We start from the raw sequence: 68,841 nt of genomic DNA, 5'->3' as shown, positions 1-68,841 counted from the left end.
TGCACGCACATGTACATGTAGGCCTGGATATGTACCTGCAAGAATGTGAAGGCTCATCAACTAAAGCCCCCATCCATGTATGTACGGTAGTCTTTCCAACACAAATTATGTAACGGAGAGACATTTTTTGTTTAATTTTTCGTCTAAATTGTGTAACGGAGAGACATTTTTGGTTAAATTTTTCGCCTGTGTTTTGATTTTTGACACAAGCTGCATGACACGATTGATTGGTAGTCCGAGTTCACTCACCCACTGCAGCGCGGCCGCCCACGCGGGAAATGGTCGCTGAAGAAGCATGATGTCATGAACGAGTACTGTGATTGGATAGTTGTGTCTTGCCAAATGTACGTCATGAAAATGCACAGTCTTATTTGGTGGGCACGCTAGATCTTTTTGCAGCAATATGAATAATTCAGTGTTGGGTGATTAGTTGGAATCTTGAGATACGAGGAAAGTCATGCGAACTTATTTGGGGCGTATTTTATCGGAAATGGGATGGGAATTTTTGTTTTGCCGTTTGTGTAATCAATGTAGAATATCATGGATTTTTAATCAAGCACTATTGCGTGTCATGACGACAGGAATCTGGCAACCGATGTCTGTATATCGCGTTGTAAGCCTTGTGTTGCGCGACTGGAAATTTGTGGAAGCATGCGTGCTTGAGTACAAGCAGTACAACCTCAAATTAAATTCATGAACACAGAAAACACAAACATAGACATGAGATCAATTTTTGTTAACCGAGGAAAGTCATGCGAACTTATTTGGGGCGTATTTTATCGGAAATGGGATGGGAATTTTTGTTTTGCCGTTTGTGTAATCAATGTAGAATATCATGGATTTTTAATCAAGCACTATTGCGTGTCATGACGACAGGAATCTGGCAACCGATGTCTGTATATCGCGTTGTAAGCCTTGTGTTGCGCGACTGGAAATTTGTGGAAGCATGCGTGCTTGAGTACAAGCAGTACAACCTCAAATTAAATTCATGAACACAGAAAACACAAACATAGACATGAGATCAATTTTTGTTAATGAACCTGCAGAAAAATTTGTGACGGCAGTGTTTTTTTTGACTTGCAACTTTAGAGCTGTATTCAATATAGTGGAACATACGACCCTTTTTTGGCAGAACCTGTACATTGACTGGTTGCTGCATATCCGTCTTGCCTTCATTGGCAGTGGTTCGGCCCGGCGGGAACCAGTGTGGTGCACCGCGCACATGTTTTTACCACTGCGATTCACAAACGCTTTATGAAGTGGTCATCAACAATTGTTTTTCAGGCAACAGAGTCACGAAAACCTTTCGTTGTACCAGGAATTTTTTGTACAATGCTATTTCGCTGTAACATATTTTCTCCTCATAGAAATATACGAAATATATAGAAATATAATGCGTTTTCACCAGGACCACAGATTTGTGCTTGTTGTTATCGGAATTTTGTTACAACCGATTTTGTAATAAGAGTCGACTGCCGCGTCACAGAGTTTTCTGAAAGCCACTTTACCATTGCACACGTGCAGTGTTAGGGCGAAGCTAATGGTAAGAGGAACAGCCACTGGTGACCCGCACGCAATCATTACAATAGCGCACTGCCTCAGTGAGTACCAACTTGACTGTAGTACATGTGCAGATTTTGACACCGTCCGAGCGTGGAGGAATAAAACATGTATGAGTGACCACACAGATATAGGAATCGCGGAGCAACAAATCAATATTTAAAACACCGTCCCTTTTTAAAAAAATTCTTTCACATAAATAATTTTATTTGACATCAAATGGATAGATAAATTATAATAGTTATCAAATTCAGGGGGCTCTGTGACGTTAAAAACCCTTTATGCTAGCCCCTAGTGTTGTTTGTGGTTTGTCATTGAATGTCAGCATCGCCACTGCTTTTTGATGACGTCATTGCCTTCTGCAACGAATACCGCAGTGTTTTTTTCATGGATACCGTGGTATTGAAAAAGGCAATACCACCCAAGCCTAGTGTACATGTACATGTACACGCTTGTGCAATACTATGTACGTGTACATGTACAAAACATATGCGATGGCTTTTCAGGACACTAGGTTGACTATGCAACGGTAGGCAGCCAACGATCACCATGGGAATGGGGTTGGGCATAAAGCATTTGAAAATGCATTATACGGGAGGAGTGGGACCAGTCGACACCAATGCACATGCCTTACATAACGCGAGGTCGCGTATAGATTCGTGCTGCACTCAACTCTTGATGTTCCTTGTCATTGTCAGTACATCATAAGCGTCTATAAAATCAAACTTGATCCACAAACTGCGGTAAATACCTTTTTGATTAAAATCTTATCTTAAGAAAGTAGACATTGGGGGAAAAATACACTACTCAAAAAACAGCAGGGCGGCACAAATTTTAGCAGGGCGGCAAAATTTTGGCGGGGCGGCACAAATTTTAGCCGGGTAGTCCGCCCTGCTAAAACAGCCCATGGAGAACACTGGGATTGCTGTTAAGCTCTTGTGTTAAACCAGCAATCGCGAAAAAAGTGCTCTGCACTTAACTGCAGTTGTAACAGAAAAAATGACACACTATGGGGAATTCGCAGAACAACAAAAAACTCTAACTAAACCAGGGATCTTTGAAGGAAAATTTGCAGGAAACTGAATTAATAAGGACTCGGACACCAATTTTTTACTTCAAAAAAATGGGACAAAAAATAATTTATTAATGAAAAAGTACACGACAAATGCAAAAAAAAAACAAAAGGACTAAAGGACTAAAAAAACACCCAAAGACTAAAACTTAAAAAAAAAACCAAAACCAAAACTCAACACTCAACACAGTGCGTAAAATGGACCTTATGAGTTTACACTCAGACTTTAATGTGTGAAAAAAAAAGTAAATAAATACATGCATCAGAAAAAACAAAATTTCTTGGGCATGAACTACATAGAACAGGAAGGAGAGCAGGGATTAACACATCATAAAATGGAAAATGAGCACAGGTCTGTGGGGCTCATTAAGTATTCAAATCCCCTGGCAAGTCCAAATAAACAATCAACTAAGGAAGAGAAGACAAAGAAAAGCATGTTCTGAAGCAAATGGGTGGAAATGCATGTACTCATATGTCACTAACATTCTTAAACTAAAAAGAGTAAGAAAGGTAAAAAAATATGAGAAATCAGATAAGTATAGATCTAAAAGATGATAGTTAAGCTTATACAGTAAAATCTCGTTAAGTCGAAGTGCAGGGGAATGGACGAAAGGTTTGAGTTATCCGATGTTCGAGTTATCGAAAGTTACATGCTTCAGTGCACATGCAACCTCACTGGCTTACAGCAGTTGGCCTGCAAGCTGAGTCGAACACAAAGTAGATTTTAGGCTATTACTACTGTGCAAGTTTTCCTCAAACATCATCATTAAACATGTTTTTATGTGGTACACTAATAAACGATAAACCAATGAAATTATGTACTGGTACCTGTGTCTACGTCTTGAGAATTCATTCTTTTGCTTTGCTTGATCGGGCTGTTACCGCATAACGCAGGTGAGGGTTTCCATGCTGGGTCACGTGATACATGTACAAAGCCCTTGGGCGCATCATTCGTGCCTGATTTAGGCTGCATCCGAACCTCTTGTCTAGACCTAGGTCTTGGTATTCACTCCATTGGAAATGCATGGATACACGCAGACAGTAGATGTAGCCCAGTGCTTGTCGACGTGACAATGGCAGCCCTTGTGAACATGCTCGGCTCATCATAGAAAAAGCTGTGCGCGTGACAGTAATGACTCATAATGAAGGCAACGGTTCTTTCATCACTTTTTATTCATCATTCTTCAGTGTTTTTTTTAATTGGCCTACCAAAACTTTGAGATGAGCAGCTTTAGTGGTGTTGATGCTTTGAGTTACGGATAGTTTATTGTACATAAAGGCCTATTCTTTTGCCGGAAATACAGAAAGACGTTGAGGTAAACGGAGTTTCGACTTAACAGGCTTCGACTTATCGAGATTTTACTGTAGTGTGTGTTCTGAGCTTAATTAGGAAAACTTTAGTGATTCAGAAAACTAATATTAAAAAAATTGACAAACCTTGGTAAAAAAGTTTAGAAACTAAATAGTATTGGGGACAGGAGAAAATTAACTTTATACATGAACAAGAAAAGTTTAGAAACTTCTAGCAGAATAGGACTCAAGCAGAAAAACAACACTCCAGTTACTGAGTTAGGAGGAACAATACCTACATGTACATGTGAAGGTGACTGGTCTCTGCTGATCTGCTACACTGAGTGTGACCAGACCATGTGGCAACTCTATATAGGGGGAAGCTGGGGCTTAAACAAATAAACAGGGGTAACACTATTAGAAAAAAAGTCAAGAACTCTAAACTGAAGTTAAACATTTTTAAAGGGGAACTACTTCTATGTAAAACGTGTACTTAATAACATAAACATTTCTGGCTCTGCCACTCAGTGATGACATTAAGTATGTAGCCATTGGCAAAAAGCCTTCCTATCACAAGTCAAACTCTCCAAGCATATAAAGTGCTATATCCTTGGACAGTATTGTAGTCCAGACCACTTAAGACCTTCGCAAGACCAACACAAGACCTCCAGTCTGAATTTAAGTAATTTAAAGCATAAGGCAGGTTCCTCAAAATATGGACCATTTGATAATGTTCAACTTTGGGGGTTCACTTTTCCTGAAGTGAACAACAGTGAATTAATTTGCAATGTTTGATGTAATGAGGGAAGTCATGGCTGATATCTGGAACAATGATGACCGTGTCAACCTTTCAACTTAATTTGAGTTGATTAAAGTCTCGAACGTTAGCAATTTTGAGGGACATGAACTACCAGTTAAAATCTGAGCCAATAAAATTTGCTGAGGAGTGATAATTCCCAAGGTTATTTTACACAGATTTATATGTGGTAAAAGGTGATAATATTACACATATTAACCACTTCCAGCTGGGGGCTCCGGTACCGGAATCATAGGCCTTATATTTGGGGCTGGGGACTCCGAAATCGGAACTTTACTATAAAAAAAAATGTTGCTGGGCGTTTCTTAAAAAGTTTGGGGCTGTCAGTTAAAAAGTTTAGGCCATCATTGGCCGGTGAATTGTGACTTTTTTTATAGCCGGGGTGACCGAACTTCTTTTATAGCCGGGGTGACCGAACTTATTTTATAGCCGGGGTGACCGAACTTATCAAAGCCTTGAATAAAAGTACGAGCTCCTGAGAGCTGCTGGGCACTGCCAATCAATCCCTGTATTCTTTCAGCGCAGAGCGCTGCAATTAGCAGAGGTAATCCGTGTATTGAGCGCATTTGTTTGCGCTGCCGGGCGCTCGCAGGGGATTATCGTTGCACTGCACCAAAGACAAAGCTCGGGCTGTGCGGGCTCATTATGCACCTGCACCCCATGAATGACCCGGCCCGGGCGCTGCTGGCCCTTGCCACGTTGACTGACAGGGCACGGCCCTCGCTGCTTGAGAATAAAAACGCCGTGCAGTGTTCACGTGTGTTCATATTGGGTATCGTGTTATTTAGAGTACAGACAACATGGCTGAAGTTATATCCGGAGAGTCCAGTTCTTCCAGCGAAAGCGGGTTCAGACGAAGTTTCTTCATCTTTTTCATCACCGCCGTCACCTGCTCAAGTACAGTCAAGTACAGAAATTGACAGTGATGTACCCTTGGCGGTATTTGCCAAGGGCAAGAGACAGTCCCGTACACAGACCGCCGCGTCGACCAGCAGCAGTGCCGCACCGTTCCGGTGGACAGATGAAGACAGTACACCGCTGAAGTACGGCTTCACCGGTAATGGTGGTGCCGTTGATCCCCACCTGCATCGCAGCTCGACCTGCAGTGAAGCCTTTGAACTGTTTTTTGACAACGTTCTCTACAACAAGATAGTGCAAGAGAGCAACCGGTATGCTGTGCAGAGGCCCACTACGACATCGGCGCACATGCGATCATGGACTGATCTGAACACTAGAGAACTGAAGGCCTTTCTGGGCCTTTGCATAATGACGGGCATTGCGAAGCACCCCACCCTTCATAGCTTCTGGTCCACCGACCCACTACCAAGATGAGTCTATTCCCGTCCGTCATGCCCCGAGATCGCTTCCTTGCCATCCTGCAGTCCCTGCACTTCAACGATAACACCGCCATGCCAGATGACTGCACCGACCGCCTCTTCAAAGTGCGCCCAGTCGTCGACCATCTTGCTCAGAAGTTTGCCACTGTCTACGTTCCTCAACGGGACATTTCCGTCGACGACTCCCTGCTGAAGTTTTACGGGCGTCTCCGTTTCACTACCTACAACACCAGAAAGAGGGCCCGCTTCGGCATCAAGATGTACAAGTTGTGCCAGAGCACCGGGAGTGCCGCCGGGTACTGCTACAACTTCAAAATCTATACCGGCCAAAGTAAAGGAGACCTCCCAGCAACTACACAAGTGGTGATGGACCTGGTGAATGACCTAAGTGGTAAGGGCTACAACCTTGCCCTCGACCGGGCTTTCAGCAGTCCCGATTTGTTTCGACGACTTCACAACCAGAAGTTCAACGTCGTCGGCACCGTCATGGGGAACAGAAAAGAGATGCCGAAAGACCTGCAGTCCGTCAAGCTGAAGCGGGGCGAAACAGCGTCCCGGTCGGCCGACCTGGGTGTCAGCGGTTCTCTCCTGGCCATGATGTGGCGAGACAAGCGCAACATCCGTATGCTCTCCACCATGCATACGGCAGACATCCGTGGCACCGGCAAGCAAGACAGGACAGGGCAGGAAAAGCAGAAACCGACCTGTGTCATCGAGTACAACGCCCTGATGGGGGGCGTTGACAAGAGCGACCAACTAGCGGCAAATCATCGAACAACTCGTAAGTCCCTCAAGTGGCACAAGAAGCTCTTCTTCTACCTGCTCGACTTGACGCTGGTGAACAGCTACGCCGTGTACCTGGCCGTTGGTCACCGCCTCTCCTTCCTCGACTACCGCTTGAGTCTTGTCCGTGAGCTGCTGTTCGACGAGCCCTTGCCCGAGTACCGCCCTCAGCACGATACTCCACCATTCACCAACTCCCGCTTTGTCGGCCGACACTTCCCCGTGGACTTTGAGAGGACCAGCTATGGCGACTTCCGCTACCGGCGGTGTGTCCTCTGCGCTTCCCGTGGTCTGCGAAAGAAGACGCACTTCGAGTACGACACGTGCCACCAGCCCCTCTGCGTCGCCCCCTGCTTCAAGGAGTACCATACTGTCCACTAATTGACACTTTGAACATTTATTTTCATGGACATTTTCATTGACATTATATTTTGTGTTTTTCATGTGTGTTTTGACTTGATGCCCCACTTATCTAGTGTAAAACAATATGTCATTTCTGGTGGTTTTACTAGGTGGTCATAGTTTCAACCTTTGAAAAATGACAAAAAAGACAAAGTTTCTGGAATGTACTGCTTTGAGGATGTAGTATTTTCATCTCTTGAAAAAGTGGCACATTTCCTTGTAATGGTTTTACTAGGTGGTCATATTTTCAGCCTTTGAAAAAAATGACAAAAAAGACAAAGTTTCTGGAACGTACTACTTTGAGGATGTAGTATTTTCATCTCTTGAAAAAGTGGCACATTTCTTTGTAATGGTTTTTACTAGGTGGTCATGTTTTCAGCCTTTGAAAAAAATGAAAAAAAGACAAAGTTTCTGGGAAGTACTGCTTTGAGGATGTTGTATTTTCATCTCTTGAAAAAGTGGCACATTTCCTTGTAATGGTTTTTCTAGGTGGTCCTGTTTTCAGCCTTTGAAAAAAATGACAAAAAAGACAAAGTTTCTGGAAAGTACTTTTTATTCCTTGCACCGGTGTTTGATTTTTATTTGATTAGAAAGAGTGGAAATTTATTTTACTACTTTTATGAGTTCGACTACTTCAATTAGAAAAGAAAACACAAGAGAAATGACAGGAAGAAAATAAGAGAAAAAGAAGTTCTCTCCAAATATTTGTCTGTGTGTGTATTTCTATGTGTACTTTATTTTATTGGTTTCTAAATTTTACTTGAAATTGTTTGGGAAATAAAGTTTGGGAAGGGAAATATCTTACACTATGGGAGGGAAAATGAACAAGTTGGGAGATAAAATATGAGAGTGGTTTGGGAGTAAGTTTGGTAGATGGGAAAATATATAACAGAAAATAACCCCAATAGCTTCCAAAAATAGCGAAAGTTACACGCAGCAGCGCCACGAAAAAGACACACTTTTAGACCCCTTTTTTTACAGCATGAATTCATTTGTCCGTCATTGCCCGCACTCACCGAACAGTTGACAAAGCCCAGTGCACGTGCACAGCTTCCCGTTCACTCAACCCCAGTGCACGTGCACAGCTTCCCATTCACTCACCGCATATTACACGCTGAGGTCTTGACCGTCAATCGCTCCGCATAGCAACACGGCAGCATAGCAACGCACTGGGCCAAGGCCCGAAACAAACGAGCCCTTGTGTAACGCACACAATGGGGGCTCTACACAGAGCAGGCGGCGTGGCCGCAAAACCAAAGGGTCAATGGAGGTTGCTTGTGAGGGCTAGACTCGCCATGGGACACCCATTTTATGGGGTTTAGGCGTTCAGGAAAAAAGATACAAATTTTTGAAGATTTTTGAAAAACGAGAATATGAAAAAACCGCCCGGCTGCGCATGTAACGGTTAAAAAAAGCACCCGGCAGCAAGTGGTTAAAACCATAATCACGAAATTAAAAAGCACCTCTCACAATTAATGGGGTCCCGAAGTCGGCAGTGGGGAATGTCATTCGATTCTGTCATAAGTGTAAAAAAAAATCGACCGAAAAAAAGCGAGTAAAATCCATTTATCGATGTACAACACAAGCTTTAAAAAAGAGTGCAAAAAAGCACCGCCAAACCATCATCCTTTTTCGACTGGACCGATCACATTTTCTGCAAGTATGTTCCCGAAAATCGCAATCCAAAATACTGATCGTGGCAATTTTGCGGCTTCCATCGATCTCTTGCGGTGACGTTAGAGAAACATTTCGCTGCATCGTGGCCTGTTTGACCTTTGACATCAACCCAGATAGTGCGCCCTCTTTTTTATTTGATATTCATGAGCCCCTTCACGGAATGGCGGTGCTCCGCGATTTTTCTCTTCGGAACAATTTTTCTCAAAAGAAAATCTGTCATTCTGAATAACGTTTGCAGAAAAAATGATGTTCGAGACATAAAATACGATTCATGATGAAAAACTAATGCTCAGAGCTTAGCATGGTTGCACAGTACAGTGTTTGATATTACATGATATCTTGATGATTTGGCTTGAAGGTTGTGCAAAATTTTTTAAAATATCAAGGGAAATGAATTCTGAGATTTTGTGTTGGGTCAACCATGGAGGTACGTGTAGAAAGACCGATTGTTAAAGCAGCACTAGTATTGTAGTCGTCAAGACTGGTCTTGGTCTCGAGACCAGTTTGAAGGTGGTCTTGGTCTGGAACATGCTGGTTTTGGTCTCGAGTCATTGGTCTTGGTCTTGATCTCGGCAGTCACAATCAAAAGAATCCCGGCATTAAGGGGTTAAGGACTGTATGTACGAGCGTTCATTGTGGCTATAGCTGGCAGTAACGTGTCATGCGCAAACTTCATCCTTGTGCGGATAACGTGTTCACCCAAGGTTAAAACTTGCATTGCTAAAAGTTTAAAAAGCTTTTGCAGTCTCACTTAAACTTGGGCACGCTTAGTTGAAGCTTGTACCAGGAAGAAGATAGCGCGTGACAGCCCCCCAAATAATTGTCACTGGTTACCAGCTGTAAAAAGGTATGTAATTTATTGTCGCCGCAGTACCTGTGAACCCGTAGTCACATTGTGTGGTCTGGTAACTAGATGCTTATTAATGCACTGTGATAGCATTTTTGGCACAACGTGTGCCGCCGTGTGCCTTTGTCTTGGTGGTGTGTAAGTCATTGATGTCATGATTACCAGAAAGTCTTTTAGGGCTATCATGTCTGGCAATTCAGCAATCATACATTATGCATTCAACTACTACAAGGAATACGTTGGTGTTGAAACGGGAAGCAAAATAGATGTTGCTGTGTGTGTTTTTTGCACAAAAGCCCAGCATCAGCGATAAGGGCAGGAACAACATCTGCCTTCATCGAACACGTGCACTGCCATCACCTGTGAAGTATGTACATGTACCAGGCTACAGTGTGTACTTCTTGGAATGATCTTTAAGTCCTCATGTTTGTTTAAACTTTTAAAGAATGTAAATTTAAGGCTTAAATGTTCAAACACTCAAAAACTGTTTCGTGTTTCGATTTTTAATGGAATGTGATGCCATGTGTGCATTACAGTCCCTAGTTTGAAATGAAAATAAATCGGTTTAATTTTATCATTTTAAAATGAATTGAGCTAAAATGCATAAAATTATGAAGTGCCGTTATTTTTCGTTCTTAATTATTTTTAGGCCCCATTATTTTTTTATACTTTTTTTTCCTACTTAAAGATATTTTTTTCAAATGCACCTGCTTGCATGTGCTGCCTGCCATACCAGGCAAAAAGTGAGAAGTGTTTATGAATGATAAATAAAGCAGAAAGGAATTTTTATTTTATTTTATTGTGTTTACGTTGCAATGATTGCATGCAATATGCATGTCGCGACATTTAGAGTAGGTCAAAAAGTAAACACATCATTGAAAAATTCAAACTGCAAAGTAACAACAAAAACAATACTAAATTCCAGGACAATTCTGTCAAACTAATGCATATGTGTACATGTCCTTCTGTGGTTTATAGCCCATCTTCACAGTTTTTATGTCAATGTAGAGAGATGATTTCCATTCATTTATTTACAAATTTGGTCTTGGTCTCGGACTGCCTGGTCTTGACTACAACACTGAGCAGTGCTCTACACATATCGTCCACTGCCAACAGCACAACGACCTTCCGCGGTCATGTCAATACACAGATATTTTCGACAGGCCAATTTTTTTTTTTTAAGACCTCTTGGGAATTCCAGGACTGAAATTGCATGAATTGAGTGCTTGTAGGACCACCTTGCTTGATCGGAGTCTTCCAAGATTATCTAACAAAAGCTGAACTAAACCAAATGTGGAGTCGTAACAATCCTGAACACTTGGAACCAGGTGGTAGCAGACGGTCACGACAGTAGTCCGGCGACCGTGCCAACTGGGTTTGGAAGCTGGATGGACTGTCAGAACTGGTAGGCAATTGTCATTCTAAATTTAAGTTTTTGTTGGCACTTTCTGTGCTCTCTAGGTTTGGACAGTGATGTTAGGGGAAACATAACTGATTCACGTTAGCTTTGAATTTGCGTTTAGACATGATATTACGAGTAACTGGCTGACTTGAGTCACTTTACAATAGCCTTCTGTAACATTTCCCAAATGATTAAAAAATATTTTTAGTTCAGGTTACTCAGACTAGCTTTGAGAATGGTTAAGCACACCCCAGTTTTCAGCACAATCCGAATATCAACCTGTGTATATTTACATGTATTTTACTTCCTCCTGAGTTCATTATTCGATGATGATGGTTTTTATTCAAGACAATAAATTTGTACAAGTTTTATGATTGTGTTGAACAGATACCGGTGCCTCTGATAAAGGAAGCTGCTGTACAACTACAACCAAGCAAGGAAATGAACAGGTAATGGTGAAAAGGTCGTCTGTACAAACCAGACATGCAACTTTTCCTCGGATCCGCTGATTTCCTCGTTTTTCACTTCAGACTTGCACCATTGAAAATTGAAAAATACTGTACAAATTGTTGCAAAAATTGGTGTTTCCTCATTTTTTGTTTCTTCCAAGTTGCATGCCTGACAAACAGATTGCCAACTTACTCACTTCTGATTATTGCTGTCATGAAGCAAAATTTGGGTGTGTGTGAGTTTGTTTCTGCATTCAGTTGGGAACCCTGAACACAAGAGGACAATGAGGTCCCGATTGACAGAGGGTCCCTGATTGACAACTGTGTACAAAACATATAGGTGGTCTTCTAAAAAAGTTGAAGTACAAACAAAAGAAGAACAGTAGGGGGTCCCCAGTTGCAGGTTAATATACACTGTGTTGGGGGGATACATCCATACCTGTGTGGCCATCATAAAAAGTCCCCTCATTAGCATCCACTTGCCTAATCCCCCACTTTGTTATACCCACATACTTCCCATTCAGTGAGAACCCAAGGTTAGAAATGCCACTGAATACATACATACACATACATGTACAAGTGTTTTCAAGATGTATTTTTTTGCGTTGGGGAGATGTTAATTATATATAACAGGATTTGCCCTTACATTGCCCTTATATTAATAAGCACTGTATGCTCAGTGCTTGTCCGAGAGCTTGCGAAAAAAACCTCATAAGTTTACTCGGGTGGGACTCGAACCCACAACCTCCTGCTTACTAGTGCAGATGTCTTAACAACTCGACCACCGAGCTTGCCGGGGTCGGCTAGCCGGTCCGAGTAAAAAAAAAACATCTTGAAAATAGTTCGCGGTACCCCCTGCTTCATTTGACCCATACGTCGGGTAAGGGCAAAACCTGTTATATATAATGTACAAGTGTGTATTTGCCTGCAACTGGGGACCCCCTGTTGTTCCTCTTTTGTTTGTGTTCTAACTTTTTTTAGAAAACCACACATATGTTTTGTACACAGTTGTCAATCGGGGACCTTCTGTCAGTCTGGGAGGGGGACCTTTTTGTCCTCTATTGTTCAGGGTCCCCAATTGAATGCAGAAACAAACACACATTAATGCTATATTTGTGTGTAAGTTCTGACACCAGTTTTCCATGCATGAACACTTGACTTGCTGTACTTGTAATAGATGAAGGGAAAGCAGAGATCAATTTATTGTCCATGTTTGGAAATCAGCATAACTGCAGTTACACGTACATGTAGATATCAGGAGTATGGGTACCCACAATAAAGGGAACTGCTGTACAATCAAGTAAGGGAATTAACAGGTAATGCTTTAATAAAAAGCCAACAGATGCATTGATCTACAAACACATTGCCAGTTCTGATTATTGTAGTCATGAAGCAAAATTTGTGTAGGGGGGATACATCCATGTACCACCATCACACATGGTTCCCTCATCAATATCCATGTGTCCGGTCCCCCACTCTAACATGCAGGTCCCTACATACTCCCGATAGAGAAGGTACCCAAGGTTTCTATAGCACTGAATACATGCACAGATATATGCTGCATTTGTGTCCAAGTTCTGACATCAGTTTTCCAAGCATCAATGCGGGAACTGGTGCACCTGTTGCAAATATTGTCCTCTTTGCAGTGATACAAATATTCGTACATGTTAAATGATCCCAGTGGCGTCGATGGAAATTTAGTCAAAGCAGAATCGATCCTGAGAACAGTGAAAAGAGCTTTGTCAAGGCACTCATAGCAAGATTATCTGAAAAACCGTAACAGGAAGTGAGATTCACTTGTATGTCTACATGTACCCTTCACAATTTATTTAAAGACCACTGCAGAAATTGTACCAACTAGTTTTGGAAGAATAATTCAGAGTTTTTCAGCATTCAGGAGATCCCAATAGTTTCAATTGTTCCCCATGACATTTGAAGTATCTGGAAATCTTCAGGACAGAAAGGGGTTTGTGATTTTTATGATACACTTCAGGAAAATGCCCTGAACTGGTTCACAGTGTTTGATTATTTCAGAGGTGTGAGAATTCATCTTTTTAGCTGATTCCAGCTTTTTTGTTAGTTGTTGACCCTGAATTTCAGTTTTTTGTACACCTGGCCTGTACAAAAGTATGGGAACCTTTTGCATTTCATCTTTTTGCCAGCTGTTTCACCTTCAATTTTAAGTGGCCACTCACACCCCTGTTTTCATGTTGATGTAAGCTGATTATCCAGAATATTTCAACTTCCTTATTTGGTTTGTGTCTATAGGTATCGTTCATGCTGCTGCTAGAGTAAAAGGAGATAAATCTGTTCTCCATGACGGTAGTTTCAAGGATTAGAATGCAACGTAACTGCAGTTACATGTACATATCAGAAGAACAGCTCCCCAAAATGAAGGAAGCTGTTTGACAACCAAGGAAGGAAAATAACAAGGTAATTAGTGAGAAGGCCTGCTGCTGGTATTGACACACAAGAGATTACCAGTTCTGATTAATGCAGTCATGAAGCAAAGAGCAGATGGGGACCCATGCATTTTGCTTACTAATCAACATCCATGTGTCCTGCCCCCCACTGAAACATTCTTACTTAACATGAAGCCAAGTGATATCAAAGTGATGAAAATTGTGACACCTTTTGCACAAATATTTTTGTCCACAACCACATACATGTACGTGTACATGAAGGAAGTGGTGCCCCAAGTATCGTCAATGGAAATGTACTTCATACCAAGACTGTTCTACAGAAGGACTTCATCAAATACCAAGAGTACATGTACCTGAAACAGCTGCAACCAGCAGGACATGAGGTATACATGTGTGTGTACATGTACATGTCCCCTGCATTTGTTTTCACGTTCACTGCAGAAATTGTGAATACAGGTTTGAGAAGCATTATGCAAAGTTTTCAACATCACAAGATCCTAATATTTTGAATGTGTTCCGGTTATTTCTTGTGTATATCTGGAAATCTTCATAGTGAAAATAACTTTAGTGGTTTTATATACACAATAGTAAAATGCCCTAAAGCACAAAAGTAGTTTTTCCTGAACCACTTGCTGCCGGTGGCAGTTATCAATGTTGATGATGCTGGTCCGGGATAATTATCATTTTTTTCTGTTTTCAAAATTCTTTTAAACTTCATTTACTTATTTAAAATCTTCATTTACTGGACACTTCTGCCCACACAAAGACTTGTCTGGTCTCCCCTCTAGCCTGACAGACAAAATCTGTTGATGCCGGAGTATTTCAGCCAGGTCTGCAGCCTTGTAAGAAGAGCCCAGATTGTGTGGTGTTCTATAGCTTTCTTTTGTTCACGAACCTGGCACAGTGCGCCGCTGACATCTTTTCAATAGGGGCCAGATTAGCATGCAGCGGTGCTGTGTGGCTCATCACTGCAGTGGTGAAGCGTTTTTGTCCCCAGTAGTAATCCGTTCACTCTAAATGCCCCAAATCGTGGTATACTATTATCCCCACTTTTGTAGAGCAAAAAAATGTTGGTAATGCCCAGCAGCCTGGTCTTTTATTCTGAGTATGGGCTTTTGTTACCAGTACAAGGCCCAGTTCCCTTTGTCCAAGTTCAGAGTCCCCGGCCAGGCATATAAAGCATACGTGTCCAGAACCGGAATCCCCGGCAGGAAGTGGTTAATATTTTATAAATAGTAAGGACACTTGAGCATTCTGTAACTCTGATAATCCTTAATCCAAGTTTTAATGTTCAAATGTAAAAACATAAACATTCAGAGTTTTTGCTGCTGTCCACTTGCAGATGGGTCTGTCCACACTAATGGATACATTTGCACACATTCAAAATCATCTCTTTTCTTTAACAGTGTTGAGAGTCAAGAAACGAACTTCAACAATTTTACTGATATGTATAATTGTGGAGATATAGTTTACACAGTTTAATAGGATTCGGTGGTTCATTGTTAAAATAATCAGCATCTTGATGAAATGTCCAACTTATATTAGGGATTCTGTTTGGACACGCACATACATTGTAGCTGTGTCAGCTTATGTTTTTCAGGTAATCTGAATACCACTTATAGAGAAAAACATCTGTTAAAACATCGGCGCTACAGGTATAACATTTAAGAAATGTGTCAAAATCTGTGGCTTTTTATTTCTTTAAGTTATCTTAAACCAGAATTTAAGGAGAGCTATTTAATAACGTACGTCACGGTGTCTGTCCACAAAGTGACCAACATGAAACGGGCTGATTTTGCCATTCCTTGAGCGGATAACCTGAATAAAAATGTATATCTTCCTGAGAAAAGTTTTTACGATAATAGTTTACATCACATTTTTTTTTCTATCAGATGACAAAACTAAGATTTGACTTGGGAATTGCAAATGTCTGTCCTATTTTGTAACATTTGTCACAACCATTTTTTTCCCCTCTAAATGTAAAAATCTTAGCAAACTCGTCTTGTAAGAACAGATAAGTACATACATGTAAGTATAAGTACATATATATATATACATTAAAAACTACATTAAATAAATAAGGAACAACTCATTAAAAAGAGTCAGTTCATTTTGCTGAAGTGAAAATGAGAAGACTACATGTATCTGTCCCCATGTTGTGACATGTGACAAACGTTATGTCTGTCCATGTGACAAAGGTTACAAATTTAGAAAAACTTAGTGTTCATTTTAGCTGATGTTTAATAGTCTTTCCACAAAAAAACAAATTTGGTTTGTGAACAATTGTTTTCATTCTCTAATTCAAACACCAGAAAAAGTCTGTCCATGTGACAAATGTGATATCTCTCCAATGACAAACGTAACAAATTTTTCTTGAAATAAAATTCAGTGTTATCGACACTGTAATTGTTTTTATGAGATAATGAAAAAAGTAAACTGAAATGATTATTTAATAAATTGCGGGTAATTGTCAATAATGTTTTGAATTTAATTTGCACCTCTAAGGAACAAAGTGTCTGTCTATGTGACAAACGTCATACCTTCAAGAATGAACTTCTGTAATTTCTTAAACACTGCTCAATTTACCTTTACCTTTCTGTGGCAACAGTCGAACAGTGAAGACATGTAAGCCCAAAAAATGGCAAAATTTTATAGTTGGAAAGTGGTATTGAATGTCATGCAAATGTATCCGTTATTGTAGACAGTATACAAATACAGCATGGTTTGAGGGAAAGTACTGGGAATTACTGGTCCCGAGGTGTAGGTCAGTTTGGCGGAGGGAGGTAATCAAACTGACCTACACCACAGAACCAGTAATTCCGACTATTTTCCCGAATAAATGATGCTGTATTTGTTTTACTACACCTCATAAATATTCAAACAGAAATCTCATGTTACTTATCCTCACAGACACCATTTTTGTTTATCAGCGGCTAAATTTCCATGTAATGATAGTTGAGTGCAGATATGCATAGAATCAGGGCTTCAGTAGTCTGGTGCTGACAAAGATTTTTGATCTTTACTGTAATAGATATTAGGATACAACTCCAGACTGGTTCCGTAAAGATTACATGACACAGACGACATATTTATGCGGCGGGTTCCAGAGGGATTTTTTGATGATACCAGTAATAACTACCGCACAGCAGCAAGGTTGATACTGACCGCTATGACGTCACCTGGTCGCGTATCATTTCTACTTCCGGATGCAAGGTGGAATCGGCCAATGACACACTCCGATTTACTTGTGAATATTTATGAGGTGTAGTAAACCCAGATACAGTTGTTAAAAATTATCATTTTTTGTCCAGTTACTTTCAATAGGGAATAAGGAAATGTACTTTTTGAAGAATTAAATTGATGCTTGCAGTACTTTTCTTCCCGTCTTTGAAATCCACTTTTCTTAATTTGTGTATACTAACAGTCCTAACAGTGTCCTAACAGTCCCAAATCCTTTAACCTAGACCGTTGGGGTTGTGCAAATGCTAAGTGCAACTGCAGCGGATCCTCATTTGGGCAATAAAACTTCTTACTTCTTGATGAAATTCAACATTCATGTATTACCTGACTGATATATTCTGTACGTTCAGTACGACAGGGATGAAGCAATAATTATCTAATACTGCGAGTTTGTTAATGAATATGAGGTGAAGGTACACAGAGTAGATTTTATTAAGCATTTGCATGTTTAAATTATTCGTTGCCCCTTTTTCTTTTTAGCAAGCAAGGGATCATTGTGTTTGTTTCTGAGATCTCATTCAGGGTCATCTTTTTCGAAAGATATTGACAACGTTGACTTTTTCTCTCGCATACAAACTGAACTGAGAGTCCAATAATAATGCTTTTGCTGGCTCTTGTCGGTTAAATTTGTATGTAGTGTATTATCAAAAGAATTTAGTAAGCCTGCCCTTGATGAAATTCAACATTGTGTATACAACCGTGTCAAAGGGAAGCGTTATTGAGGAAAATTGACCTCTGATACGATAATGACGATTACCTTTTGCTGATTCCCTTCAAACCCTGCACATTGCTAGACTACCACCTGCAGATGTATGCCGAGTAATGACGTCATTGTGACGTCATCTCCCAATTTATTATAGAATTTTGAACTTTCCCCACTTGTTTTGTAAATGTTTTGGAAAGCCGTTTTGCCACTTGGCAATCTTGCACCTTCAAAGTTCAACAGAGCAAAACCTGGGACACCAAAATGTACTATTGTTCATATTTCAGTTTTCCCCACATGTTTTGAACATGGTTTTGAAAGCTTTTTTGAAACTTGGTAATCATTCATCTTTAAATTTGACAAAGCATAACGTCTGACACCAAAAATGTAATAAATGAATTACGTCATGATGATGTCATCAGGCATCAAATTAGTGTGTAATTCATGCATAATCTTCATCAATCTACAAAAAATCAACCGTGACAGCTACCAGTATTTGGTTCCCGACCATTTTAACTTTAGTTTTTATCAAACCAAAAGAGTTTCCCGAAACAGCTCAGTGTTTGTCTACATACAAACACAACATCCGTCCCGTCATCATTGCTGTGCTGCTCAAAAGCCCATTTGTGCGTTTGCAACTTTGGACCTTCATCAAACTTGTACCAATGAAGGACCCTTATGCTCAGATGGTCCTAGAATAATAACGTAATGATGACGTCATCAAGTGATTTATTATTGATTTATTACTATTTATTTCAGCCCTTTGACTTTGTACACGATATCAAAGCAAATTTTGGTTGTTCAGCAATATTCAAATGTCATCAAAGTTGCACCAAAGAAAGACCTTCAAGCAGAGATAATACTGAATTACGCCATGATGACATAATGAAGTGATTTATTGTTGATTTTTCTCTATTTCAGCCCATTGACTTTGTACACTTTTTGAAGGCAACGTTTTGGTTGTTCAGCAATATTAACCACTTGCTGCCGGGTGCTTTGAAAAATGTAGTGCACACATACGGGTCATATTCAAGATTTTCAGTTTCCAAAATTCTTCAGAAATTCATCATTTCATTTAACAGACGTGTAAACACAAAGAAGGGACTCTTTGGGCACTACTCTAAGTTGACAGGTGACCTTCATTGACACTCGAGTTTTTCAGCCAGGCCTGCAGCCTTGTAAAAAGAGCCCAGATTGTATGGTGTTATATAAGGCTCTTTTGTTCCCCAAACCGGGAACAGTGCACTGCTGACCTCTTTCCAATAAGGGCCAGATTAGCGTGCAGCGGTGCTGTGTGGCTCATCGCTGCGGTGCTGGAGAGCTTTTGTCCCCGGTAGTAATCCGGTCACTCTAAATGCCCCAAACTGTGGTATACGGTTTCAAAACAAGGCTGGATTATCTCCACTATTGAGAGTGAAAAAATGTAGGTAATGCCCAGCAGCCTAGTCTTTGTGCCGAGCACGGTCTTTTGTTACAAGGCCCAACTCTTTTGTCCGGTTTCAGGCTCCCTGGCTTCACGGCTTCACGTATAAAGCCCAGGTACTCGAAAATGGATTGCCCATCTGGAAGTGATTAAAATGTCATCAAAGTTGCACCAAAGAAAGACCTCGAAGCAAAGATAATACTGAAATAATTACATCATGATGACATCAAGTGATTTATTATTAATTTGTGATTATTTAAATATTACGTTGATGTTGGTAAAATCCTTATAAAACCAACTATGTCCTCCCACAATGTTCTGTTTGTGGCATGTGCCAGAGGAAACTTGGGTCTTCAGATCATCTTGTGTGGGTCACCCTTTCTTCTGGTTGAAACCGGATGTGGGTTTATTGTTAAAAAGTGGTAATAATCAATTTCCTTTCAATGGTGTTAGCCTTTTGGAGTATAGTATAGAATTCTTCAAATCATCATTCTGTGCATTGGTTACTTTGTGTGTGGATGCGCAATATGTACCTGTACATAGTCAGCGCATAGGGCATATACAGTTGAACACGCTTAAAATGAGCTCGAAGGGACTCTTAAAAAACTTGTCTAACGGTAAACCTCGTGTTACATGTTTTGACACTTATCCCATTCATAGAGCGCAAGCCTGGTGTCATGTACCAGTAAGCATTGTTATATACTACGGCGATGTACATGGAATGCAGGCCTACTTGTACCGCCTTTAACTTGTTAATAAATTTGAAATCATAAATAAATATGATTCGAATGAATAAAACAATGATTTCGAATATGCCTACTTATTTGACGCAACAGCAGAGAACAGAGGTTGTAAGTGGCCGGCCACCCTGTGCACACGTGGAGTGGCCCGGCAAAGCACTAGTTGGAAACTGGTACCCGATGTCGCACGTAAGTAAAGGTATAATTAACTAGAGAACCAGTTCATATACATGTAAGGACTAGACGTCAGAGGGCGCTGAAATTGGGGAATTTTCGTATGTTTGTAAATGGTGGGAGGGGATCTATTTTCAAGTCGGGTTCACCCTTAATTGTTCATGTTCAGCAAAGAAAAAAAACACCTCTTTCGGACCAGACTCGCTGTCATCAAATTTCTTTAATGCCGTGACATCGCAACACTTATTGTCGTCTTGAATAAAGCCCCCTCTAGCAGCACAAGGAACAGAGTCGCCAAGTCATCGTTGGCAAAACCGTAGTGCAAATTGCCGAACGGATTAGCTTTTTGGAGAACTGCTGACGCACTCCATCAGGAATTACTCACTGGGATTAAGCTTTTGAAGACGCTTTTCAATTGTACTCTATTAAAAATGCTATGGACAATGGTTTTTGACACTGCCGGTTAGGTAAAAGTGCTTGTCTTGTCGGTGTTCTCGGCTCAGCATAGCTTGTATTAAGTAAGTTTTCTCTTTGTACATTTTGATCGTGACTGAAGAAATATGCTTGTCTTAAGCGTGATCTCGTCTCAAGCGTGCTCGTGTTAGTCATGTACTCAGGAGTACATGACTCAGGAGTTGGAAAATGTCCTGAGAGCAGATTGCATTGTGTGCAACGCCAATAGGGACAACTGTTTGCAATGTCTAATCTGTGCTGTGTTTTGTATTGTATTTTGAATTGTACATATCTGGTTGGGTTCAAACCTTGCAGGTACCTTGAAAGGGAGGTGATTTAAACAAATATTGACCTCGTGATGATGAAGTCATCAGGTGACAAGTCACGTGACACGAATGGTGCACAGTATAAATGACTTTATCTTCTGAAGTACACGTACATGTATTAGATTGAATCGCAATCATGGAGATCGGTAGAAAGGGAGGTTTTATAGATTAAATTTATGTCATGTGATAATGATGTCATTAGCTGAAACTTTTCCGATACCAATTCTAAAATTTACAAATTTTTATTCTTCTTAAAAGATAAAAATCTGATTTCTCAGAATGACGCAATCTACATTCAGAATTTGTATCTTGGCATGAACAGAAAAAAAGCCCTTTTTAGCTGGTTATAGTTGAGCTCTTAAGACAAATGACACTGCATTCCATTTGGATGCTTTCCATATTTCAGAACAAAGTTAACCACTTCGGGACAGATGACAGTAAGAGCCGCCGTAAAAGTTGAGATCCTCAGCCCGCTTTTAAGCTATTATTCTCGGCCCACGCTCGAGCGAACACAGTGAAAGAAGGCATACCCTGGCTGTTGTATATATGGTGATTGGCCTTTGTGTGTTGTGGTAATTGTTTAGTTTTGACATATCAAAAGAGCTATTACACATTCTCCTTAAACAACCCCATTTTAATTTGTATGCTGAATTAAAATTTGGATGTATTTTCATGTGAGCATTTTCTCATTACATTTTATGACAAACATTCCCTTTCTATTCTAGCTTTTTCAGGACAGACCTGTTGAATCTGGTGGTGTTGATGATGTAACGTGAGTCACATAATACACAAAAAGTTAACTGCATACAAAAACCCCAGGGGTTGTCAATTACAAACCTTCTCTTTCAGTGTGCAACAAACCAAATTATAACAACAATAACCCTAGGTTATCTGCCTAGGATAATATATCTGGCACTGAAAGGTAACGCGAGTCATATGTAACGCGAGTCACAGCATTTAGCGGTAGGGTAACGCAAGTCACAATATAAACTGCAGTAGTTGCAGTGCTTATTATCTTTTCATCAGTGCCAATTGTTTTCTCATCAGATGGCTGCAGATATTATTTTCATAATTCCATACACAGGTTCCTATTAGGTTTGCAAAATTCCTCATTTACATACATGTGGGCAGAAAAACAAAAGATTTGTATCTATCTGAAGTAAAGGTAAGTAAATGTAACTTTCTCACAAAAACATATCAAAAGGGGTGAAAAGTGAAGTACAAGTGCAAGTAAAACTTTGCCAAAAGTGAAAGTAAATAATGAGGAAAAACGGGGCACAAATTGCTGCAATTGTAGAATTTGGACAAATGAAATGCAATTGCAATACATGTAACTAGCCAGGTTATACATAATGCAGCATACATGTATACCAGTAATTTTTTTTTCCTACTAGGGTATTTTAGCCTAATTTTTCTCTTTCTGCATTTCAAGTGTCATACATGTATGTGTACATGTACTAGGCTTAAAACATGTACACGTATAGTTAACAATATTACTTACTAGCACTTGGTATATATATGTACCTGAATGGCGTTTTACATGTACAGTAGTAAACTGGGAGCATTTTTTGCATAAACCACACATAAAGTGATTTAAGAGTTGTTGACTGTTTTCCACAAACCAGCAGAAATGCCTGCATTGTCACCTTTGATAATTTGTATCCCACATTAGACATGTTTACTAGTGCCAAATAATCCAAGGAATCAACGTGACAGCTCATGAAGTGTTCAAATTTGTACTTCACATATAAAATTAAAAGGATATACATGTACAGTACATTGTGAGTGAAAGTTAACACCAAAATGGGAAAATTTTTCCACATTTTTTCTCTTCCCAGGGAATTCCTTTAATTTCATTGTGAAAAAGTGTGCCAAAAGTGGAAAAATATTTTTGATCCTTTTCACACAAGTGGGAAAATATTTTCACAGATTTTCTCTGGTAGTGGGAAAACAATTTTGCAAGCTTTCTTCATTAAGTACATGTAGTATTTGTGCATGTACATGTAGACATCAGGAAGTTTTTGTTCTCTGTGGTTTCAAACATGTACATCTCTGAATATGGAAAGTGGAGGAAAATCAGTCTGAGAGAAAAGTTCTTCAATTCTCAGGAATATTCAGATTACTTGAGGAAGTCACATAAAAATTTCAATGCAATATGTTTCTCAGTTTTGAGCAAAATACAATGCGACAGGCGAAATCAAAGCTGGCTATGGTGGAGGTTGGAGACAAGCACTGAACACCGAACAGCTGATTTACAGTAGATTGCCGTTATAGCGCTCTCTTACATGTCTTATAAGCATTTAAATTAACCCACTTGGATGGATGCTCAACATGTGCACCGCATATGTGCACATGTAAATGTATCCACATGTTGTCATATATGTGAATTACGTTTACATGTGAAGAGTTTATATCCATTGGGTGGAATTTGAGAAAACCTCAGTTTTATTATAATGACCACAACTGACACGGGTGAGATTATTTCATTAATGATGTTTGAGGACAGGAGGTTGCTGCAACTGGACCAACACTTGGAAATCATGCCCACTGTTTTCTGTTCAAAAACAGGAAAAATTGATAGTTTTTTGACAAAATGCTACATACCTGTGTTAACCTCCAAACGTTGAATCATCTTTGCTAACAGTGCTGAAGTTCTTTTTGTGTTGAGCACAACAGAATGGGATTACCTTCAGCACCATGTTATTTAAATTTATCACTACTGTGATGAAAAATAAAATTATTTTGTTAATTGATTCATATTTGGGACAAAATACGATAAATACACTGAACTTCCCTATTTCTCACTATAATAACATAAGAAATCCATGACTTTGGACTAAGTCTTGTACATTCCTTTCATTAGTTGAGTGATCAATCTGAACAGCTCAAATAGGTATTAATTAAGAACTAATAAAAGTTCTAATTGATTTTCTGTTGATGACTTCATTAACACTTAATTGATCGAAAGATACACTTAAGTGATCAAATGCATGATATTGTATTCTTGCTCAAGTGACTGGCCAATTAGCTTCAACATTAATCAATTCATATGCTTGTTGGTAGGCCAGTTGGTCCATTAGTGAGTGTATAGTACTTATTAATTAATCCTTAAATTCCCTCAAACATGAAATTCAATTAATTAATTTATACAACTGAATTTAGAGAATTTGCTAGTTAAAAACTTTGAACACTGAAATGTGTTTACAAACAGGCTTATTTTAACAATGGAGATTCATACTACTGAAACTACACTCCAGTTTTAAAACCTATAAAAATCTAATACTCGCAAGATGTTTTAACATGACCTTGTCAAAAGCACTTAAAAAAATCTGTCGTCAGTTTTATGAAACTGTAACAGAAACTTTAGAAGACTTTGCGAACAGATACCTGCATTGCACACTGTCAATAAAATTGTATAATTATGGAAAGCGAACGTTTCAAACTGGCTTTATTATTAAGCTTTAACACTGTCTTTGTCAAAACGCTGGACCCAAATTTCTAAAAACATTGAGGTCATTATTAATTCATAGTGTTAAATATTTATAGATTCATAGTGTTACAACCAATATTGTCTCATAGTGATCTCATAGTGATAGAAACATTGCTGTGATTTAACACTTCCTGTGAATTGATGGTATTGCTGGACCTGCTTTGTTTTGCACAGAAATTACTGTTCAAGGGGAACTATGTAACTGCAATTCCTAAAAAATGGTGATGACACTGAAGTTAAAATGACACTACTTCACTGGTGGTGTTTCATTACACTCCAAGTTTATAGTCTGACTTCATGTGGGATAAAGTACACAGGAGTAAAACCAACTGTTTCATTCCTCCCTGTCATCACTGTCACCTGACGAATCACTTCTGTCAGCCAAGTTGGCAAAGGCTTGGTCATAGAAATGACGAACATTAGCTGGTGCAGCTATTGCATCTAGTAGCTTCCTGACATCGACTTTCTTGACCTCCTTCACTGCACTGGTCTTAAGGAGTTGAGGTGGGTCAAAGTCAAGCCAGATCTTCCCCCATTTCAGGACAGAATGATAGGTGAACTCTGCATTGTACAAGGACTTCAATGCAAGCTGGCTACCATTTACCCGAACGACTTTGGCTTCACTTAATTTGGAGGATCGTTTGCTCTTGAGGAAGGATGAAGCTGTCGCTTTGTAGTCATAGCTTTGCCAATCTTGACCATAGGTGTACAAATTCCCATGCTTTCTCAGGACTTTGTAATATTCCTCTGGTACAAGCAGTGTATCCTTCTTCAGGTCCTGCCCGATCCGACCAAATGCACGGTCAGCAGGGAGGAAACTATGGCCTTGAACAGGGTAGGTGTATTCAATGTTAAGCCTTGGAAAGAGCTCATTACATATCTCAAACAGCATGGTGATGACACTCATGTTCTTGTTCTGGCCATAACAAGAATTACTGAAAAGTCTCAAATCTTGAACCTCATTAATTCTATCCACAAGGACTGTGTTAAAACAGTGAAATAATGCTGATGCAATGATATTACTACCCTTCTTGTTCTCATGTTCACCCCAAACATACAGATGGATATCTCTGTATGCTTGCTCACTACCTCTGCCACGGTGCACGATCACCCCAAAAAGATAGAGGTAAAGTTGACGGGAGTAATAGCTCTGACCCCCAGGCATCTTTGGAAGTACCATGTTCTCCATCATGTCAAAGCAAACAGTTAAGGAGGTGCCAACATCATTTAGCTGGTCATAAAATAATCTAGCTTGTCGTCTGTGGAGCATGAACATTGCAGCTTCTCTAGGCTTTTCGGCATCAGTGATGTCAGGATCCTTCAACTTATGCTTGTGGCTAATGCAAGTGGCACTTACATCTTTAACAGGGTGACCAAAACCAAGATTAAATTTGTAGCAGAACACGCTATAGTACAAAGAATAGCTCACTTGGGCATGGTTCTGTTCTTTGAACAGCTGATGCATACGTGCAATGCTAAGATCACTTTGGAGATTCGTTCTTCCGGGTGCTCCCCGCCGAGCATAGTGGCTGGCTCGGCATGTATAAAATGAACTGATGTGCTCAACGACTGCCTGTTTCTTCTCATCATATTCTGCAACTCTCCTTGCACCAGCTCTGGCCATGGCACTCCATGCTCAGCATAATACTTAAGCACTCTTGAACATCGGTCTTTAGTTATTCCTGAAACACAAAAGATTGAAAAAAATAAAGTAAATTTGTGTTTTTATCATGCTTGTGTTAATAATAATCCCTTAAGTGTTCTACCACAAGGAAAAAGAGAAAAAAAACCCAAACCATCAAAATAATTTAGGCGTAAACAAAGCCTTACATTAGCATACCACACCACCGGCACACCCAAGGAGAGGCTCGAGTCCCCCCCCCCTCAGGTGGTCAAAACATTTGGGGGAGAATGTCGCAAAAAAATTTTTTTTAATGAAATTATGAATAAAATGACAGGAAAAGTGCTATTTAAAGTGTATTTTAAAGGGGGCGCTTTATCTAGGGGTAAAACTTTCCCCAAAAGGGCTGATAACTAAAAAAATAAAAGAGTCCTCAAACAAATTTTGGGTCATGAGCCCCTACCCCAAACCAAATCCTCGGTGCACTAGTATACCACACTCTACTTCTACCTGACTTTAGTAGGAAGATGTTAGGGATCCACTCATCATGTGCCAGAAGTGATTTAAAAAGACCTTGAAAATTTTGATTTGGGAAAAATACTTTTCTAAATGTTCATCTTTGTTGTTATGGCATGGGAGAATCCAAAACATGCTTTTATTTAGTCAATAATTTGCAACCATGTAATACGCCTAAGCCCAGTGTCTATTAGTGAACATTAGGTAATTTTTTTGAAGCCCAAGGGTCAGTATTTCATTCCAAATAGTAAGTTTTCACCCAACTACCAACAGTTATGATGGTTATACAAAAGCAATCAAATGAAAAACAAATACCAGGCGTTGGAGTACAGACACGATACACAATATAGGGGTGGGTAGCCGTGTCAGTCAGGTAGAATACAAATATAAAGAATCAGTAGCACTTTAATGACTAACTATTAAAGTAAAACTCTGCATAAGCTTTCGTAGCTACAGCTACTTCGTTAGATGCAATGAAGTGAACATCATATGGCAAGGCTTATATGCTGGTCATTAGACAAAGGGTGATGAGTCACTGCTTTAGTGTGACAGAAAGCCACAGTCGCTGTTAAGCCCTCCATTGATGCAGTCCAGTTTATTGATGATCTTTTGTTCAGCTGCTTCTCTCAGCATTCTGTCCTTGAATGCCCTTTGTTGTAGTACTGCAACTGTTAATTGGCTAACTTAGTGGCCTGGGAGGTTGAAGTGTTCAATACAATACACATACGCATGGTCCATTACCTAGTACAGCCAAGAATGTCTTCTTGCACACACGGATCTTGTTGCAATTTTGCGTTGTCAGTGACCTGTAAGTAACAGAGACACTTCGGGCTCGTCTTCTGTCCTCCTCTCGAACTCTTTGTCTTCGTGGATGACAAATATCCAGCAGGTGTAAAAGGGCAGCATCTTGTGCAACTTTGTCTGCCTTTGCATAAAACACGTCCACGCGTACAGCGTTGTGTTAAACAGTACTGAGCGCCGCCATGTTTATACACAATTGTGCACGTACGCACTGTAGAGTACACACGTACACAGGATATATCGCGAATTGCGATCTATAATAGATCTATCGCACATGTCGCGTTTTAGAACAAACGGCTGTTTCATGAATACATTTTCCACTTTATTGCAGTTATTTTCACAGAACTAAATACACCAGTCGTCAAAACTTGCTTTGGGAAAACAAAAGAGGGCGGTATTCCCAAAAATGAAAAAATGTCGTTTATTGTGTTTTGGAAATAAAATCTTAATGTATTGGCAGATGTATGTACCGTGATATCGGAATAAATGCCTTGTATCTGATTATCTTGACATTTTCGTGACGCTGATCAAAAAATATTACCAAATCTCTTCAAAAACCGCCACGGGACCTCGTGCATACCGCATCACGAAGCCCACACTGCATCTACACCTATCCTGACTGTTACTGCATGCCCATTCATGGACAGTCCAATCGCTGACTTTTTCCAATAACCATGTGACTACAGAAAGTAACATGTCATCAGAAACCCAAGTGAAAACAGACCCAATATGCCACACCGAACACAATCGGCAAAAAGATGAGATTTGCTACATGAAGATACACATACAATAAGCAGTTGATTTTATTTGTCGATCGAAAGAAACCTTTCGGTAACAAAATACTGCATGTAATATTTCATTGTTGATTTTTTTGTGTGCCAAACTACACCACGAGAATAAATAAAAAGTGGGCAAATAACCCATGTCGCCACAGCAGAGCAAGTTAAGTTTGTTGTAATACACACATTTCATGTGCTTCATGACTTCATGACGTGGGGACTCCCGTTTAATCACTCAACATCCAGACAACTTTTTAAACATTTGTAACACTCGGCCGGGGCTGGTTAGAGGGCGCTCTGGCGCGGCAGCTGTCACCTTCAGAGGATCTGAATGCCATGTCACAATAATATAGTATTTCCCGGATCCGTTTGGTTGAAATATACAACCAGGCAATTAATTTGGATGGGTACAGACAGAATGAGCAAGGAACATGTTGCGTTTTGGGTGGAACTCTATTTATTCTAGAAGACTTGGCTATATCCTTGGCACTATCAGCTCCAAACACATCAACCTGCCAACTCTGCTTACTTTGGCTCTGGAATTATTAAGTTACTAATTTTACTCCGCCAGTACCTGACTGGAAGGCAATTAATTCACCCCGCCAGTCCCTGACTGGAATTGCTCAATTTACTCCGCCAGCTCCCTGCTGGATTTACCAATCAGGCCCAGGCTGTGGTTACTTGCCAGTCCCAGACCGGGATTTACTCGCTATGCTGACATCGCAGTGCTTCTAACTCTGGTAGCATCGGTTCCCCTTCCCGACCCTTCATTAAATATTGCCATGCCCAACGTCACTTCCGGAGCACCGGAGTATACCGAACCGGTGAGTTACCGCGGACTGGGTGTCCCTGTAAACCTGAACCAACCACAGCGCTTGCTCAGCGGCAACTGTTTTTTTTCATTCACTCAGTCGTATAACTGACCAATCAACCAATATTTATCAAAAGAATTTGCTTGTAATGTTGACCCAGAACATAAAGTATTAATTAGTCAACTCTGGCAAATATAGGCCTAATTACCAAGTGATCATTTACACAAGAAATCATACATTTACATTCCAATTCGCATTCCATACATTCAAATGGTAAAGTTCGTTAGCTTCCTTGTGTTAAATCAGCAATTAGTCTGAATCTTATTATTTATTCAGGACAATAAAGAACTGCACTAACCTGAACTAACCACAGCGCTTGCTCAGCGGCAACTGTGGTGTGCAGGTGAACCCACAATTTATAAACCCCGCTTCAGCACCATGAACGTTCTGATTGGCCGCTTGCGCCCGCGCGGAATTGTCCGCACGCAGCATCACAACAAAAGAATTTCTGTTTCGTGCTCGGCCTAGCTGGCAACATAAATGATGAATTGTTGAAATTCCTTTAGAGAATGCACTTCTAAACTTTCTTGTAAAATACAAATATCCTTGGTTCATTAGCAGGAAAGAAATTATGAGTGATCTCGTATCCAGGGCGTCTACCAAATTTGGTCAGTGTGACATATCTGATAAATATTTATACTCGGGCACCACTTGAATATTGCACCCTGCAGCAAGACTTGGTGCGTCCCGAGTCAAGAACTCTGGCAACACAAAGCGGTCACATGGGACCTCACGTCACACATTTATTCTCCGACGTTGACGAGTGTTAATCTATGGTAATCCAAGAAAACAACTGCACCACACAAGCGCGGCTCACCTTGGTGAGCACATCCCCGCAATCACGCTGCATGGACTGGGCAGCTCAGCCGAGGAAATCGCTACTAAACTACAACAGCACACTCCACGTGATGAGTTGGCCCCGACCGGCCCCAAGCGCAGCACAGCCTGCGTAATGGACTCTTCACTGCATAATAGTCGTGTGCGTGTGGCAAGTGTTGAGCATTTTCGCTGCACAATGCTTCTCTCATTTTCAGGGGGAAAAGTTGTGGTCAAAATGCGAATGTGAATTCCTTTCACTTTTTCCCATTCCTTTTCCAGTGTTAACTTTCAAATGCAACGTACTGTACATGTTTGTATTAAATATTTTAATAATTTGTTAAAATTTGCATGACTTACCAGCTTATGATGTAATAATGAGAACTTGTACAGGAACGTTTTCTAGCTTGTGGCCATATTTTGTGTCCCTAACACGAACTCAGTCAATCAATAACATGCAAAACAGTCTTCCTTTTGAAAAACATGTAAAAGACCTATATATATGGGCAAAATAAAAATCTTCAAAATTTTAAAATAAATCACGTGATGACGTCATCATGGCAATTACATGTATGGTTTTGGACTATCCTTAATTAATTATCGGAAGGTTTGATGAGTATGAAGTTGATCAGATCTTCTGAAAAAGATCAATATTCAAGTAAAACAAAAATTTAGTAGAAAACGTCTACAAAACATATGGGGAAAAAATTAAATATTCAAAATTCAAAAATTAATCACGTGATGAGGTCATCATAACAAATTTCTTCTAGGACCTACCTGACATGAATATCTAAAGGTCTACCAAGTTTGAAATCAATTGGATAAATGAAACTATCAAAGTCCCCTGTTACAAAAAAAGAGTGTGAAAAAGGAAAATAAAATAAAATGAGAAATGTGTTTGTGGACAAACACAGCTGCTTCGGCCCTGGTTTTATGGATATAAAACCTGAAAACCAGTGACTAAATTCTTGACAAAGCACATACAAGAGTTCTTGACAAGTTCACATGAACAATACAGTACAAATATTGGTCAGTAGAATATTTAAAATCCATGTCACTTATAGCCTGATGACGTAATCAGCACAGCAGGTCAACATTCGTCTGTAACACTTTGCTTTCTAGTTATCTGCAAAATTCCAACGAGATAGGACATGTCCTGTAGGAGATAAAAGGCTTTGAAGTTCATGCCAAGTCAAACAATGTGTACAAAACCTATGGGGAAAATGAAATATTGAAAATCAGTATAAAATAAGGTGATGACGTCATCATGACGTCATTCATTTTCAATAAATTGTGCATCAGGGTCTTTGTTGGCTATCAGTTTGTCAAGGATCAAACATTGCAAAGTTACCAAACTTGTGGCTCGAAAATGTGTACAAAATCAATTCGGACACTTAGGTGTATTTCAAATCAAATAAAGCATAAAGTAACCAATTTCTCTTTTGGTCTTATAGTAATCTTGCGCCGAAGTAAAGGACTACCGGTTCACTTATGTTAATTAGAAAAACGTGTACAAAACATATGGGGAAAAACAAAATATTCAAAAATCAATATAAAATAAGGCAATGACTTCATCGTGACGTCATTCATTAGTTACAAATCTTACATCAGGGTCTTTGTCAGCTGTCCCTTTGACAACGATTAAACATTGCAAAGTTACCAAAATTGTCGCTGGAAAATGTGTACAAAGTCAATAGGCCATACACTCTTTTGCAGAAACACTGCTCCTTTCAGTTCATGTCATGTGATTTGTGCTTAAACTGAACAATTTTTATGAAATATTACTTCATATTCGGACTCTTAGGCATGTTTCAAATCAAATAACAGAGCGTAAAGTACATGTACCTGATTTCTCTTTCGTTTTTATTGTAATCTTGAGCCAAAGTAAAGGACTACTCGTTCACTCGTATTAAGTAGAAAAACGTGTACAAAACCTACGATGAAAACTTAAATATTTAAAAATCAATATAAAATAAGGTGATGATGTAATCACAATGTCATCCCTTTGCAATACATCTTGCATCAGGGTCTTTGTTGGCTATCACTTTGGGAATGATCAAACATTGCAAAGTGACCAAAATTATGGCTCAAAAACATGTACAAAGTCAACAGGCTAGAAACGTGTGCAGAAAAACTGCTGCTTTAATTTCATGTTACGTGATTTGTGTCTAAACTGGAAAAAATTATGAAATATTATTTGATAATCTGACTCTTTGGGTATATTTGCAATCGAACGGAAGGGAAATTTAGTCGGATTTCTCTTTCGTTCTGGTAGTAATTCTCGGTCGAAGTTGAGGACTGCTCACGCATTATGCTGGACAATTGTGTACAAACCCTATGTTGTGCAATAATGCCATCTATTGTTCAATATAGGACAGTTTATTGAAAATTGAAACCCCAGGCAGGTGTAACCGTAATTCTGCAATAGTGCCCTCATAGCCTGATATAGGACAGTCCGAAAACTATGTGAATCTGTGTACAAAGTCTATGGGAGAAATTAATTATTCAAAAATCAATAAAAAATAAACTAATTAAGTTATCATTCCACCTGCCGAGTTTGAAGTCTGTCTGATTTTACTAACTGCCAAAGTGCTATGTCAGAAAAAAATTGACTGAATAAGGAGGGGAAAAAAGGAAACGAGAGCTTATCTGTCTGTTTGCGAACAGAACAGAGGGCTTTTTCGCATTGTTTTGCAATTTTGAACAATTTGTGTATACTGGAAAAGTAAAGATTGAAAATTTCAAAACAATTTACATAATGACCTCATCATGACGTCACTACTTTGGTAGAATATTTGCCTGATCATCTGTGCTTGGTGTAACTTTTAGACCGATTCTAGTCTGCTAGCTGAAGATATTCCAACTTGAAATCTATGTACAAAGTCTATGGGGAAAATTAAAGATTTAAAAATGCATAACAAATCATATGATGACGTCATCACGATAATGATTGAAGATTGCTAAGTGACCAAAACTGTGCCTCAAAAATGTGTACAGAGTAAATGGGCCGAAAAAAAATTGAAAAATCAATAAGAAATCACTTGATGACGTCATGCTTCTATGCACATCTATGCATAAGGGTCCTTCATTGGTGTAAGTTTAATGACTTTCGGAAGTTGTTTAGGCACTAAAGTGGTGGCCAGAAAAAAATGTGCATAAATTAAATGGCCTTTTGGGGAGAAGAAAAAGAAAAAAAAAATCAGAACAAAAAGAATGTCTTTTTCGCAAATTGGCGAAAAAGCCAACTAGAAATGTGTTTGTGGACAAACACAGCTGCTTCAGCCCTGGTTGTGTTGATCTAAAACCTGAAAACCAGTAACGAAGTTCTCGAAGTATGCACAAGAGTGTAATGAGAAGTTCACATAAACAATACAGTACAAACATTGGTCAGTAGAATATTTAAAATCCATATCATTTCCTCATGTAAATGTAACAGGACTGATTCATCTTATGGTACAGCCATCAGATGAAATGAAATTTCCACCTTGAATTCTTCCCTTTCTAGCCATCGGCAAAGTTCCAACCGAATGGGACATGTCTGTTGCGAGATACAGTACTTTAAAGAGTGCCCCTTTAATGTCCCTTTAATGTCACGTGACTTGTCGTCTGGTGACATTTTGGTCACATCAGGCCAATTTGGGTCTGAAACCCTTCCCTCTCAACACAACATTTCAAACCAATTGCACATGCAATATGCAAGATATAGTGCTTAAAACAGTGGCCCTATAAGGTCACTGATTTATCACATGATCGCTTCATTATCACATGTCAATTTAGGTCTGAAACCTTTCCTCTTCGAGCGACAAACAAAGTTTCAATGGAATCGAACATGTAATTCGCGATATATGATGCTTTAAGGAGTGACCCTTTCAGGTCACGTGATGACGTCATCACATCAGGTCAAGGTAGTTTTAAATCCTGTTCTTCTCACGTTGTATACAAAATTGCAAGCCAATTGGACATGTAATTCGTGAGATATAGCTTCAATGAGTTTTCCTTTAAGGTCACGTGACTTATCACGTGATGACGTCATCATCACATCAGGTCAATTTAGGTCTAAAACCTTTCCCCTTCGAGGGCTATTGGTATACACAAACTAAGAAATGTCTATTTCAAAGATGGGAAGAAAAACAATACAAACATCAGTTTCACACGATTCCTTCAAAATCCAATTCCTTCCTACAACTCCTTATTGGCTACTGAATTTGAAATGGACAAATATGCGAGTGCACAGACTATGAATGTGGAATTCAAGTGTACATGTATGTTGAAAAATTTGTTGAAAACATTGAACATGAAACCTGGTCTAGAGGTTGAAGGATTATCAGACTTGAATGCTCAAGTGTCCCTACTCTTTATTTATGCCTCATTAAGGGAAGAACCTGCATTTGCATGTGCTTTAGGAGATTTTACTATTGTGTTTAAAAAAAGGGTTTTTTTTGCCCGGAAGATTTCCAGACATACTTAAGAAGAGATGGGAACACAAAATAAAAGGCTCTTGTGAATGCTGAAAACATCACATAATTCAGAAACTTGTAGTCATAATTTCTGTGGTACTCTTGGAAAAAGTGTCGAGCCATTTACACATATACATGTACTTCTCATGTCCTATTCTAGGCAGTTATTCAGATCATTTTGATGACGTCCTTCTGTAGAACAATCTTGGTATGAATTGCATTTCCACTGACGACACCCGGGACACTACAGATTTCCCCCATTTATGTGCTGCTGAACATTCATCTGTGTCATCTAAAAATGGAAAATATATTCATTGTGCATCAGTTCATGTGTTGATGCCTGGAAAAAAGGTGTTAGAAGTGTCAGCACTTTTGATATCACTTAGCTACATAGGAGTAGCATAGTAGGATGTTGATCATTAATCGATTTGCATTATTACATGCATGGGTCCCCCCTCCTCTTTGTTCATGATTGCCTTAATCAGAATACAATACCAACAGCAGGCCTTCGCAGTACTAATTACCTGGTCATTTTCTTTGCAATTGGTTGCCCAACATCTTCCTTCATATTGGGTAGCTGTGCATGTACATGTAACCGCAGTTACATTACATTCCCATCCTTGAAACTAGCATCATGTAAAACATTTCACTTGAGCAGCAGGATGAACGATACATTTACACACAAATCAAATAATGGGGATCAATTAAAAACATCGGGATCTTATGAGTGCTGAAAAATTTGCACTATTCTTCCGAAACTACCAGTAGTTTGAGAAATTTCTGCAAATGTCTTTTAATAAGTTGTAGCGGTTACATGTGCACATACAAGTACATGTAAATCTCACTTCCTGTCAATTGCAGGTTTTTAGATAATCTTGTTACAAATACTTTGATGTAGCAGTTCGTACCATTTTGTGAATCAGTCCTGGCTCAACCTGCATTTCCCTCAATGATACCGGGGACATCTAACATGTGTGAAGACTGCCTTCGTGTCTCTGCAAATGAATATCTGTATTATCGCAAAAAGGGAAAACATTTATCACAGGTGCACCAGTTTATGTGTTGATGCATGGGAAACTGAAGTCAGAACTTGGACACAAACATCGCACATGTGTGCATGTATTTTTGGGTTCTCATTAAATGGGGAGTATGTGGGGACCTGAATCTTAATGTGGGGTACCAGGCACGTGGGTGTTGATGAGGGCACAATTCATGATGGCGGTACATGGATCCCCCCACATATAAGCGTGTATTTGCCTGCAACCGGGGACCCCCTATTGTTCCTCTTTTGTTTGTACTTTAACTTTTTTAGAAGACCACCCATATGTTTTGTACACGGTTGTCAATCGGGGACCCTCTGTCAATCGGGGACCTTATTGTCCTCTATTGTTTAGGGTCCCCGATTGAATGCAGAAACAAACTCACACACACACAAGTGTGTATTTGCCTGCAAGTGGGCACCCCCAATTGTTCCTCTTTTGTTTGTACTACAACTTTTTTAGAAGACCACCAATATGTTTTGTACACAGTTGTCAATCAGGGACCCTATGGGAATTGGGGACCTTATTGTCCTCTATTGTTCAGGGTCCCCAATTGAATGCAAAAACAAACTCACCCACACACAAACTTTGCTTCATAACTGTGTTAATCAGAACTGGCAATATGTCTATATACGGTATGTCAATGCAAAAGTAGGCCTTTACACCATTACCTGTTAATATCCTTGCTTGGTTGTATAGCAACTTTATTGTGGGTACCCAAGCCTCTGACATCTACATGTACATGTACCTGACTGCAGTTATGTTGAATTCCAATGCTCTGAACTAACATAGAGCACAGATTTATCTCTAGGTTTCACTTCAGCAGCAGCATGAAGGGTACCTATACACAGAAGCAAAACAAATTGAACAGCTTACATGTATGTAAACATGTAAATAATCAAACACTGTGAACCAGTAATAATATGTTTTTATCTTTGGGCATTTTTCCTTAAGTGTTTTGTATAAAAACCGCCGACTTCTTTTCTGTCCTGAAGATTTCCAGACACTTCAAATGACATGGGGATCAATTGAAAATATCGGGATCTTATGAATGCTGAAAACTTTACACTATTCTTCCAAACCAGTTTGAAAATTTTTCGCAGTTGTCTTTCAATAAATTATAGCGGTTACATGTACACATACAAGTAAATCGATTTCCTGTCGATTGCAGCTTTTTACACGATCTTGTTACGAGTACTTTGATGAAGCTCTTCTCAATGTTCTGTTGCTTAGTCCTTTGGCTTCGACTGCAGGCATCTTTGAAACCAGGGACATCTAATATGAATGAAGACTCCTTTCGTGTGCCGATGAACATCTGTATCATCACAAAAGGAAAACGTTTATTACAGGTGCACCAGTTCATGTGTTGATGCATGGAAAACTGATATCAGAACTTGGACACAATAATATAGCGTACATTGTGTACATGTATTCAATGGCATACATGTAGCAACCTTGGGTTCTCAATAAATGGGAAGTATGTGGGGACCTGAATAATGATAAGGGGAACCATGGACTCCCCCCCCACACACACACACACCCACACCTGCAACCCCCACACAAACTGTGTTTCATGACTTCATTAAACCTAACAGTCCCAGAACAGGCAGTCTGTCTATATGTTAGTGCAACAGTAGGCCTTTTTGCCATTACCTGTTAAGCAGCTAAAAAATTTTAAGGAAAGCAATAGCTGCTTCAGCAGTGAAGCCGAAGCAGCTAACAAGAGGTTATCTGTCTGTTTGACAACAGAGCAGAGGGCTTTTTCGCATGGGCTAAAATAAATATTGAAAAATCAGTAGTAAATCACTTGGTTGTTTGTAGGACCATTTGTGCATAAGGGTTCTTCATTGGTATAAGTTTGATGAAGATCCAAAGTTGCAAAAGCACTAAAGTGGCGGTGACAAAAAATGTGTACAAAACAAATGGGCTTTTGAGCAGAAAAAGAAGCAAAAAAAGAACAAAAAAACTCCTTTTTCGCAAAATTGCGAAAAAGCCAAAAAGGAAAAAAAAACTTTAACAAAAGCAATAACTGCTTCGGTAGTACACCGAAGCAGCTAATTAACATCTCCCCAATGCAAAAATAAATACATCTTGAAAATACATGCATGTAAAATGATTTCATAAACGAGGAGTGGCACATGAATCGTCTGGTGATCAATCGTAGCAAGTTTTAGCGATGGTGCACCGGTGGTAAAATCAAGGGGTGGGTGTGCAGTATTTATTGTCTTTTAAAAAAATTTCACTACAGATATTATAAAAAAATTGGAAACATTGCAGAATATTTCCAAACAATAATATTGTTATTTTTGTTTCTTTTCTTTCCTTTTTGTTTGGGGGGGGGACGATTTGGTTGGGCAAATGGTTCCAATGCATAGTTTAAAACTTATTCTCCTATTTCATGCTTACGAAAGTATGAAACGGAATTTGAATTTCTGAAGCAGAATTTGGGATTTGGCAAAACAGAAAATACCCCTTTTTGAAACGGAAAATCATTGGCTCTATATATTTTTTGTAGTGATACACGGGAAAAGTATGCCTTACAGTGGCATCCCTGAATCAAAGTATAAAATTTCAAAGCTCAACACAGTAAACTCCCACTTAAAGTTAGCACTCTCAGGACCCAAAAATTTGTGATAGGTTTTGTCACAATCGAATGATTAACAACTTGATGCCTGTGACTTTGGAAATGCAGTGTCTAAAACTGGGCTATTTTCATTATCTTCGGTTTTCAAAATAGAATGTTTGACCACTTGATGCCTGTAACTTTAGAAATGCAGTGTCTGAAACTGGGCAATTTTCAATATCTTTGGTTTTCAAAAATTATTTTGTGACTCTATCGCACTTACCCAAGGTACCCGAAACCAGGCTCCCCAGAAGCAAGTGGTTAAAGAAGGAAATCTTACAGGTTGTATATACCATTTGCATTTCCACGAATGGTTGATTTTGGAGTTTTTAATAATTCCATGGACTAGTGTGATTTTTTGAGTTCACTGCTTTGAGAAAATAAAAATGCCATTCGTGTTTTACACTTCAAGTGCCACTTACATAATTTTCCTTGCAAAAATCCCCGGGCCACAGGATGTTCCCGTTGTAAAACGTGAAATACAGTTGTGCGCATGTCACACTTTTGTAACCACATCAAAACAATACATGATGGAATCTCCTGTCGATGAGGTAGTTTGGGTTTGAACCAGATGCCTTGGGTCCATAAACAGTGTGAAGGCCATCATGAATATCTTCATTTCATAGTTCTCAGCTGCTGCTTGTAGCTCCTCAGCCGCCTTCTCCCACCAGCCATTATTCATTGTCCACAGTTTCTGCTGAAGAACTTGCCTTGCCTGCTTTTAGTCCTGTTTGTTTTTGCTGCAGATCTTATCGTCTAGGTGATCCTTGTGAGCCCTGTGCAGCTTGTTGATGAGCTTCTGGATGTCCTCTTCATTCTCATTGAGCCAATCTTGATACTTCCAACAAAGCCAAGGGTATCGGCTGCAGCACTGTAAACAGCTTCTCAGAAGAGCTGCCATTTTCTTTCACAGGGCTGCTACATGTATATCTTTATGTACTTTGTATGGCAGTGCACTGAATAAGTGAAATCATCTACATGTACATGTAGGGCCCAGCTGGCAAAATGAATGTCTTAAAGTATCGAAATATGTAAGATACAGCCGTTTTCTTTTAGCTTTCGAAAGTTGTTCAGTCGGGTTACATTACAAAATGTCAAATTTCATTGAAACTGGTCAGTAGTCCACTGTGTGTGTTTAGCTACCACAAAACTTTTTCCCAGATGTAAGGTTTGAATTTTAAACTCACAGGATCGACTGGAGTGACGAAGATGCTTTTCTTGCTGGTAAATGCTAGATCGGTTTTAAGCAATTCCCAATTGTGCGAGATACTTTTTCACAAATAAACAGTAACTACGAAAGAAATCCATTCCTCAGCCAGAACTACTTGTGTAAAAACAAGCTGATTTTACAATGAAGTACAGTCTGGATTTCTTAATTATGGAAATTTAGTTCATGTATCAGAATTCCAGTATATAAAAAAACCCACTGAACTTGCGTAATTTTTACTTGACTTTTTTCATTTGTTGCCACACACCAACAGACATTGTAATGTGACCATTTCACAACCAAGCTATCACAATAATACAAACACCCCAGCACTTTCATCCCAACTGCCAGTCATAAATCCAAACGAGTGTATTGCATGTTCATTTTGATACAGCGCCAACAAATGCAAAGGTACAGCCCTTACACATCACACGACATGCATATTTATGAAGTCCACATGTGTGCTACTTTGTCCGTTGTGTGCAGCTGGTGCTTGCATGTGCAGACCCGACTTCCTTTCTTTTCGGTACTATCTTTGTCATTTAGTTTGGTCATAATTTTGTCAGTCAGAGCGATTTCTTTTGGTAGATTTTCCAGCCCCAAGATCGAAAACTGATAGGAAAAATCCCAACCTCATGTTGAATTTATATTCACGTGATTTTGAACATACTGAGCTCGAGTACGGCAACAAATATTTGTATATGCCAGGATCGCTGCCGTGGGCGCCAACTTGACTAAAATGTGGCTAGCAGACCAGCGAGGTCAACCCCCGTTTATATTTTGTGGATTTCTTACGAAATAGTTTTCTGTATTTTAGGAAATGCTTTGTCATAAAAACTGCTAGTTATAGTTTTCTCGGTTGAAAATGATTTTCTGTGCCTGATTCAGATGTTTGTGGAGCAATTCAAACATAAACCAAGTGTTACCTGCATGGCACTTTTATCGATCTTGTGTGGCCAAACAAAATGTTTTATCTTCAAAAATGATTTTGTGATACCTGCTGCATACAAGGTATTGACCACATTTCCCTGGAATTTGAAGAAAACTTGAGCTGCAGTCGAACTGAATACGTTTCATTGTGGGAAACTAGGAAAATAACTGTTCTGGTCAACAAAGGCCTGACTGTTCTTGGGTTTGTGTGTAGCATGTGTGTAACAGGGGAAAATGGCACACTATTGGGGACTCGCAAACAACAAAAAAACTCTAACTAAACCAAGGACCTTTGAAGGAAAAGTCACAGGAAACTGAATTAATAAGGACTCAGACACCAATATTTGAATGCAGCGCGATGGCGAGGACATGCTCCCCACGGCGAGCCGCACCCGCGTGGCGCAGTTGTTTTCTTGGATTACCATAAATAATTACTCGTCAATGTGGGAGAGTAAATTTTAAAATGTTTTCCTGGATTTTGAGTAATTAAACGGGTTTCCCCGAGTCATGAAGTTTAGGAGCACATGAAATGTGTGTATTACAACAAACTTAACTTGCTCTGCTGTGGTGACATGGGTTATTTGCCCACTTTTTATTTATTCTCGTGGTGTAGTTTGGCACACAAAATAATCAACATTGAGATACTACATGTACATGTAGTATTTTTGTTATCGAAAGGTTTCTTTCTACCAATAAATAAAATCAATTGCTTAAATTGTATGTGTAATGTAATGTAGGCCTCCTCCAAACAGCAGGAACAAACTCTCCACAGCATTGTTCCTCGAAGAATTCGCAGATTTGTTGGAATCGTTTTCATCAATCGCCTGCCCAATATAATGGGTGACATGAACTTTCATCTCAACAGTCCTGGTGTTGCTGACGCTCAAAAATACCTGCAACTCTTGGAAACTTACGGGCTAGTGCAACATGTGTGTGACCCTGCCCACGTCAAAGGTCACACATTGGACCAAGTTGTTACAAGGGCTGTTGATGCAAACACTGTCTGCAATCTTATGGTCGGTACCTCACTGATATCTGATCATTGCCCTGTGACCATCTCTATCCCACATAAGAGTAAGCAGAATCAACAGTGTCACAAAGAATGTGCGCAGGCTGAATACGATTGATGTTGAGCATTTGCAGCTGATGTCAAAACATCGGAAATCAGTCGTTCAGCCTCAGCTGATGTTACTGAGCAGGTCACAACTTACAATCGGGACCTCGAGGCAGTGTTGAACCAACACGCACCGGTTCGCCAGAAAGTCACTGGGGGTGGATGGGTGGGTGGTTGGGTTGGGTTGGTGGGTATCTTCATGTAGCAATCTGGTCTTTTCGCTGCAGATTATGTTCGGCGTGACATATCGGGTCTCTTTTCACAAGGTTTTTCTGATGACATGTCACTTTCTGTAGTCACATGGTTATTGGGAAAAGTCAGTGATTGGACTGTCCATGAATGAGTATGCAGTGTCAGGATATTGCGGTGGGTGTATAGGCAGTTTGTGTGCCGCGGTGCAACATACACGAGGTGGCGGTTTTTGAAGAGAGTTAATGATGTTTTTTGATCGGCATCACGAAAACATCGAGATAACCTGATACAAGGCATTTATTCCAAAATTACGGTACATACATCTGCCAATACAAGGAAACTTAATTCACATACATATACATAATGATATATGGATACATGTACATGTATCTGTACATGTGCACATATATGTTGAGCATCCATCCAAGTCAGTTTTACGCTGGGCTGTGCGGTTATAACGCTCAATTCTGTGAGGCCCCTGTGAGAGTGCTGAACAGAATTCTCTTGTAATTCAGCTGTTCAGTGTTCAGTGCTGGTCTCCGACCTCCACCGTAGCCAGCTTTGATTTCGGCTGTTGTATTGTATTTTGCACAAAACCGAGAAACATAGTGGCTTGGAATTTTAATGCTGTCTTCCTCAAGTAATCTTCTGGATATTCCTGAGATTTAAATTAAGTACTTCTATCTCGGACTGATTTTTCCTCTACTCTCCATATTCTCTATGTTTGAAACCACAGAGAACAAACACTTCCTGATGTCTACATGCACAAATACTACTTGTGAAAAGGTGTGAAAATATTTTCCCACTTTTGGCACACTTTTTCACAATTCGTGAAATGAAAACGAATTCCCTGGGAAGAGAAGAAATGTGAAAAGATTTTCCCATTTTGGTGTTAACTTTCAATCGCAATGTACTGTATGTAACCAAAACTGCAATTCTTCACAGGCCAATGATGAAAGAATGACATTGGAATTCCAGGAATCCCTTTGTTCTGTGCAACGATAGATTGCTTTCATCATGATCTTACTCATGGATCCCATCACTAGGTATGCCGATACAATTTTCCCGGCTAGACTGACGAGTTTGCGAACACTAACCTGACAAACCTTGTTTAAAAACTAACCCTTTGGTTTCTTCAGAGCCATGATATCATCTCTGATACTGGAGATGACTCTTTCTGGTAATTTTATTAAACCATTTTACAAATCAATCAGCAAACCAAGCCACTCCATCTCGGATATGGGATTCCACACACTTTTGTTGGTGTTCAGAACAAAGCCCGAGTCAACTAGATCTTTCTTGACCTCGGCACTGTGCCGAGTAGCTTCTTGTATACTAGCTGCTTATCCCAGCCCGTCATCTCAATATATTACAAATGATTTTCTTTCACTTCTCCATTTCTGAACTAGTGGTCTAACCACCTTTGTGAAAACGAAAAGGGCCGTACATAGGCCGAAGGGCAATACCTTTAATATGTACAATGTGGCGGTCCCATTCTCAAACCATACAAAACCTAGATACTTCTGATGGTCTGGTAAAATACTAACATGATGGTATCCTGATTTTAAGTCAAATTAGAACATAAAATGGCCTTTTTAAAGGAAAATCAAAGCAGTACAGATGTCTTCGTATTTGACTGACTGTTTCCAGACACTTTTGTTGTCTCAAATCGAAAATAAGCCGCCATTTACCAGAACTTTGTATTGAGAGGGACAAAGGATTTACATTATACTGTTGTTCAGAACATTCAGTGACACAGTCTAAGCGTTGTAGCTCTAAAATGGCATTCTTGACAAATGTGGCATGAGTTCGTGTCGATGTATTATTAAATTTGTACATAGAGGAAGTTATTTTGGACGTTTTAGGTGGCGTTTATAAAACGGAATGACATAACCTTTCTCAACAACTTCAAGCACAAAAGAATTACAAGTGATGGAACGCTAGAAATTCCTACATGCATGTAAGAGCAAACGATTGGCAACTTTATCAGTTGAGCCTTTTTCCTCATACTCAAAATATTCATCAGTAATATCAATGTGAGGATTGTTGTTAGTCAATATACCCAACTTGTTTCAGTGATGAGATATTCTGGCTAGTGGCCTCAGATGGTGGGTACTGTTCTGGGGTTAGTGATGGTCTGGGCTGAAGTAATGTTGGGACAAGATTTCCTCCAGTGTCCCTGGCTGCCACAAGCGTAACAGATGTTGTGGCTTGTGGGGATTCGATAGGAGCGAAAAAGCCGAGGCTGAGAAAATGCTGCAGGAGCAGAACTAGCAGAAGTTGAGGCCCCATAATATGTCTTGAAGCATTTGACTTGGCTGCCCTTCAAGGCTGAAGCTTTGAGCTTACATGCAGCTCTGGGCTAGGCACGTATAATTTGTTGTCGTCATCGGAGTCGCTGGCCAATTCATTATTTGCGTACTCTTCTACCTTTGCCCAGCCAGAGGGGCATGTGTCAGCCAGTCTTATCAGTTTCTGTCGATAGTGAAGAAGATCGACCGCTTTTGGAAGTGGACACTTCACTTCTGGAGAACTGTTCTTATGGTCTGCCTCCGTCAACTGGTCCAAGACAGACTGGTTTAAATTATACTGTCTCTCAATATGCCCTTCTCTTTTCCATGATAACTGAGTATTAGTAGCAGATTTTATCTTAGCTTCAAAACTGGCTGAAACCTCAGCCAGTCTGTCTTCGAGCAACCTGGCTTGATGAGAAGTTGTTGAATGTCTTCCTTCATAGCGGGCGAGCACGTTGTGAAATCTGAGATTGAAATACTAGAGAATGTGATGTAAATAGCAAAAATTTGAATGGCGGTCACAGGGGCGTGCAAGCGTGAAGGCCTAAACCAGGCCAGACCCAGTCTTTATATACCCTCTCTAGACCACTCGACCGTTACTCTTATATAACAAGGATAAATTCAACTCATTCTAATTCCCTACGGTGCTCAACCGAATGAATAAACATTTTCTGGATCCCAGTAACACCCACGTTTTGTATTTTGAAAAGTTTCTTCATGCTGAAAAATACTTTGGCCTGGTCAGAATTATCCTGACCCTTATTCTGGTACCAGATGCATTAGGGTGTACAGCAGGGTATTGCGCAATCATTCATTTTTGTCCTCTTATTCCTGAAGTTTCATTAAAAGAACAGTTTGTCTACAAACAGGAAGGCTGTTTTGTTTTCAAAATGAGCCAAAAAAAAAACAAATTAAGAAACCACACTGTTTCAGCCATTGCCCAAAACAGATAAGAACCAAACAAAAACAAACACGCACACACAAGAAGAAGAAAGGCTTTTTCACACAAAGCGAATAAAAAAATTGTGAAATTCACAATAAAATCATGGGATGACATCATCTTTCTGTGTACACCTTGGGAGCAGGGTAGATATTCATACAATGTTTCAGTATTATACATTGTAGTGCTTTTAGGAAAATTTGCAGGGTTTTTGAAGAGAGTTAACAATGTTTTTGATCGGCGTCACGAAAACGTCAAGATAACCTGATACAAGGCATGTATTCCAAAAGTAGCCGAAAAGAAAACAAATTAAGAAACCACGCTGTTTCAGCCATTGCCCAAAACAGATAAGAACCAAACAAAAACAAAAAACTTTTGTACCCCAAAAGGAGGAAAAGAACAAAAACATAGTGAAGAAATACATCACTGCTCACCGTTCAGTGTCTGATCACCTACATGTATTCAATTTTGTTACCAGTATATTTGTATATTCACTTAATAACCAGATCAGCAGCATCACAGGGCTTTAACCACTTCCTGCTGGGGTGCCCGATTTAGGGCACTTTTTGTTTATATGCAGAACCGGTGTGCCCGGTTTTGGACAAAAGAGCTGGTCTGTGGAACAAAAGACTGTACTCGGAACAAAGGACCAGCTGCCTGGAATTGCCATCATTTATCATGAATGTCCATAGCCTGAGCGCAGCGCACGCCTGCTACCCACCAGCTGTTTTGCAACCATAAGTTCCCTTTGTACCCCATGATCGTCACCGCAATTTTTCGTTGGTAATCTGCACCCTAAAACGTTGTGTACTGCAGTATAGGAAGTTGAATATTCATGCCATCGTTGGTGCTTGGTATGAACCGACAACATCATCAAATGTAGTGTTTGCGCAGTTGCTTTTATTAGGCTGTATACCCGAAGTGTTCATGTGCAGTTGTTGCCCTTATCAAACGCTTTCTTCTGGACTTCTTTTAGGAATAAATAGCCAAGCTGTTTGTAAGATTTTGTGTTTTGTTTGAATCATTTTTTTATGGCATTTGTACAAAGGCGTATTTTATGAGATTTCACGATCACTCCTTATGATGAAATAGCGCATTTTGTTGCTAATGAACTAAGCTTTCCAGTAGTAGTGAACATTTTGTTGGCCAGTCTTAGCCAAATACGTTCCAAGTCTTTGACACTGATGTATATTGGACGGAGGAGACTAGAATTACAAACTTTGCATGGATAATGAAACAGTGTGTCAAAATTTTAAAAGTTTATTTATGATGGCAAAAGTAGGTCTAATATCAGGATTTTTCTCTCTCTATTTCCTGGTCACATCGATAGTTTGTATTTAATTGCAAGCAAAAAACTACAAGTGTTGCCAGGGTATTACTGGCCCCAATTGTCCAGCTAAGATGCAGGCAGCAATAAGGCATTTTTGAATGTTTTCTGTTATTCGTCAGATGCGGCGGCGACCATCATTGGACGCTTTGAAGTGCCTGAGTTACAACTCCTTCTCTGTCCTTCCTCCATGCAGCGACATAATTTACCATTCCAAGTTGCAGCGAATTTTTGCACTTTCAACTAGATATTTCACATCAAAGGTCACATCATCTGAAAGAGTGTTAAAGAGGCTACAAAATAACATATAGATTTATTACTAGATATTAGATTATCTAATAGAAAACAGGGGTTTTAATGTTGCATGAAAGTTCCCACTGTAACTGTCCACTGTCCAACCCAGAACAAGAAAGTGTATCATTACGCAAAAATACATCTTGAAAATTGTTCGCGGTACCCGCTGCTCCATTTGACTCGGACCGACCAGCCGATCCCGGCAAGCTCGGTGGTCGAGTGGTTAAGACATCTGCACTAGTAAGCAGGAGGTTGTGGGTTCGAGTCCCACCCGAGTAAGCTTGTGAGGTTTTTTCGCAAGCTCTCGGACAAGCACTGAGCATACAGTGCTTATTAATATACGTTGGGTAAGGGCAAACCTGTTATATATAAATATACAGCATACATGTATGTGTACCTGAACAAGTTTCCTTAGGCAGACCCAGCCTCATATGGTTCAAAAGTATTTTGATGGTGTTTAACAATGTTATTCTTCAACATGTTATTGTTAACCCTGTCATTACCAGTGCCTGTTCATGTTCATAATTTCATGAGCATTTATTGGGGAGTACATATATTTCATTATTGCAGTTGAGAGGCCAAAAGCAGTAAGAGCAAGTCCTATTCGGCGCACCAATTCCCTTGATACAATAGCAGTGCCGTACTTATCAGGTTACTGGCCACGATCTGAGGTAGTTTCATGCACTGCCTCTTCCACCTCATCATCCAACTGTCATGAGCCACATCAGAAAGACCAATCAACACAGGTAAGGCACACTAATTTTTTCTGATACTTCACTGTCTTTTCATTAGCTTCCTTTGAATTCATTGCTTCTGCATTCCTTGTAAATGTGCTGCCACTTTCATCTACGTACATATTCTTTACATGCTTTTCACATGTTTTAGCTATCTGATGTGGTACAGTTGTTAATACAAGCATGAAGAGACCATCTACAAAATTTGTTTTATCGTGTAGCTCATATTATACATGTTGATGAAACACAAACTTAGCCTCACCCGCAAGTGTTTATTGCTAAATGCACATGGGAATAAGTAATCGATCTATAAGTACATGTACCAGTAGTACGGTACAAGCCTTTACAATTAAGTCACATTGTCAAAAACTGTATTCACCACTCAGAATTTTTGGTAAATAAAGGGGTCATTGTACATCTTTGAATAAATAAGAATAAACCCTCCAGACTAGACACAGTGGACTTGCAAAATGACAATAGTGTATGTACATGTACATGTAGGTGCATGGCTCGATAACATCCACTGTGCCAGTAAATGTACTTTTGCACATCATGTCAGTGTAAAAAAAAGTGTCATACATGTAAGTACCAAATTTTATTGTATTCAGGTTTTGTACATTTTTTAAAAATTTATCCTTTGAATTTAGGCAAATTTAATTGAAAAATGTGTTATTATAACATACAGTGTTACAAGTTCAAATTTTGGATCCCTTTCATGAGCTGCTTGTGCTCACTGCACTCAATGCAACTATCATTAAAAGCCTTCAATCTCACATCAAAATTCATTTTCCTGAACTGATGCTACTTAATTACGTTAGTGCTCCCCTGAGAAGTTTTAGCAGGATGGGTTTTCCGGCCAAAATTTTAGACTGCTCCGCTAAACTTTTGCCACCCCACCAAAATTCTCACCACTCTGCTGTTTTTTCTATTGGATTTTCCCTATTCTCCATTGTCTTCAAGTTTATCTAAATGCAAAGCAGTTCACTGCACTTTATGGAATGAACGTGATGAGTTTGCCAACATTATTCAGCACAACAGTATCAAAGCCAGACACAGTATAGTACAGTATGTAAGCACAAAATTCTAGACTGGCTCCAATCTCCTGGTCACAGCATTTTCATTGTGTCTCGTGAAGAACCAATACCTCAAATGCATTTTTTCTTTTAAAAATACGGCCAATTTCCTACGTGTAATTTCAAATTTTCCTAGATCGGGATTGCTTGAAATAAAACTTCTTTTCTTCTGCTTTTGTAACTACTTCTTTTGTGTTCTACATTCACAAACAAGTTCAGTTAGAAAGGTGAAAGCTTCCTGTACAAAATTTTCAAGCTTGTAGCATTTAAATAAGGTTTCTGTTCTCTTTAAATTCTGATCCAGCTGTATTTCGTGCCAAAATGGATCTATTGACCACCTCAACTTTGGGGTTCTGATTTCGAAAAAGTGAGGTGCCATTTTTTGGGTCAGGCCTTAGGCTGCCATTTTGAATTTCAAAATGGCCACCATTATTAATTTTTTTTCCACTTGTGAGTAACTGGGGGGAGTAAAAATTGTGGCAATGCCCAGGTTGTGATGCCAGGGATTCCAGTAAAACCACTGTCACCCGTCTGTCTAATTCCTTTTGGCCACCATGTTGAATGTCAGTATGGCTGCCATATACATACATGTACACCTCGACTTGTAATTTGTATTCCACCTTTAAAATACATGTAATGTTCATGTGGATGGCAAACTGGGAAGGATTCCAACTGGTGCAGAATCTCAAACGCCACCATTGTGGTAGATTGAAAAGGTCCGCCATAAAGCTTATGTGCGGTACACATGCGGTGGCATACTGGTACGGTATCTAACGAACCGACCGTTTTGGTGATTTTCAGATTTTATCTTACAAACTGACGAATAGGTTTGACAGCAGTATTAAAACAAAGTATTTGTCATAGAGCCAAAAATACAAATTAGGAAATGATTTTAAAGACCAATTTTGTATCTTTTATACCCAGAGATCAGAAGAGGGTTGAATTGAATATCGAACACAAGCATGCGAAACTGTTGGCAGCCACACCCACAAAATTACACCAAGTATCCACGTGGATAAAAACAAATCCAAGTCATTTCCTGAACCTGTATGACTGTTTTATGGTTGCTGATACACTCATAAGCTCCCCTTTCTACCTACAATTCATTTGTTCTTTGACTTGCAATGAATCCTAGTTGTAATATTAGAAAAAACTGACAGTGTTACAGTAATGATTAAATTGAAGTACTCCTCGCACTCGTACTCGCTTGAAGTTTCCGCTAAACCCTCATATCTGCTCGTAAAATTTGCTGCCGGTAACGAGCGCTTGCGGGTACCTGCGAGCATTTACGAGAGCTCGCAAGCACTCGCGAGAGCACACAGGCGCTATCGAGTGCAATAAACAACGAGTGCATACGAGGATCGCTCATGCGCAACGCGTGACCTCGGTGGAAAGCCCGGTCTGCCGGCCCAGTTGTGAATCAGTTCCCCACACTGACGTCATTGTGCACACGAGTCCAGTACATTGTGTTTCGGGACACCGTCCGGCCCGGACGGTAGGTGAACAAGGAAGACCCGCTCGTTCTGAGTGTGGTGGAAGTGGAATATAAAATCTCATAACCTCTGTAGGGATATCCTGAAAATTTCAGACAGGAAACAGTGGTCATGGAAAGCAACGTACATGTAATGACATGATTTATATTGATCAATGTCTGATTGCTCGTTTCATGTACAGTTTGACGGTTACGTAGCTTTTAGCGAGACATAGATCTTTTCTGGTGTTTGAAAACTTTGTGGAATAAGAAATGGTTGAATCACTGGCCCGGTAACTATCTAAGACTAGGCCTAACACACGGGTGTCATGGGCGCCAATTTTTGACAGATACTGCGTGTTTTAAATGTATTGTCATTGTTACTGTTACTAAATCATAAATGCTGGGATTGTTTTCTCTTTTTTTGAAACATTTTGGATTTGGGAGTCATCATAACCGGCTTCTGTTCTTTTTTCCCTCTGTTTCTTTGTTTTGTTGACAAGAGCTGTAGAAACATGTTGACCAATCATTTAAAAAGGGGTTAAGACACATTTTACTGATTTGTAAATCAATACACCTCTGTTTGCTTCAAGTTCTGAATGGGATGGACCAATCAGAGAAACAGTAAATTATTCTATACCTATCTTGGGCACTGCCGTACCTGTATGTGACTTGCTCTGTCATCGTCCAGAGAGCAAGTTGCAACACTTAAATGCTGTGAATTTATTAGCAATGAGCAGTTTGGTTGTTTGGAATTTAACAAAACTAGAGTGAAACCCCATTTTCTTTGAGTTCACTTTAATGAAGTGTCTGAAGATGCCTTTAAAAGTGAAGACTTTTCTGTAATTCCACCCTTTCACTGGATAAGCAAGACATACATGTACAAGAATTAAATTGTTCTTTCACAGGTCATCCAAAGTTTATGTAACTACATGTACATCAAGAAAATGCTCTCTTCTTCACTTATCAAAAAAGTGACATCTTGTGAAAGGGTGGCGTTATAATCCACACATTTCCTTCACCAAAGGGAAATTATAAGTTGGATACTTTATTGGCCCATTTATTACGGAAAACACAATGGTCCTTTTTGTGGGGCTTTGAGAAGTCTGTAGAGCGAACACTTTATTGATTTTTTTATTAGATTTTTGCTGCACGTATTTTTTTTCCCGAAAAGTGAATAAATAACCGAGACAGACAAATGGGTATTTTAGGTCAATTTTAGGGTTGTTCGTTGCTGATGTATAGGCAAGAATGCTGGAGTCGACCATCTGGAGCCGCTTGCGGGTGCTTACGTGGGCATACGGGTGTGTGTGGACAGAAGTGTGTTTACCTGGAAATATGGGTGCAGACGTTTCTGTTCTGGTGCCCGTGAGGACATGCAGGCAAGTGGATGAGTGTTTTCATGAAGGCGCAACAACAAAGCCCGAGTCTAATAAATCAAGGTCATGCATGTAGGAGGTTGAGCTGTTTACTTGGCAATTTCAAAATATGCTACCGCTCCAAGTTTTCATTTTTATATTTGTGTGTGCGATTTCAGAGAGTCTAGCGTCAATAACTATTGTTAATCAAAGATTGGATTCTCTGGTTCTGCCAAACAGCACGAACATGCATTGCGATAAATGGTAAAAACATCTCCATGAGAAAATCAATACAGTTTTATTGGTGATTTTATGACTCTTAAGACTCAATTCTGGACAGACAAACTAATTTTGAATAAAAGGCAGAAGCAAACTCTTAGGGCTGTGATCATCTGTCTTCAAGCAAAAATAATTCCAATAATCACGTGATAGGAATTTTCCAACGAGGTCCCTCATCGCTCGGTCAAAAACCTGTATAGTTATTGAGCTCAACGGACTTAGACGTCGGTTCATGTTGTCCGAAAATACCATCACGTGACACACATGTAAGTGTATATTTCGCACAAAAAACACCAACTGCCAATACACCTTTGCAAAATTGATATAGACTGTTATTTGTTTGTGATTATTTTCCATTAATAATATAATTTGCAAGTGATCAACTGTATGACATTCATAGAAACTGAAGAAAATCACTTTCATGTAATTTTTAGATAAAAGATCATCTCTATAGTCACGTGGCAAACGGTTCGTGAGATAAATGTGGTATATTCAAAAATATATTTGGACTCAACGCCTCAGAGTCCACCATCCGACGTGTACGTCCAAAGCTGGGCTGGGCAGCAAGTGGGCCCGCCTACTGCCAATTAATAAGCGCGACCTTGTGCTGGAGCAGAGTCCCTCACTTCTTGAAGCTCCTTGCGCTTTGTTACTTTTAATCCTCCGTCTACTTACCTATACCAACCATGGCTAGAATAATCCCTTTCAAGTCAAAGTCCTTTTGTGAAGGACGTGGGTAATGAATGTCTTCTGGAGAGCCTTGTGACATTGACTGCCAGATTGTTTCCTCTCAAGAAAGTACTTGGGACATTTGAAGCATGTTTGAAGCAAGATATGGGACGGAGAGAACCCCCACCTTTGTGTTGGTCATTGTTTGATCGGAATCTCAGGAATTCTTTACAGACTTCTAGGAGGGATGTGTCAGGTAACAATAGTCTACAGTGCGTATAGGGATTGGACAGATAAGGGGGGGTACCCCTCCATCCCATATTTTTCCTGGTATATTTTGGGTGAGATCAACTATAGCGGGGATTGCTGTAGTTACTCTGCAAAGAATACACCGTGTATTACATGTATCGAAATGGAAGTTGTGTGGAATTACCAATACTGTTTTCATTTTTTAATTGACTGCCATGATTGAAAACAGGTAAAATATAAAATGGGCTTCTGAAAGGTTACCTTTAATTTATATTGCAGAATGCCAACAGGGTGCCTTAAAAAGATTACACTTCAGTTTGGCTCAAATACTTTTGTGTTTTATTAATAAAAGTGCGCAAGAAAACGTGGTCCAATAGGTTGTGTGACCTCAATAATAACACCAATAATACCACTATATGATATAAAACTAGGTCATATACCAACATAAAAATCTTTTGCAAGAGCCAAGATTACACATGTAATACAGCTCAACTGTCTTTTGGCAGGTTCTTCAAAATACAGGAATCATGGTCACCCAAGATCACCTGCACCGCGGCGAATCTGAGGCAAATTTTGCACTTTCTTTGGTCCGTGTATTATTCTCCTGGAGGGAGGTGAAGATAAGTAATTGCAAAGGGGTGCGGGGAAAGGAGAAGCTTGATCTGGTCCGCCTGAATGCCGTCAGAGAGAAGTCATCGCTTGGCCTGGGCCAGTTGAAATATACTGGCACCGGGAATGCATCAAGGCAATCGACGAGGGTTTCAAACGGCTCAATCGTTCCAAACAGTTCTTGTAATGTTTATGGTTTTAATTTATAACTGGGCTTTGCAATGTTCACAACTTGATTTAATCTTTTTTTTCTCCAAATCTACTGAAATCACCCAAATCACAGAGATCCCTGTGAGGTAATATTCAACTAAACGAATAGGCAATTTTGTCTTCCATAGATATAACATTGGCAAAAAGATCACAACCATGGGCAAAACTGGTTTTGTAGTTTTCACAAAGAGACAACTTGACTCCAGAAATGTAAACAAATGTAAAAATGTTGCACCTGATACACGTGCGTGCAGTGTGTGTGCCGTTTTCACGAAGAGAACAAAAGTCACACAGATTTTAGCATTTCACAAACAATCTCATTTTTTACAAAATAAACAACTTTAACTTCTAGAAATGTTAGGTTTGTATCATGTAACATCCCTTATTGCATGGGGAAGCATTGGTGAATTTAAAGGAATGCTAAATTCTACAAAATTTAGCATTTGATTTTCTCAAAACCTATGTTTTGCAATCTGAAGAGAAAATTGTCTCTTCGTGAAAACTTTGACACTATGTAAAATTTGTTAATAAAATTTCATTAACTCATTTTTTGGATTGTATGTAACTTGAAGTATTGTGGGAATAAAAGATCATTGACTGAATGAAAGAAAAGGCTCATGTGCATCATTTCAGAAATGGGAGTTTAAAATTCTGTTAAATTCATTTGATGTTCATCAAACACTGTGACCTCTTTTTGCATTAAGACTTCCAGCTCTAATCTGATAGATCTAATGAATATCTGTACCCCAACTTGTAACAATGAGGTAGAGGGATCCCATCTGAAAAATGGCTGCATGCAGATTTTGGAATTTTGGGGGGGGTGATTTTGTTTTTTGCTGATTTGTTAACCAACATAAAAATGAAATGAAGCAAAATCTACTCAATTATTGCTCAAGTACATTTCTCAGTTTTTAAAAATTACTCTGATTTCTCCTTTTACGGAAGTATTTGCATGGCTTTTTGTACTTGGCGGCATGCTGTCTGCTAATTACACGGTCATGTGAGAGGAATTAACCAATAACAGGTAAGATTCTAATTTTTACGGATCGGATTTTTGTGGACACCGGTCATATTCGCGCGAAGTGGCTGTGGCAAAGCGCAAGCGCAAGCTAATATAGCGACACCACTCTTCACTAGTTCCTGCCTTTGGTTACGCAAAGAGAATTCACGTTTTGTGGGAATCCACGAAATTAGTTCCTCATGTACATTTTGAAGGGTTCGGAAGCGTCGTGTAAATCAAATTATTTCAACGTACAACTTTCAGTAAGTTTTAGGGAAATTTTGAACTCCACGTGGTCAACCATGGGTCAACTAGCATTTACCCCACCAAAACTTACCTCCCAGATTTTATTCCATTTTTACACTGAACTCGAAGACCACAAATTTGAATGTGAAAAGATTTCCATTCCAGCATTCCCATGCCTGTTACAACCTTTATTAATATTAATGTTTGGTTCGACATCCTGCCCAGCATGCGATTGAATCCGATTGATTGCACCGGAATCTTTGCACGTGCGAAACGTTTCACTCAGCTCCCCTGCAAATTATGTGCGATCACGAACCAGTCGACCTGATACCTAGTACCTAAACGTGCACGTATGTACCTGAACCTAAATGTAAACTCATGCTGTGTGTACAGTCTAGTCGATCGTAAGATACCGTGCGACACACTCTCCTTCTTAGGCTTCAGGTCGTGTTGTGCAGTTACATGATTTTCTATCATTTTCCTATATTTGGATATGTAAAAATTGATCATTTGTGATGAAATTTTCAGGAATAAGCCAAAATCAGTCTCCCACATCATGCGTCAAGTTTGGGATCAAAAGATTGAACGGTTCAATTTTTAGGGTAAAAAATGTGTATTTAGGGATTGGCCATAGTTCTGAGCAGTTATATGATTTTTTATCATTTTCCTGTATTTGGGTTTGTAAAAATTGATCATTTGTGTTGCAATTTTCAGGAATAAGCCAAAATCAGTCTCTGACATCATGCATCAGGTTTGGGGTCAAAACATTGAACGGTTCTCTTTTTGCAGTGAAAAATGAGTATTTAGGGATTTGCCACAGTGTTGTGCAGTTACATGATTTTATATTATTTTCATATATTTGGATGTGTAAAAATTGATCATTTGTATTGGAGTTTTCAGGGATAACTCGAAATCACCCTTCGACATCATGTGTCAAGTTTGGGGTCAAAAGATCGAACAGTTCAATTTTTAGGAAGAAAAATGTGTATTTAGGGATTCGCCATAGTTCTGAGCAGTTACATGATTTTTCATCATTTTCCTGTATTTGGGTGTGAAGAAATTGATCATTTGCACCTAAACAAAGAGTGGCGTTGATGTCAAAGACGTACAGTGTCTGTCAGTCTTTTCCTTTTTTATTAATTCATACATTTTAGAATTTATAACAATAAATAATAACAATGGGGAAGGAAATAAATTGCATACATGTATTTTTGCCCCTTGAAAATCCAATGGTACTACTTTCAAATGGCAAAATTTAATTGCCAACAGCTGACAAAGCAAAAAGATCTATGTGAGCTTCTCCACAATTGTCCGAGTTGAATGTACATGGTATCTCTTGTAGAAACATCCACCCCAGAATCTGTAAAAGAATAATTTAAAAGTCACAGTCTGAACCAACTAAAATAACAGTACGCAGTGTCATTTACGAAACTTAAAGCCGTGACGATTGTGTATAAACACGCTAAATTGGAGACCATTGGGTCACGAATTTATTTGCACGGGTACATGTACAGTTAGATACGAGTTGAGCAAAGTTCATTCTTAACTAGAAACTCACATGTAATGAATACCATTCGAAGTACATGTGTAAACTCCTTCACAAAAGACAAAGGCACTAAACCTAGTCACTACAATGAACATTGGTTTGTTTTTTTTACGAAATTTAAACCGGACGTGAAATGCTGGCGTAAACATTCAACGGACAAACAAGAGTCGTTCACTGGTCACACACAATGAACGCACGGACAAAACCTCACACAACAAATTCATTACCATGACGGATATTCACCCAACTACTACAATGAATACCATGTACAACGTTGTATGATACAAATGGTTAATTACCTGCACATTCAAGCCCTATTTAATTAATGGAACATAGAACAAAACGTATCTATAGTTTATAACGAAAGCTATTCTCTAATACGTCACACTAAAAAAGGAATCCGTTATACCAGGCCCGACTGCGAAGTTGCACATATCGCATTGAACATCGTTTTTCCATCTTACCATTCGACCTATCAACAGTGCGTCCGCATTAATGGTTCGTACTCGGGAAGTCGCCGTCGTTTCACGGGTCAATGAAACGTCGCAAACGCCCCTTCAAAGGTTGGTGTATTGTGAGGGTTTGCGAGACATCTCGAGCAGTTACGAGACCCTGGAAAGCGCACGGAAACGGCCGTAAGTCCTCGTACTCGCTCGCATTTTCATGGGTACTTCAATTTAATCATTAGTGTATGTCCAGTAGAAGGGTTTGATATGGGCAGACATACACATACAGTACAGGTCAGAATTTTAGCTGACACGCGAACACGATCAGTGAACCTGACACGCTGTTCAATACACGCTTGGTGGTTTTTACCATGCATTGCTGGCCCAGTGTATGATAAGCCTGACCCTGGACCTCATTATCTCTGCAAGGTTTGTGACCGTAGACCGCAAAGGTGACTGACAACATGTAGTGAACCACTGCACGCGCAGGGCTGTCACTCCAGCTTCGTTAATGTACATGTACAATGTAAACTGGATGGCAGTGTACTGAATAAGGCAGCATCGCGAAATTGACCAACCAGTCCGCACTGCAGACATCTCGCGGGATCACGGAAAGCACGGCAGTCCCCGCCAAACAAAAGACCCCTTGACAACCGGGCACGCCCGCAGACGTACACAATATGCAACATTTATGTAAATTACCAGTCTCATGAATATACGAGATATTCCGCGGATTCCCGGCTCAGGAAAAAAATCACTACCAGACTATCGGTACTTTTGGCCTGCAATTGACCATGAAAGGAATGGCTTAATTTTGTACCAAGCATACCAATAGCAGTAATATATTTCTCGTCACTGTGGAGAAATAAAATCCATCGATACTTGATCGTCAGCAAACTTGTAAGAGCATGCAAAATTTCTTGTTCATGCTGCCACTAGATTGCCTCGGATAGTAAAGTCGTCCGAAAACAGTCAGCAAGCATATCCCACCAACAACGAAACCACCAATTTTCCCGAACAGCAGGCACGACAGCAGGCAGAATTCAATCCCTGTTTCGTGAAGTTTGTTTTACAATTGTTACTGACATTTCAAAACATTATTTATTGTGTGAAAATCTGGATTAGTATGTTTATGGCTTAAGTTTTCGTTCGGATTCGAATGTTTTGGCAGTTTCGTTCTTTCACCATAAAACAATTCTATCATACATTAAACAGCCGTTAAGTTGGGACTTTTCCGTGACATGAGCAAGCGATTTCTGCTTTTTTAGATAGTCTGTTCCCTGTCTGAAAAACTGCACTGAATTAAGTATGTTCGACAGCAGTGATGCGCAAGCCAGCTCAGAGACTTTTTTCGGCCAATTAATAATGTGCCATGAACATAATATTCACATCGTAGATAACTGAATATTTATCTAGAGTTGGCAGACATACTTCGTGTTAGATAACAATTGATTTGACTCGGGACGATGTAGACCTGTCTTCTTTTCCCAGGGAATTCCTTTTCATTTCACAAATTGTGAAAAAGTGTGCCAAAAGTGGGAAAATATTTTCACACCTTTTCACACGAGTGGGAAAATATTTTCACAGATTTTCCCCCAAATGGGAGAAGATTTTCACGCTTTTTCCCACAAAAGGGAAAAAAACATTCACAGATTTTCCCACAAGTGGGAAAAGATTTTCACAGATTTTCTGTGAAATAATAATGCATAATAATGCAGTGATCGCGCTGCATTGACCGGACAGCACGGCCGAGGAAATCGCTACCGGACTACAACAGCACACTCCACGTGCAAGTGATGAGTTGGCCCCGGCCGGCCCCAAGCGCAGCACAGCCTGCGTAACGGACTCTTCACTGCATAATAGTCGTGCGCGTGTGGCAAATGTTGAGCATTTTCGCTGCACAATGCTTCTCGTTTTCACAAGTTTCCACATGATTTTCGGAACCTTTCGCAGCGCTTTTGCAAAATTTTCACTCTGTTTTCGCACACAGTTTTTTTCTCAATGTTTTCGCACGATTTTCGCACGTCGTTCACCCCTTTCGCACCCGATTCACTGCGAATTCGCAGGGGGGGAAAGTTGTGGTCAAAATGCGGAATGCGACCGCAAATTCCTTTCGCTTTTTTTCCCATTCCTTTTCGCAGCATTAACTTTCAAATGCAACGTACTGTACTTCAGGCCTATGTAAGAACTTTTACGGAGTGGCAGCATGATTGTACCGGCCATATATTTTTTCCCTGTGACAATCAGGCTTATTTAGCTGCTGAGTACCCCATTGTCCACGAGAAAAAAACATTTTGTTTGGCTTCTGTACATGTAGTTTTGTTTTAATAGCTGTGTGCGTTGTGGCCCAGTCGTCCCCTCATGGGCCCTAAACTGAAAAACACCTGTAATTATTCCATAAAGGCCAAGATTCTGCTATACTATTGTACGTTTTGAGGGGAGCACCATGAGATTTCCTTCTCAGTGGGATGAGGGTAAAGATACTAACATCGGCTTACGCCATTGTTTAATGTTTATACATGTAGTTTAAATCCATAAGTTTCTACACTTATTCAGCATTAAACCATAATTTTCAAAGAAAGTGTTTGGATATGATTCAAGTATGGACATGACACACCAGTACATGTACTTTGTAACAATTATGATCATCAAATCATGGAGTCATGATACAATGCTTTTTTACAAAATCCTCCTTAGAGCTCAGGCCAGGAAGGAGATAATTGTGGGGCAAGCATTCAGAATTCATCATCAATATCTGAAGCCCCCCATCCGTGTAAGTAGTCTTCCCAACACAAATTGTGTCATGGAGAGACATTTTTATTTTATTTTCTGTTTGTCTTGTGATTTTCGACTCTAGCTGCATGATAGATTTATAGTCCGAGTTCACTTGCCCACCACATGGCGCAGCCGCCCTCGTGCGAGATGACCGCTGAAGCTGTCATGAAGGAATACATATATTGCGATTGGATAGCTGTTTCTTTGAAATTGTACGCCATGAAAACACACAGTCTCATTGGCGGGTATGCAAGTTCTTTTGCAGCAATATATATAATTCAGTGTTGGGCGATTAGTTGGGCTCTTGAGATGTGAAAGTAGTCAAATCAACTTATAATTTGCTGTTTTTTTATCGGAATTGGGAAGGGAAATTTTGTTTTGACGTTTTTGAAAGCAGCGTAAAATATCTTTGATTTTTTAATCATGCTCCACGTTTGTCATGACTACAAGAAACTGGCAAACAATGTCTTTGCTGTGTCTTGCAAAATGAAAACGCACAGTCTTATTGGCAGGTACACTAGATCTTTTGCTGCAATATGAATAATTCAGTGTTCGGCGACTGGTTGGGCTCTTTAGAAGTGAGAGTAGTCAAGTGAAGTTATTTCGTCTTATTTTTATCATAATTGGGAAGGGAAATTTTGTCTTGACGTTTTTGTGATCAATGTAAAAAATCGTTCACTTTTGAATCGTGCTTTACGTTTGTCATGACTACAGGAAACTGGCAAATGATGTCAGTGTATTGCTTTGTAAGAGTGCGTGACGCATTTGCAGGGGCGGCCGATTAGCCTCTTGTTGCATCTGGAAATTTTGTGGAAACGCTTGTTTCAAACACCAGCAGTACATACATGAACACAAAAAACACAAATATGCACATCAGATCACTTTTGAGAATGAACCTGCAGAAAAATTTGTGACGGCAGTGCTTTTTTTCTGACTTGCAACTGTAGAGCTGCAGTTGTATACGATGTACACATAGTGGCAGGAACTGTACATTGACTGGTTGCTACATTTCCCTCAAGCCTTTATTGCCAATGGTTTGGCCCGGCGCGACTGCTCGTTATAAATGGGTCAGTTAATATTCAGTGGAAAAGCAAACATGTATGCAAAATTTTGAGGTGAGAATTCGCAGAAGTCAAACTCACTTCATCTCTGGTGAAATATTGCTACAAATTTTTCATGACGCTGTATTCGCTTCATTTTTGCATTCGCCTGAAGTGTGGACCAGCCTTTTCACTTTTATGGGCATATATTAAATTTGCTCTTTCCTCTTGCCCTTCACCAAAAACGTACCATGGCCAATTGACCATATTGGTATAGAGGGATCCCAATACAATGCTTTTAGCGTCGATCTGCACACTTCCGTGTTTGGAAACGAGGCTGTATGTGTCAGCTTCAATTCTTAATACGATAAGACGATTGAAAGTAAGGAGTCAAGACACAAAATACATAAAGGTACATGTATGTTAAATTCAGACTTTTCAGGCTGCAAATTTTTGTGGAAGAGTCTTTCAGGATGACTCGACACATAAAATCAAAAGGAAAAATAACGACAATTTACCGTGAACTATTACGTACCTGCGATGGTCATGTATCTTGTGCAGTGGGCGTTGTTTAAACTGAAGTGGCTTCACACTTACGAACTGGATACTGCATGTATTGTGTGGACTCCGCATGCGTGCGCGACGAAGTTCAACACAGAGAGCCTCGGTTTCGATGCAGATATGCACAGACGGCGCTAATGTGAAATCCCTCTTTACATCTATTAAAAAAGAAAAGTCAGAGACAAAAACACCCGCTTTATTCACCACTTTAACATGTACATATTCTATACACTGTTAAGTCTAAAAAATCACTTGAAGCGCTTCCCAAAGTAGCTCCAGGAAGATGACCTGGAGGTTGTTGGCACAGTCGGAATAAAATGATGTACAGGGTGTTTCTATATACGATCATAAACTCGGGGATAATTTCAATTTTACCCAAAAACATAGTAACAGACGCACTCTACAGCAGAAAATGGGTTTGCTGTCATTAAGCATTGGGAAAAAATGCTTGAGAGGCCAAGACATGCAAGATTTCTGATAAACATGCTCAGTCTTTGTTTTCAGATTGAAAGACTTCATCTGAAATTAACCTATGCCCCTTCTCACCGAAAAATTACGCAAAAAATGACCAACAATAACCATGTTTTTTAGATAAAGAAGAATTCCCTCTCGTGTATTTGCATCTTTACGTCACGAAAATATTTGGGCATTGAATTTCAATCAGAATAAAAGTAAAAAGTTTTAAACAGTGATTGACAGCTCCTGTGTGTACTCTGACGGGTTCCAAGAATAGGTGGTGGTTCTCCTCAAACATTTACACAAAGTATTTCTTTGAGATTGGATAGCAAGCTCGACCTTTTGGACAAGCTCCCTTAGCCGGTAAATTCAGGGGGTCACTGTCTTTATCTGGCCAGGCCCCTGGTTTGTTTGGCCCCTCGGAGCTGACGGGGAAGCTCCATGGTAGACTATGGAAGACCCAAATTGGGACATCGCCAGGATCTGGCAAGGACCCTGTCCCCTCGGTCAATTGCTGGCCTGGCGAGCCAGCTGGGACTCCCAGGGAGTATCCCATCAGACTTCTCCGGGGTCCCTTCCTGCCATCGTCATGAGACATGGCCCAGAGAAATCAACGCAGCGTGCCAGCCAGCGTTCCCGGCGACACCCAAGAGTACCACCCACCGTTTGACATTGACCTAGGACACTACTTCTCTTGCGACCCCCAGGGCATGCTTCCTTTCACCAGGCCGGGCTCCCCACAAGTGCCGTGGCCTGCTCCACCTGGTGTGCCGTTTAGCCATGACACCCTGACACCCGCTAACCCCCTTTCCGGGTCCCGTGGAGCTTACCAGGGTTTTTACACCTGCTGGTCTTCAAGCTGCCCATCCGCAGCTCCGGCTTTCAACTGGATATCACTGGGTCATTGGACCTCATTTCTTGTGGTCCCTCTGTCCGGAATTCTGCAGCCCCCGTTGACCTCAACTGGGACTGCTCCTGCGTTTCGTGGCCCTGGCTGCCACCTCCGCCGCCGGGCCGCCCACTACAGGGTGCTTCAAGCACTCTGCGGCTTGGGCTTTTAATTGGCATCACCGGGTCATTGGACCTCATTTTTCCTGGTCCCGCTGCCTGGAATTCTGCAGTTCTCATTGGCCTCAACCGGGAACGCACCCATCAATGAAGTTCCGACCTCCATCGCTCACCACCTTGGCATTAGACCACCGTCACCCTGGATTTGTTTCTGGCAGACCAGGCCCTTCCACCCTCTCCGGCCGCGAGACATGGTAACATCGGGCAGGGTTCCACACCAGAATCGCACCAGCTGGGCGTACTCCTTTGGGAGCAGGCTGCTCTCCATGGGGCTGGCTCAGAACGAGGCACTGCCCTGTCCCCGACCAAACAGCCAACATTGTCTTCCGAAAAGAACAAAGTTGATTCCATCAGGGCCCTCACTCCGTCTGATTGCTGCTTCTGTCTTCTTCAGTGAGACATGATTCAAGTGCTCGGCCTGCCATTAGCCGCTTATTCGGAGAAAGACATCAGCCACAACTTGTTTAAACGACATAGCATGACTGGAATCTTCCCGGCCAATTTTTCCCCAACTCCTGGTTGATCATTCACGCTTGGTGATATTCCAGTCTCTAGCCAGAACTTGGCACGTGTCCAAGTCCACTCCAACCTGATGGTCCTCTGCTCAACTACCCACTTGTCTACGGGCACCCTGACTATAGACAGCCTTACTTCAGTGGAAGCAAAGTTGTAGTGTCCTTTTTGATCCCCCATTTTTGTTAATAGATCATGCCAGTGTACAGGAGTTTTATCACCCCTATTTGTAAATAGAGCACCCTAGTCTTGCTAGATGCAAATTTGTCTATAGCATTCCTTCAGTATTGTTAAATTCACAATAAGCCATTTGCGAGTTAAATTTGAATAAAATCTGGTACACCGAGTTCTTTAAATTAATGTGAACATAACAACTTGAATTCTCCATACTAAAACCACTGTTACTATACCTCGTGATTTGGGGCAGGCTTTTGCTTAGTTACATAGGAGACGCCTTGCAACAATACACTGTTCTCAATGGATAAGAATGGCACAAAGGAACCAGTCCATTCCAGAGATGGTGGTCGCTATGCAAAAGCTTGCACCGAATCACGAGGTAAAGCAACAGTGTCTTTAGTCTGGTTTCTATGCAATCAGTGTACCAGATTTTATTCAAATTTAACTCGCAAGTGGCTAATTGAGTGGCCGCTACTGGCTTCTTAGTATGTAGCCAGTAGTGCATGTAGCTTTAGGAGCCATTGCATCTTCTACTGTTGTAGTGTGTGGTTGTACTTGTTTTCGGCCCATAACTGACTGTAGGCTAGGTGACATTTATTCGTATGTGTATCAAGTAGTGTAGCTTATTTACTTAGTTTCTTAGACATTATACAAATTTGTATTTTAGTACTTCATTAGGCTTTAATATTAATTTTGGTAATAAGCGTGCGAACATTGTTTGAGGGTGTGTTTATTGGAGGTGTTGGCTGAAGTACACAGCCACCCACATGAACACACTCTAACCATCAGCAAGCCAAGATCTGCGCCCATAGAGCCTATCCATGGAGAGGAGATAGAAGAGTCACTGTGTCTTTGGTTGAAGATGACACTGATTTTATTGGCGTCCTCACCACCTTTGACACATTCCAGATTCTGGATCCTCCGTCAGCCTCCCTTTCGGAGGAAGACACCGACCACGCCCGTGCCAGTCAAGTGACTGCCCCACGTCTTGAGATACTCTTGCTACAGGGCTCCCATTCGTGAAGTAGGCTCTTCACCTTAGCAGACCGCTCCCCCTTGTAAGGCCAGAGCGGCCCCAGACGTCTGCTTGTCACCTTCCCTTTATCTAGGGCCTTCAAGCAGAATGTCTTGGAGACAACTACTCTGTTGAACACAGTGGAACACTGTTATAACAGGGTCCTTGGAACTTTACAAATCCCCTATGTTATCAGTTATGGGAAGATAAATGAATTTTTAAAAAAATTTCTTTGTCATAAATATGACTTTGTATGATAAATTATAAATATTATAAATGCTCATCCTGTTTGTCTTCGACTATACATGTATTGTGAGAGCTCTTTGGCCGCCCTCTTCAATGAACATCAGTCACTGCCCATTTTTCCAGGTTGACGTTCATTTCTGAAGTGAATACTTTGTTAGTGCTTAGCATGATTTCGGACATCAAAATAGTTTTGTTCTGTTTTTTGTCTGTGGGGATTTTCCTTGAGGGGAAATCACAAGGATTTCGCCCAGTCAAGGTAATCATGTATTTTCATGGAGTGAGTTGCTGTGGACACTCATACTTTTATCCATATTGCAAATGTCATGCGACCTGACTCCTCTACGCCAGCCATTATTTTTCACGCATGCATGAAAATGATCGAAGTTTTCTGTAACAGTCGGGACGCCAGCGGCCTCGCTGGGAATGGAACATGGCTTACCTTCAATTTGACATGAACGTCTTTGACACCCTTTTGCATGGTCAGGTGTTATACACTGCTGCTAAAGACAACTTATGCATTTGACTAAGCAAGCCTTTTTGTTAGGAAATCCTTGCTCAATAAAGACTGACACCAACTTTATCTAGTTACATGAAGTCTTTGTCTTGGTCTCTGACCTACACGTATTACATTTCTTCCCCTCTCATCAAGGTAGATTCCATTGATGGGAAAGGAGAGTTCTCCTTTCCGCTCGGACCTCACTACAGTCATGCTAGAGGCTCTGAATGATAATGTCATCTCTGTCTTTGAGTATGTCTTTTGGCTTTCTTGCTTCTTTATTTTTTCCCACACTGCCAACCAAATCCAATTAATGGAAAGGACAAGGATCATGCAGTTGACCTGCAGATGATCTACATGGCAGGGTCTGATGACGTAGTGCACTGTAAAAAAAAAAATTGGTCAAAACAGTGTTGGGCATTTGTTATTTGCCCAACCTTGGTTAAAGCTACCACATTGTTGTTCAATTTTCTGTCACCTTTGGTCAAACATTGACCAAAAATTAGGAAGAACTTGCTCAGAGATTGCTAAGTTGATATTTTTACCAACATTAGGTAAAATATCAACCTGAAATTTTTAACCTTTTACAGTGTGGTGGATGCACTCTCCCCGGGATGATGAGCAGCCTTACACCGATCTCTTTGCTTCCTTGAACAGTGATCAACTTCCAATAATCTTCCTCTTCAGCGGGACTTTCTAGCAATTCTAGCAATGCTTCGGCCATGGCCAACCACATGGTCCGTCATCTGCCCACCTTTCAAATTTGTGACAGCAGTTTTTAGCATTGTGTTATGTGCATCCATAGTCAGGCTTTGGCTCTAGCTAACGCTGTGAGTGCTATAATAGATTCTTGTATTAACAGTGCTCTTGTTAACAAGGTTCGACTTTATCTACAACTCATATCTGCAGGTCAGCCCTAGCTGCCATACACATTGGATTCAAAATCGGTTAACTGCCCTCAACAACAGACATTCCATCACCTTTGTGTGATATGCTTATCCAGTGTCCCCTTGTTGGGAAATTAGTCTGGTCATAAGACCTAAGCTAGGTTCTCTAGATACTTTGTGGTCCTTCCTTTGAACCCTAAATAATGCCTGCCTTACACACCGGTGTCAGATTGCCCTTTCTTCTGAAAATGGTTACATCCTGAGGAGACAGCAAACTATAGGCTCTCCCCATTGCCGGAGGCCATCTATGTTGGGAGCCTCATGATGTTCACCTCTTTCCTTTGATCGGTTTCCTGACGAAGGACCATATTCCCTCACCTGATCCGTCCGATATCTTTACACTCTCCGCCTCCTTACATCCTGGGGACGATTTGGATAAACTTTGATGGGCTGTTCATATCCTGAAGTGGTACCTGACTAAAAGAATAGCATGAAAGGGACGATACTAGCCCCATCGCTTACCACTTTCATGAGACCATACCGTTCAATGGTGTCAGTACACTATTGCCTGCTGAACAGCTTTGGCCATTAGATTTGCTAATCCAGTCTGGCCATTAAGCTCTGATGAACATAGTCATTACTACATCAGGGTTCATGGCATAAGAGCAGGATCTGCATCTCAGTCTTACTCTCGAGATGTTTCCATTGCAAACATTTGCAAAATTGCATGTTGGAAGTCTCCTACCTCCTGCAACTTGAGGGATGTCCTGCAGAGGGACATAGCAAATGGCAGGACAATCCTACTGTCTGCAGCGCAGAGGTCAAAGGGACCTCCTGAAGGACGGACGACAAGTCATTATGAAGTTCCTTTACCATTTCTTAAATTTTCACTTTCATCCTTGTCTATATGTAAAAGTGTATTCTCAGCATTAGATGTGTCGTCACCAACCCCCCACCTAGACCAGTGCTACTCTTCATATGTAGTGACTGTTTGGGTAGGTAGAGTGCCGTAGACTCCTTCTCCACATTACGTGGGGGTCGGGTCTACTAGAGAATACCTACCCAAACAGTCCTCTCCCGTCCATCCTCCCCACTCTGGTTCTGACCATTTTGAGTCGCTTTGAAAAAGACGATCATGGTGGCCAGGCCGTGCTGCATTGTGGGAGGTCAGGGTGCACCATGGGTGATCAAATCTTTTCCATGAATGAATAACATGCGCATGGGAAATTTACATATGTAAAGACTGTTTGGGTGGGTATTCTGTAGTAAACCTGACCCACGCTTAATGTGGGGAAGGATTTGCATAGATGACTCTTAATTTGAGCTACTTTTGAGGTATTGAAAAGAAATTGAGATCATATGAAGCAGCGAGCCATGGTGGCTTCACCACTCTAGTTCTTGGATGATAACCAACCCTCCCTTGTGATGCCCATGGAATGACCACAACACGGTCATATGTCCCCCAAAAAGGACCACTTTGAAGTAACTTGCCATTGGTTCACTCAGTGTCTGTAATTATCAAATCAATGATAAAACTTCGTGAAGACTTACCTGCCATAATTTTTCTTTGATTTTACAGACAGAGGAGATAGAAAGAAAAGGTTCATCACACAAGAGATCGTCATCATGGGGAAGTGCAGACAATCTGAAGGAGGTGAAACATTATCTGAAGCTTACATGTACATGTATTACATGTTCAAGTACATGAATGGACAGTGTATGCCTCATGCAAGTTTGTATTTACATGTACATGTATGATCAGATTCATGTGCTCTGTGTGTGTAAGTTTGTTTCTGCATTCAATTGGGGACCCTGCACAGTAGAGAACAATAAGGTCCATGATTGACAGAGGGTCCCCGATTGACAACTGTGTGCAAAACATATGGGTGGTCTTCTAAAAAAGTTAAAGTACAAACAAAAGAGGAACAATAGGGGGCCCCCAGTTGTAGGCAAATGCTTACTTGTTTGTATGTGGATGTTTTCTTGGTCCAAGGGTGGTAGAATTATTTATGAATATGATCATACGTGTCATTTGTGATTTGTACATGCACCTTTGTGTCGGGAGCCGAGAGTTGTAGACCTGGTGGGTTGGCTATGGTAGCTCGCCACCAGGGGTTGAAGAAGTAATTCTTCTCAGGAAACAGACTGGCACTCTGAGGGTGTTCATGTGTATGGTTAATTCAGTCTCCAAATATTCATAAATAGGGCGATCACAATAAAAGGAATGTGAGGAAAGAAAAATACAAGAAAAAGGAAAAATCACAGTATGTACAGTTTGAGTGGTCGTCTTCTTCATGTAAACTAAAGAAAGATCTAATTATTTCGCAAGGTTGTAGGGAATCATAACCCTCCCCTAATTGCAGTTTATTTGAATATTTAATATAGGGCATTTTTCTATTAAAAGTTGACACCTGATATCTGAGTTCAACTCACCAGACAGGGTAAAATAAAGAAGCCAAGTACATGTAATTAATAGGTTGCTGCTGCCTCCCAGACACAGGAGCCAGGAACAGATATGTGGGTCTTTATTTTAATATGGGGGCGAGTGTGTTTCAGGGACATCACAATTATGATGACCATTTAAAACAAAACCAGTTCCTATTTCCCATTTAATTTTCATATGTACCCTACCGATCGAAAATATCTTCACTATTCGCAAAGAATTTAACGTGAATAATTATTCGCGCACAGGGCACTTTTCAGAAATCATGAAGATGATTGTGCAAATGTGATACTCACTAGGTCTTGAATTCCTGCATACAGTGTAGTTTTGGATTTGATCGGTATGATTACAGATATATGCTACAAACCACTAGGTCTACCGTTTTACAGAAGGCAAACAATGTGCTGCTTTTTGCTCGGGACAGCAGACAATTCTGTTTTTGGTTTTTACCTTGACACCGTACCCATGCCACTCTGAAATTCTCCAATCTGGTGATACCGTCTAGGCCTACGTTCATTTTGAAATGTTCCCTCCAGCACCAAACTCCACTACGACACATTTTATAAAGTATTTTCAATGACAATTCAAACTTTCCAAAAGAATGATTTGTTTATCTGTAAATGAGTTGACATCATTAAATTTTACATGGAGTAATTGGGTTGGCACTGGCGATGGGCACACGTATGTAATGACCGTTTCAATTGGTCTCCACATGGCCCGTAACAATTTTTCCCATTGGACGAATCTCCATTAAAATTTCTCAGACGTCCGCAAAGGAACAGTATGGCAAGTTGGGTCGTCGGCCCACTGCACCATACTGGTGCTGGCTGCGCGATGTTAAAG

The 68,841-nt window shown here is 40.2% G+C and overlaps 1 protein-coding gene and 1 pseudogene across 1 annotated transcript; both read right to left on the bottom strand.

The window, feature by feature from the left end:
* Positions 1-24,942: 24,942 nt before the first annotated feature.
* Positions 24,943-26,408, bottom strand: LOC147796322 (uncharacterized). Its single transcript, XM_087148199.1, has one exon. It carries the CDS (start codon positions 26,230-26,232, stop codon positions 24,943-24,945), a length of 1,290 nt encoding a protein of 429 aa, XP_087004325.1. The 5' UTR covers positions 26,233-26,408.
* Positions 26,409-43,574: 17,166 nt separating this feature from the next.
* On the bottom strand, positions 43,575-44,314 carry LOC147796321 (uncharacterized; annotated as a pseudogene).
* Positions 44,315-68,841: the final 24,527 nt, after the last annotated feature.

Source organism: Acanthaster planci, linkage group LG17 (genome assembly GCF_054643075.1).
Source record: "Acanthaster planci isolate LZ-2023a linkage group LG17, COTS_SCS, whole genome shotgun sequence".
Lineage (NCBI taxonomy): Eukaryota > Metazoa > Echinodermata > Asteroidea > Valvatida > Acanthasteridae > Acanthaster > Acanthaster planci.
This window is presented reverse-complemented; position numbering and strand designations above follow the sequence as displayed.

Coding starts and splice junctions, on each gene's coding strand:
- LOC147796322 (XM_087148199.1), bottom strand. CDS start 26,232: ATGGCCAGAGCTGGTGCAAGGAGAGTTGCAGAATATGATGAGAAGAAA.